Source organism: Protopterus annectens, chromosome 13.part0 (genome assembly GCF_019279795.1).
Source record: "Protopterus annectens isolate FY-2018-M chromosome 13.part0, PAN1.0, whole genome shotgun sequence".
Classification (NCBI taxonomy): Eukaryota; Metazoa; Chordata; order Ceratodontiformes; family Protopteridae; genus Protopterus; species Protopterus annectens.
Window position 1 is genome coordinate 1,202,199,607 of NC_056747.1, and position 72,089 is coordinate 1,202,271,695.

Below are 72,089 nucleotides of genomic sequence, written 5' to 3' on the forward strand. Positions count from 1 at the left end.
GGAAAATGTTATTTGCAAACTAAGGGGACTGCCATGGGGGCCTCTTTTGCCCCCATATACGCTGATTTATTCATGGCGTACTTTGAAGAACAGGTCATTTATGACAATTCTCATAATATCTATATTGAATAAATGGACATCTGGCGCAGGTACTTAGATGATTGCTGGTTGGTATGGAGGGCGGATAGTGAATATCTTTTGGAATTCATTACTTATTTGAATGAAAATAAATGGGGCATTGAATTTTCTGTCAGCTATGATAAAAATAAAATAATATTTTTAGATGTTTTGGTTTGCCATACATCTGATCATACGCTGTCCACAGAAATTCACCACAATTTCCCCGAAAATAATTCACTACTCCATGACTCCAGCTTCCATCCTCCCCATACTTGCAAAAACATTCCTAAATCTCAGTTTATGCATATTAAACGCAATTGTTCCAATCAACACACATACACACAATCTAGGGACGATCTTGTACAGAGATTTCATGACCGGGGTTAACAAATGGGTCATCTGGTACATACCAAACATATTGTCGATAAGATGAAACGTGAAGACCTTCTTCTTTATAAAACCACCAATAAATCCAACTCCGAACCACCCAGACTTGTCACTACTTATGGACGTAACACCAACACACTTATCAATATGGTCCAACACAATTGGAACATACTAACATGTGAACCCAAACTACAAGAAATTCTTGGTAATAGATGTTCTTTTTCTTTTCGAAAAGGCAAACATCTATCTGCTTTTTTTAATCATTACAAACATTCTGCAGTAAAAACCATTAATCCTATTCAGACTACACTGTCAGGTGAACCTTTACTGGGATGCTTTCCTTTCGGACACTGCACATACTGTACCAAGTTACTCAAAACCAAAAGCTTTAGTAGTCAAAATACCCCAGAGGTGTACAATATAAAATTCTTTTCCAGCTGTTCCTCTGATTGGGTAATCTACTTGGCCTAGTGCAATTGTCCTGCATTTTATGTGGGTCAAACGTCGAGACCATTGAAACTTCGAATATCTGAGCATCTTAGTGATATCAGGAATAGGAGAGAAACGAGTGCCCTATATAAACACTCTTTAATTCATTATAATGCATGTTTTAGTTTTGTCATTATAGACAAAATTTTGAGTACAAGAAGTAATAAATCAGGTTGGCATGATTTACTTAACTCCATGGAGAAGAAATGGATTATCAAACTTGGTGGGCTCTTTAAACCAGGGCTCAATGAGCATTTGTAATTAATCACATGATTCATTGAATTATTTATATATAGGTTCTTTTTCTGCATCAAAGTCATACACTGAAGAAGGCTCTGTATATTGTATTTGCCGAAACCGGTTTGTCATTTGAAAGAACCTAATACTTTTATTAAAGTATTATATGTTATCTAAAGGTGCCTGGTTTGCTGGTCCTCACTTTTTGCTCTGATCACTGGGATTGTTACATATATTTACATACTTCTCTACTATAAAATTTAGATACTGTCCTTCATGTACAGTGTGCTACTGTAAGGGATAGTGACATGTTTCACATTATGGGATGCCATAGACTTTCACTGCTGTTACACCAGTGGATTATCAATCAAACCTTCCTGCTTCTTCTTGTTGGGATGACTGCACACTTGAATTCTTTCATACCTGCACTGTGTGCATTGCTAAGCAAACATGCAAGTCATACTTAGGACAGTGCACTGCAGAATGACAGTGATGGGTTATGTGAGAATAAGTTAACTAAACTTGTAAGGCAGTTGCAAGTGTAAACAATGTAGAGTAGACATGCATTCATTGACTGAATTAATTGACTCAATATCGTTCTGAAATCAAGATCACCTGTTGACAAAATTAATACAGGCATAAAAATGAGCAACCTAAAACAGTAATTATGTGATTTTCTTTTTTTCTTTTTTTGTCTGGGGGGACTCTGAGTGCAGTGCTCCCAAGCTGAATTGCACTGCTGATGGCAAATTATTAGTGCTTGTGTGATCATATCTTGAAATGCTGAATTTATAATGGGAATTAGCAGTACACATGTTGCTCTGTGCCGATTTTTGCATAAGGATCAGTACAAGACCGGCTTCACAATAGGGAGTAGGCACATTAATATAGCAGCAGGATAACGATTTGTTAAGGAAAGGTGTAACAATATTTACAACCAAAGCAGTCAGGCAAAATATTCTGAAACGCTTTTCATCCATCTGGATTTGAACCTTCAGAGCACTGCAAGAAAAACCTTTACACCTGAGTATTGTCTAAGCACACCACATAGGAAGTCATGCTTCTAGTAGTTCACATTTGACATCAGATTTCAGCAAACATGAATGTATGCATTCATCTTCATTATCCTATTGCCCGCTGTCATCTATGCATCCACCTGTTCAGCTTGTTGAAAAGTACTTTTAACTGAATATACACCGCTAACACAGCGGCATGAAGTGCACCAGCGTAATGTGGTTGAAGCAATGCGATCACATGATATTGGCATAAGCTGCGTACCAGTATTTACTCTTATTTGCATTTGCTGTCTGGCACCAGACATTGTGCAAATGCCGAGGTGGAAGAATGATACAGAGTGAGACAGAGGAAGGGACAAAGTAACTGAAGACAGAAAACGATGAATCATAACAATATTTAGCCAACAGGTAGACATCAAATAGTGTACAAAAAACAGTTAGAAACGCTTGGATAATGGCCGGATTACAGCCCTTGAAAATAGCCATAAATAAATCTATCTATACATGTGAGCATTATACCATCACACCACAAAGGGATTATTACTGCACAATATTTAAATAACACAACTGAAACACAGGGACAACCTAATGAAGCAGAAGGGGTGAAGAGAGTGAGATATGGAGACAAATGCTGAGGAAAGTAACAATATGTTTTGTGGGGCATGTTGGAACATCTGTATGGTTTGTCACTGTTGCAAAATCATCATTGATCTGTCATGCTCTGTATAATAAAGTGCTTGCTATAGGGAGAAATAAGGGTTAGGAGAGTGCTACAAACATAACATCATAAGCAAAATAAGGTTGGCTTACTAACTTTCCCTATCGTTGCTACAATGTTTTGACAAAAGAGGTCTTGCTGCACTCTTCAGATGGCATGTTAATGAAATGTTGTATGTGGAGAGAAATATAGACATTTGCAGTTAATATATATAAAGGCAGTATGAAATGACAAGAATTAATACATTGACATGCAGTTGTAATCAAACCCATGATGCTATTCAAAAACATCAGTCTACAAACAGGGCACTTATCTCAGTAAGTCACATAGGAACTCCTCTGCCATTACATCCAGCAGCCTATGAACGCCTGCATTAGCTGGTTCACAGTATTGACTTCACCCTGCCTTTACTTACTTAGTATGTTCACAGTGCAGAGAAATTAATCTCACTGCTATGATGTAACTAAGAGCAACATTTATTTCCCTGTGATGGACAGGGAATATACATTGAAATGTAATAATTGTAATTACCGCAATGTATCATATTGTCCCTGACATATTTATTGCTGTCAATATTTTATAAATTCTTATCCAGTAAGAAAAAGTAATTGCTGCTTCTGGGTACTGAACCCACACACAGTAAAGCTGCTTTTCTCACTGTCTAATGTAAGCAGCAACAGTTGTTGGGGAAGAAATAATGCTTGAGATGAAGGTTGAGGTATGTCTGATCAAGATGCTAGTGAATGAGGGAATGAAAAGAAATTTCTAGTTTGAATTTGTACCCGAGTCATGCTTACCCTGTGCCTCTCTGAGGCAAGTTAATCATACCTGGTGCACCTTATGGTTTGCTACTATCGCCTCTGCTCCTGTACACTGCAAAAAGAAACATGTATAAAAGCATAATGAGTACCTGAGTTGGCTGTGTACATCATTAATGCCATATCATAGGCAGGCTCTAGGTCAGTATACTTACACCACTGAGGGGTGTTCATACTCCTAAAATGCAGCCTCCCATTGGCTTAGGAGGTCCTGCTTGCTCATCTTAAGGTCACTCTAGTGGTGGCAACATTGTTTCCCAGTGCGTGGAATGCTTTTCCAAGCCTCAGCCTTATGCTGAAACCAGTATAATCCCCTTGCAGAAGCCTACAGTTGTAGCACTTCTTAAGGAGTGCCACAAATATCCTGAACTCTTTAACACACCACCTTTGTGCTTAAATTTTAACATCTTTTTCTCCCTCTCCATCCATGTCTGAAAAAGTCACACTAAACATGTGTTTAAACTGGTGCCCAGTTCGGATCTTGTGTGTAACTGGTTGTGCACAAAGGCACACAGCCTTGCCACCTGCATTTGTACAATTGAAAGCAGTTGGACTCATTGGTAGACACATTGGCACTACTTATATCACATAGCAGTAAAGGTGAGAAACATGGCAGTGAGCTTTGCCATCTGTGATGCTCATTGTTTTGACATGTTTTCCTGTGCTCAACAATGGAATGCTTAATGGCATGGCTTTTAATCCTTGCTGTTTGTAATGAGAAATAGGATGAATTGTGACATACTGGGATGTTGGGACTTATGCAATGTGAAAATATTATTGTACCATCTGGAAACTGAACTCATGGGATAAAGCATGTAAACATTGAAACTTAGCTTAATAGTTCAATTGCCACAGGAGAACTACTTTCAAGCATGGAAATGAATCATACACTAATTTCAGAATGAATGGAGTTATACTTCAGAGAGGCCTGTATGTGTGCAATTTTAGTTCTGGGAATGTATTTATTTCTATGTAAAAGTCAGTATTTCTGTTTGTAGATATATTTCAGATGGATACAGTTGAATGAGCCAAGTAATACAGACTGGGGTATGTTACATACATACTTCACAAGACATAACTGTCTCAAACATCTAGTTGGGATATGAGATGAGCCATGATGACTATAATAAATGTATTGTGCCCACCATAATATGCAAGTGAATTTTAAATTAAAAATCATCATTGCCATGTATAGGAAATGGGACACATATTATCTTGAGGTCATATGCAAAACATTAATGATGTATGATAAATGGAAATGTTTACTTATAAAAGCATTACTGATAAATTACTTGAAAGAAATATGTATAACATTATAATTTTTCTTTAGTGTTACTGTCCTAATCAAAGTGTTGTAAGAAATGAGATTCTTACACCCTTTGTTAAAGTATCTGCAGCTGGATTCAGACCCTTAATCAGGTGTGCTCTTTATCTAAACTGACTGTGCCACAGAGATAGGCATGCAACAGCTGGAATTTCTGCCATCTGTACTGTCCAGAGTGCTCAGGAATGTGCACTGTTGCCAGGCATGTTTGCACTACATAAGGCATTCTAAACTAAATTATTCACTTTCTTCCTTAGGTAAAAACCTATGTTTGCTGTGAAGTAGAGAGCAAATGCATAGTAAAATAAAAAAAAAATACATATTGTGAATAATTGCAATGTGATGTCTAAACATGATGTGAACAATGAATCATATCTCTTATTCTCGAAACTGACTTCAGTTACACCTTGTATCACAGAGAAGGTTGCATGAAAGGTGTACTTTCTTTACTGACTGCTGTCCAGAGTTCTGTCACCCAAGAAATGCTGCCAGGCATGTTTAAGCTACCCAAAGCATACTAAACTAAATGTTTTATTATTTTCATTAGTTAATGAACCATGTTTGTGTGTTGCCAAGAACAGAGCACATACAGATTAAAAATAATTAAAAAAATGTATGAAATACACAGAGAATAAGTGCAATGTGATCTTGGCACAGGACAGGATTCAAACAATGCCTTCTGTGACTTACCCACTGACACAGAACTGGACATCTGTCAGATGCATTAGTATATACTTTCCATGTTGTGGAGGGCTGCACACCAACACCAGGCATATTTGCTCTACATAAGACAGCCTAAACAAACTGTTTCATTTTTTTACTTAGGCAGTGAACCATTTTTGCCCACTGCTGAGTGGACAGCAAATGGAAAAGGCAATAGAAAAAAAATATGATTCAGAAAAAAGCTGACAGTAATTGAAATGCCGGGTATATTTAGCAATGACCAGAGCAAGAAGTGCATTCAACCAACACATTCATCCTTCTTATGTCTCATTGCAACATCAGAAATGTACTTTGTGGAACACATTATCAGACTTGTAGTTACAACAAATAATGTGAAAGTGGGCACACAACAGCTCACATGTTGTTAGCAATACTGACAATATTTAATTTTTAAACACAATGGTATCACAAAATGTGATTAAATATATATTCAGACCATCCTCTGTAAAATTATCATTTAAGTGGATTTGTACCATGCATCAGCTGTCCTTTTTCTCCAAGCTCACTGCACTTACACCGTTACCTGACAGGTGTATTTTCTTCACTGAGTACTATCCAGAGTGCTGATGGCCATGCTGGTTTGTGCTATATAAGGCAGTCTAAATTACATTTTCACTTTTTCTTAAGCCATGAAGGTTCATTTTGCACTGACAAGCAGTGTACAAATAAATGCAGAAGGCAATATTTATCAGAAGCATTCACACAACTCTTTTGGAATAACAACTTGAAGAAACACAAATTGAATTACACTGTATCTCTAGCAATGAGCAGAGGTACTATTTCATTGCACTGATACATTCAGCTTTCTCACATTTCCTTGCCACATCAGCTCTATTATGTATGTTTTATAATATCAGGAATTTAGCTAATGCCATGGGAATGGAGAAGGGCACAGGGAAAAAAGAAATGCTTTCATTGTTCACGCAGCATACACAATTAATATTGTCATAATTTTGAATTACTGATCTTATCTGTCTATCACTTTTAATCAATATTGACCTTACCTCAGTTTTCCAGATCAACACATTCATACACCAAATTAAGCATCAGGATTTAGTATAATCTCCCTAAAGTAAAGCCATCTGTGAATAGGTTTCAAACCCTGCACCACCTGTACTGTTTCACTATACATTTACACATTGTGCCACAGAGACTGGAGTGTGACAACCTGAACTTCTTCACTCATTACTGTCCATACTGCTGGGAAAAGTGAACTATTGTCAGTTTTCATTGACTGTTGATGGTAGTACAAACACAATTTGATTTGTCAGTTTTGACCTTGGGCAGTGAAATGTCATTCACTGCTACTAACCACTGCTAGTCAATGGAGCACAGTGCAAACAGTGAGAAAACAATAAAAAAAAGAAAGAGAAAGAGAAAAAGTTGTGAATCAAATACTTTAATTGTACATTGCAAATGTTCAATCAATCTTTTTATCTTGAAACAAGATCCTTAAGTATCTGAACCCTAAAACAAGAGCAGTTACAACTGTGGTGATGTAAGATATTACCAACTATGGCAGGAGAAGTAGGGCAGTGAATGTGTAACATATGCCAGCACAGCTAGCTGAAATTTTGTAAAGAATTATATGTCATTTGTAGATAAAATTGATTTGTACAGATGCTTGTATTGAAAAATGTATTTGTAAAGTTGCTTGTATTAAAATGTACCAAGAATGTACCCTGCTGGACAGAAAAAGAAATGTGCATGTATTATTATAACTGTTTAAATATATATGTTTTAACAGAGGATATGGGAAGAGAAGAGGTTAATCTCAATCCACCTAACTTTGAAAATAGCTTGAAATTAAATTACCTGGCTTAGGCCATGAAGATTGTTTATTACATTTCCTCAATGCAGCCAGAGACAAAAAGTCAGTACTAGGAAGCTTTCTGCATTGTCTTTAGGGTGAACTAATTTCTACTCTGGAAGGTGGAGGTTTAAAATTGTTTTATGACTTCCAGGAGCTACAGCAGATTTTAGCAAGGCTCCATGTGTGTGTGTGTGTATTATTGACACATATGGGCTAAATCCTTACAGCTTCTAGCCAAGGGGGTAGCATGGGAACCAGACGTCAGGTGACAAGATGTATGTGATGTCATTTTGTAATCCATCACCAAAAATGATATTTTAATATTTTAATATTATGTGAGACTGAAGTCTCAGGGCACTCTGTTTTTGGAACTTGACTAAAGAAGGCCCCCTTACCTACTTCATCTTGCCTTGCTCTAGTAAGTGACCAGGGAATAGTAATTCTTTAGATCAGTCAGGAAAATATAGTGAGATTAGTTAAGTACTGTTTTTCTTTATCTGTGTGAATCTGTCTGTGTTATTTTAATATTTCATGGGGTTGAAACTCTGGTGTTTACTGTAAATAGATATTTTAGCATTTTCATGTTCTTTTATTATTTATTATTAAATATATTTAAGCTTTTCATTGTGGATTGTCCTTTAGAGAATATGTTAATCTTTGAGAGTACTTATATCTATTGGTGACACTGTGGCCACTCCTGAAAGCCTGGCTGTTTGGTTAACATTACCATTTATATTAATATTAATTTCACTCAATATAATTGGTTATCCTTGTAAGAGCATTAGAGTAGCTGGCTTTGGAGTGTCTGGTGGCAGTAACTACCTTATAGTCTGGGCAGAAGGGGTATAGCTAGTAAATACAGTAGGTGTCAGCCTTTTGTGTGTGTGTGTGTGTGTGTGTGTGTGTGTGTGTGTGTGTGTGTGTGTGTGTGTCTGTGTGAAAACTAAATCTCAAGGAGTGTGTGTGTCAGGTGCTTGGAGCAGGGACATGAAGCACTAGTTTCACAGAGAGAATAGTGGAGGGCTTGTCTTGGACACTTGACTGAGGACTCAACTCTATAGCTATGCCAGTAGAGAGTTTTACTGGGGACGTGGAGGGAGACAGAGAGAGAGAGAGAAACCCAGGCCCTGGACTGAGTGTGTTCCTTGTGTGCTCTTAAAAGAAATTGTGCTTGATGCAGAGAGCTGCATCAGGAAATACTGGGTGTATCAATTTTTGTTCCAAGTAAACGTCCCTCTCCAGTGTCAGTGGTGAGGACTCAAGCTCCTTGATTACTGGTCTGGAGTGGGGATGTCACAATAACAATCACTGAAGAGTATTTCCCATATTTGTCACAGACAAAGTCATATATTTGCAATGAAAACAATTGTTTTGATGTACTGAAAATGTGACATTGTATCATGTCACATTGAAATTACAACAGAAACAAGTTATAAAAGTTCTCATTTGACAATAAATGTCTGGATGATTGTGATATTGCCAGCAATTAGGATCCCCATAAAGTCATACATTATTAAACAAAGACTACAAACACTGCAGGTATATTCCTCTCTTTCTTTGTGGTGCCTAATTCCCTTATTTATGCTTTCTTCATAACAATTCTAGCTTTGAGTTATTGCATATGTTATCTGTATCAATGCTTAGAGTATTCCATTGAATATAAACAACATTTCTTACTAAGGGGCAGTAACAGTGGTCATAAAAGCTAGCATCTGAATGTTAGGAATGTTGCTCTTCTAAAATAGTCAATGTACTTTCAGACTTTTTTGTAAGTCTCTTTTCCCAGACACACCCTCGGTAGGTGTAAATCCAAGAGGGGTGACTGTGAAACCCTGATTGTTCCGGCTGTGAGAATAAATCATAGACACCTGCAAGCCATAAGCAGGTAACACTTCTCAAGGCTCATCCTTGCAGTTCTAGGACATGTGCATGTAATTGTTTAGCTCCTTATACCATGCTTACTTCCCCTACACTTAGTGCAGATTGTGGTAGTGATAAATGCTAATGATTTAACACCTCATTTACATACTCACAGAGCTCAAAGGGCTAACTGTGCACTATATACAGGTAACGGTGTAGCTAAGGACCTTGTATCATAATGGGTAGACTATACTGCTAAATATACACAATGTTTGGAGAATTATCTACTTTCTACACTGCTGTATTGTCAAAGTATGCTGGTATTAATTACATAATGCTTTTAGTTACATTAAAAGCTGAATTACACTGGCTGCTCAAAAGCATTTTTTGATCCCTTCCTCTTGCCATAGCTATGTCTGCATTACAAAAAGTATGCTACAGAATGTTACATGATCTATATTTTTAGTTTATATTCAATTATTTGCACAATTATTGCAGGTGACTGTATTATAACTTTGTTGGAAGGTCTGGCATTTTTACCTGTGTTAGCAGAAAAAAAATCTGTTATTTTTGTGAATTTCTACCTGACTGCCCTCCACAGAAGTAGAGATAGCACTAATGATAGTTGGCTGATATTTCTAATGCTACATTTTGAATTTTTATTGTTAATGCATATATAATAGTTAAAGTATATTGTTCAACTACTCACATGCTTTTATAACATACAATGCTCATATCTGTACCTACAAATTCTACTTGATTCTGATGTATATTTCATTATTTTATCTGCTTAATTGTATCTTCTGTTATTTAAATTGTTGTTGATTTTGATATAAATCATTATTGCTTTAATTGTACTATTGTGGAGCTTTTCTCCCTGGGTCTCCGCTGAAAACAGGCCCCTGACCCAGTCGGACACTACCCGGTTAACAAATGTAATAAATAAATAAAAAATGTGTAATGTTCACCGGGTCACCAACACTGACAAATAACCAAAATGAAACAAAATGATGACCTAGAAGGTGAAACAATAAAGCACAGACCGGTGCTGCCACAACAAGCCAAAGTTTAATCCACCAAGGACAAAACAAATCACATTAACGTCTCACAATACACAGTACATTTTCGTTTATCCTACTTCATCAGCTGATAATACCATACATGTACAATACATGTACACTGCATCAGTAGTCAGACAGTCAACAAACTATGTCACTCCCATGATAGTGAAACTTAGAAATGAGCTCTAACATGAGTTTTGCAGTGGGCAATAAGTCCAGATTTTTACTTATGTAGGGGAATAGGTAGTTTGATTTTAACACTTCAGCATTTTAAGATATCTGCATTGTACAGTAAGTGTTATGGCTTTCAGTAAGTTGGCATGGGCCCATACAGATAGATAGGTAGATCAGATACACACACACAAACAAACCAATATAGTGGAATTTCATGGGTCTATATCATTTCATTGAAAACTCATTTCATTAAAGCTTAATTCATTGACACATATTCACCAGGGTGGCTCGTGCTATAGGACTGCAGGACTGCAGCCCTCCCACCTAGAAACAAAAGAAAATAAAACGTGAAACATAAAATTAAAAAAACAAAAAATTTATTTTTTATGAGTCCCGGAACTTCCACGTATGCGTGGACACACTCAGACTGCCCTGCAGATGCCCAGGAATCTGTGAGAACTCTGACTGCCTGAGTCAGCAGTCCAGATACAGGGAAGGCATTTTCTGCCCCGCAGATGCCCAGGAATCTGTGCGGTAGACGACCGCACAGAACAGAGTAGCTCCAGACTACTTCATCCGCAGACAGGACCAATCAGGAGAGAGGTGAGGTTAAGCTCTTGCAGGGATTCGAGCACAGGACCAATCAGGAGAGAGGTAAGTTGAGTTTAAGCTCTCACAGGGAAGTGTTGGATTCGAGCACGGGTTTGGAGTTTAAGTATTGTGGATTCTGGGTCCAGGCATTTACAGGTAGTGTGTGTGTTGTGTGTGTGTGTGTGTGTGTGTGTGTGTGTGTGTGTGTGTGTGTGTGTGTGTGTGTGTGTAATGCCCCAGTTAACACATAGTGGTGGGTAGAGATACTCAGGCTTGAACCCTGTACCTTGGATGCAGGTGGCAAGGACCTGAATTCCCTACCCCACCACTCTTTGTAAAAGATTGCAGATTTTTGCCTCATATTTGTTCTGTTCCTCTTAACATCTGTGGTTTCTGTATCTTCATTTTTCCTTGCAAAGGTCTGTAGTGCAGTGGTGCACTGGTAGCATTGTTGCCTGACAGCTACAGGTTCTCTGGTTTGATTCATGGCTGGGGTGCCTTCTGTGTGGAGTCTGCATGTCCTCTCATCTCTTACAAAGATGTGTTTCTCCCTGCTCTGCTGAAAATTGGCTTTGGTTTGTTCCAAGTCAGACTAGTTTCCTGGTTAAATGTTTACAAATAACAGGCATTTGAATTTCAGACTTCATATTCTTCAGAAAGTACATGGTAACACAAAACCTTTTATTCTAGCAATTGTCTAAGTTTATAACATGGATATTTGAAATTTTCCCATATTTTTGGGACTGTATTCCCCCATTATTGGCCTCGTCCAGGTATTTTGTGCTAAGGTTGAGAGCTATGGTGAGAACTGAATTCACTGAATGTTTGGGGGCTGTAGTCCCCCCATTACTGGCTTTGTCCACATGTTTTTTGCTAAGAGGTTGAGAACTATGGTGAAAACTGAATTCACTGAATATGTTTGGCAGCTGTATTCCCACATTATTGGCTTTTTTCAGGTGTTTTTTACTAAGAGGTTGACAGCTATGGTGAGAACTGAATTCACTAAATGGTAGCCATTTAAGTTTGTCTTCCTCTGTTTCACAAAACAGCTGATTTGGCATAGTGGTATGTGTCTCTGACTGTTTTGCACAGGGTCCCCTGGGTTCAAGACGTGGCAGTGAAATGTATGGTGGTAACACAGCATTTTATTCTAGCAACTCTCCAACATTATACAAGCAATGTTTAAAATGTGTCCCTGTTTTTTGGGCTTTTGTCCCCCCCCCCAATAAATTTTGTTTTTTTCCAGATTTCTTGTGCTGCAAAGTTCAGAGATACAGCTGAGTGTCGAGTAGATTTTACAAGGAGCTGAGAGCTGCAGGGGAACAAAAGTTTAGTGCTGCTTATGCTAAGTCTGCTTGCATTGTTAATAGCACAACAGGTAATGTACTTGCTTTTGATGCAAAAGGCTGTGGGTTCTACTCCCACAGTAGGTAGTTGCATTGCTGATACTGTACTGTGTTGTAAAGGGGGTGGATGCTGCAGTCCTTTTTGGCAAAGATGCCTAGTAACTATGAACCTGTTATCAGTTTGCCATCCATTCCCTATTGCGGTATTACTAGCTTATCATTTTTTTAATGCATGCAACATAAGCAATTTATTCTTCAAGGGCAACAGGCATTTATTTGTAGATGAAACAATGACATATAAAGTTGTTTGCTAGCAGCAACCTCTTTATTAGTTACAGATTTCTTTAATGTGGATTTTACTACTTCAGAGATTGTGCATATTTACTGATACTGGTGGACTGTAGAAGGTTGAGTAGACTTTTTATGATGGAAATGTTCTGAATTGGGCAGTTTTGTCATTTGTGCATGCATTTTGTTTCATTGTTTACTGGAAAAATGTTCAAAACAATAAATTTAAAATGCCCTCTAACAACTGTACTGCATTGTACAAGGAATATAATGTAATACAATCAGGAAGGTGTATCAAAGAGTTTGTGTATGTTTCATGTTCAAGGGGCCTATGATTTTGAAAACAGCCCAAATGTAATCTTTATCTGCCACTGGCAAAATGTATTTTCTTTGAATGTGGGTTTCAATGCTGTTTCAATGCATGTGAGTTTCAAGGGCAGAGAAGTTTTAATGCTAAGTCTATTTTCATTGTGAGACTGCATTGCTTTATTTAACAGATATCTATTAGGATCTGTGCTGTAAAATGCAAAATAAAACTTTCAAATGAAATCTAAATCATCGCAGAAATAAAGCAGTATGCACATTACAGTGTTTATGGTAAATGGGGCAAAATAACCAAGGAATGGGACATTGGAATGGCTGCAGGGGGCAGGCTCCATTCGACCATGATTTTGTGAGGGGGGGGGGGGTAGCAAACTCATACAGCGCCGGTTGAACTATACCTCTCAGTTGTCCATATTTTTGCAGAATAAATAGATATTTGCTTCTTATTTTTGGTTTGTTCCTCATAAAATTTGTGGTTTTCTAGCAAATAATTTAGGAATGAAGTCACTAAATGACAGACATTGAGTTTCAGATGTCATAACCTTCAGAAAAATGCATGCTAAAGCAAGACCTGTTATTCTATCAACCGTCTTAAGTTTATACAAGAGCAATTTTTAGTAGTGTTTGTATGTTCCCCCAATATATTTGGCCTTGTCCAGATTTCCTGCATTAAGAGGTTGAGAGTTACGTGCAAATCACTTTGTAGAATTAGGAATATCCAAACCTCTCAATTGTCCCCAATTTTGGCTCAAAATGTTGCTCCCCCCTAATAATCCCTCCTCAAAATAGCAATTTTGGAAGAAAACGTGGAGGGTTTACAATTATATATAACTGTAATGATCAGAGTTATAGATTACTTTTATTTCAGAAATGCATGTAGATGCTCTTATTTTGTTAGCTGCTCAAGTTAACAGTGTTAATATTAAAAAGGTGTCCCTTCTTTGACAGGTTCCCAGCTGTGTTATGTGGCAACTTTATATTTTTGCATCACATTTTTGGTCTGTTTTTCATAAAATTGTGGTTTTCTGGCAAGTTCGTGGCAAGTCATTAAAGACTGAAGTTAGAAAATAATGGCAGACATTTGAGTTTCAGATTTCATACCCCTCAGAAAATTTGTACTAATGCATGACCTACTACTCTTCTGTCATCTAAGTTTATAAGAGCAATATTTAAAAATTGTCCTTATTTCTGGGCCTGTGTCCCACTTCTAGTTCTATGTATGGCTTTGTCCAGATTTCTTGCTCTGAAGTTGAGAGGTATGAGTGTCAGAGTCATCACAGTCAGCCAGAGACATTTCAAATTGTGACATACTTGTTGCACCCTACTCCCCATTGTAGTGGCTCTGGATGTGTCCAAGGAAGGCAAGGAGCAGTTATGCAGTGTAAGTGTGCAGAGTATTCCCCCATCCAAGGTAGACCACAAGTATGACCGTGGCTTTTCATCTGTCCTTGATTTTGCAGAATGTTCTGGTTTTCTGTCATAGTTTTATACTGATTTATGCTTCTTATTATTCAGGAAATGCATGCTGTCACAGTGCCCTGTTGCTCTGTTTAAGTAGCAATGATTTAATGACCATCAGGCAAGCTTGTCGGAGATTGTAAGATGCAAGTAAGCTTTAATAAGCATACTGTTAAAGAATTACTTGCATTGAAAGCCTTTTCGTTGTTGCCATGCAGAGAATATTTACATAACTAGATAATGTATAAGCCTTGGGTATTGAAATGCATATGACAGTATTTGTAATAAAGGACAGGATTACATTATTTTAAAAAGCTCATTACATTTGTTGGAGACTTGCAGTCATCTTTGCAGGCTTTACCCGTAAACTAAACAGAATGCCAATCTATCATGTGTGGTCCATAACTTGTGCAGGAATCCTTTAAGCAATTTATCTTTAGCTTGTTTCTTGTTTGCTGTTCATTTTTTACTTTGATCATGTCTTCCCCATAAAACAAGTAGATAGTTGTGTCAGGCAGCAGGTCTTTTTTGGATAAGAAACATTTTTACAAGTGGGGGTATCATAGAGATTGTTACTTTCAGCATGTTACTTGATAATTTTATAAAGCTGAATATAAATTATAATTAGAACTGCAGTGCAAGGAGTAGTGGTTTGAGTTGAGTGCTGCTTGTTTTTTTAGACTTGATTTTGACTGGCATTCCAGTAATGTATTTAAAAAGTTATTTATTTTTTCATGCCTCACAACCTGTTTCCATCTGGATATTAGGTAAGTTGTCAAGTAGCCAATGCATTGAAATATTGTTTTCTTCTACACTTCATTTTGTCTTGACTGGACTCTCGTAATGACTGTTTGGCACCCAGGGCATCGTATTTAATTAAAGTTTCAGTTGTTGTGGTTTTGAGCATAGCCCCACCCCTTCCTAGCTGGCCACACCCCTTCCCATTGGCCCCACCCATTCAGCTGTCTACTGCAGCCCTCCTTTAATTTGAAGTCACCAGCCGCCACTGATATTCACTGAAAGCTCACTTCACTGAAAACCCAATTCACCAAAAGCTCACTTCACTGAAAAACCATTTCACTGAAACTCATTTCGTTGAAGGGTATATATGGCCTTTTTCCCACTGTTGTGCGATCCTGGAGTTAGTATATAAAGTAAGGGGGGTACAGCCCCCCACATTGGGGGTTGTGGGGGTGTAGCCCCCCACATATTGTAAATATTTTAAAGCATATAGATGGATACTTACAAGTGTAATGAAAAAATTCTTCCAGAAGACAACATATAACCAATTTATATTGCCCCCCACACACCCCCTTACTTTATATACTAACTCCAGGATCGCACAACAGTGGTGAATAGGCCATATATACCTTCAACGAAATAAGTTTCAGTGATATGGGTTTTCAGTGAAGTGAGCTTTCAGTGAATTGGTTTTTCAGTGACCTGAGCTTTCAGTGAATATGTGTCAATGAATTAAGCTTCAATGACATGAGTTTTCAATGAAATGATATAGACCCGAATTTTACTAAAAGTACACACAGTATGGCAGCTGGTAAAGTATGATAAGGCTCTGAGCTGTAGATCCTGTGTTACAGAGTTTTATTCCCTCCATCTTCATTTCACTACTGTGTGACCTTGAGCAAGTCCCTTGTAGGTGGTTACTAGGATATCAGCCCAAAATCCATTTTAAGCCTAACCAAGCTTACTCCAGATTAACCAAAATATTGCTGACATGTCAATATCCCAAGGAATGTTACTGTTATGATGTAGTCTAGCAAACATCAATCATTCACAGGCTGCTACTGTCCATTAGAGGCACAGATGCCAAACCAGGGGTACATTTGCAATTTCCCATCTACTGGTTCAAGTTACATTTGAATAGGGTTAGAGAAAGGCTTTGCTTCACATGGATGGGAAGTTTGTTCCAGAGAACAGGTGATCTTTGAGATATATGCCTGTCCTGTTTATATTGCAGACAAGGTTTATGTCCTTAGCTTGGGTATTTCTGATGCTCTTTGTGTGGGATCAGAGGATGCCTTGTAGACTAGGCATATATCACAGTGCAGCAGTCTGTAAGAGACCGAGTACGGAGATGTAATTTGCTACATTTACTTCATGTATTTATTTTTCCTTTTTGTAAGGAATTTCTGTAGTCTCAATCTCTTGCAAGTGCCTGCTCAGCTACATGTCAATGGGTGCGCTGTACTCAGTGACTGGTCTGATGAGAGCTATGTATGGCAGAACAATGACCTCCTTGGACCTGGGTGCCATGTCCTTACTTATAAGTTGCTCAATGTAGAATAAATTTCTCACCACAGTAGACACATGAGTGTCAAAGATTAGGTTACTGTCAAGATGCAATCCCAGATCCATAACCATTTAAACAGACATTGCTTCCTGGTTGCCTCTGAAAAGGAACTGTGTCCAGTGGGCCTCCCTAGTTAAGAAATTAGTGTTATTATTATGGTACAGGAGCATTCTATGGTCTTTTTTAATGGAGTTTCTAGTTTGATCTATGACTATATAGGCTGCACAGAATGTCGTAATGTAGCAGGCTAACAAGCCAGTGGAATAAACTTTACTTCATATCAGTTTGTACAAAGCTGACTACAACAACTGTATTTAGTTTTGATTGCTACTTGAGGCCATGTAGTTCATAGACATAATAAAAGTAATTGACTCCTCATTACACTTCATATCCATGTCGTGGGAACACATTTCTGGATAGTTCCACGAAAACTGGACTAACCATATAAATAGGCTGGCACAGAACATCTTTCTGCACAATCTAAACAAATCTTTGGAATGGACTTGTGCTGCAGTTAATCATGAACACGGTGCTGCAACATACCATTTGTCTGCTGTCTTGTTAGCTTACTTTTTAAAAGATGCTAGTTAACATACCTCTTAACTGTCCAGAATTTCACAGAATGTCCTCATATTTATCTCATATTTTGCTCTGCTCCTCAGAAAATGTGTGGTTAAAATGATTGAGGATTGAAGTCACTAAATAATGGCAGACATCTGAGTTTCAGACTTCACATCTTTCATAAAATGCATGCTGATGCAAAACCTTTTGAAGTTTATAAGAGCAATATTTAAAATCTGTCCCTGTTTTTGGGTCTATGTGGAGTGGTACAGTTGTGCTACACAAAGAGCTGTCACCTCACTTCAAAGGTTCCTTGGTTTCATTTTCAGATAGAGTGCATTCTTTGTGGAGTCCATATGTCCTCCTTGTATCTGTGTGGGTTTTTTATGGATGCTTTGGTTTCTTCCCACATTACAAAGACATGCAGTAGGTGGTATGGTCAGTCTAAATTGGGCATAGGTGTATATGCGTGAGAAAAACTGCAGCAGATCTAGCTACCCAGCAGTGTAAGCATTAGCTCTAGTTGATGTGACACTCCGACTATGTGTACAGAATAATGGGAAAAGAGGGATGGTGAATGACTGGATTGGGCCTTTGTCCATCTATTATTTTTGACTTTGTGTTGAGAAATATAGTGGTCAGTTGTTTAATTTCATATGCATAGTGCAGCAACATGTTCAGACGACTCATTCATGAACTGAACTGAGCATATGTATAAGCTGGCATTGAATATTTTTCCATACCATGTAAACAGAATGCCGAATGGATTTTTTCCTGCAGATTGTCTTGCCAGAGTGATGTGTATGCACCATCTGTACTCACATTTGCTTTCTTCAGGGAATATGTATATATAATAGTGATACATGGTTGTTTAACTTCATAGGTGTAGTGATGGAACATTTTCAGGCCATTCCTGCATGAGTTATGCTAGGTTTATGAATAGGCTAACACAGAACTTGTTTCACACTGTGTAAACAGGCAACTGAAATGGACTTTAGCCACAGGTGTCCTTGTTCTGGTGCTATGTACAGCATTTTTAAAGGGTATTCTGTTTTTTTCTTAGGAGAGCTTGTACTTATGATAATGGTACTAGTCTGTTTGATTTCATATGCATAGTTCAGCAACACATTTAAACCATTCCTAAATGATTTGTGCTTAGTGCTCCCATATTTGAGAGTGCAAGTTCCAGTACGTTGGAACCTCCAATGGCATATGCACAACTGGTCAAGGGTGTTTGTATTCACAATTTACGTGAATCTTTGTGCCTGAAGATTTGAGGCTGTGTAGGATTCCCATTCTATAGAGGGGTAATTAAAGTCCCCCATCAGTAAGGTGTTAGGTTGCATGGTGAGCATCTTCAGTAGGTCTAAGTATGTGCTATAAGTTTCATGGGACATAGAGTGTTATCTATAGCTCCCTAGGATATGGTACAGGATTTTATCTGTGCTGACTTACATGTGGAGAAATTCCGTTTGTCATCCTGTTTAAGCAACCATGATGTACACTTGTTATAGATGTATATCAAGACACCTTTTACCTTTAGTCCCTGTCAGTGCAGTTACTGGTCTAAAAGTGTAGGAGACACTGAAACCTTGCACCCGCCAGGGTACTTTTTGTGACTTTAAACCATGTCTGAGTAACTGCACACATCTATATTCCCCAGGGTGAGTATGGCTTGGAAGGAATGTAGTTTTTTGTTTAGGCTTCTGGCGTTAAGCAGTAACACCATGAGATTCAGTTGATTTGATTTTGATATGTTGTTAGGTTTGTCAATTTGACATTGTCTAAAAAGACTCAAAGGGGGAGGATACATTTTTAGCCAGAATTCAAAAGCCTACAGGGGACACGTGCTGACCACCCTTTGCAAAGAAACACGGTCTATTAACCAGGTCTTCCATGTTGGAAAATACTGGATCCCCTTAGAATGACACCAGAAACTCAGCCTGTTGTGAAAATCAATCATCTTTTCTTCATATTGTGGCAACATCCTTGGTGAAGGTAATATGCTGCTCAACACTAGGCTCATACCAGCCTAAGATACATAGTCAGAGAGATCTATAATGTCTCTTCATATAGTCTAGGGAGGTACGGCTCAGGTCATTCACACCTACATGGACTATGATGGAACCATACCTCATAACAGCCTGAGATACATATGTCTCATCATATAGTCTAGGGAGGTACGGCTTAGGTCATTCACACCTACATGGACTATGATGGAATCATACCTCATACCAGCCTGAGATACATATGTCTCATCATATAGTCTAGGGAGGTGCGGCTCAGGTCATTCACACCTACATTGACTATGATGGAATCATACCTCATACCAGCCTGAGATACATATGTCTCATCATATAGTCTAGGGAGGTACGGCTCAGGTCATTCACACCTACATGGACTATGATGGAATCATACCTCATACCAGCCTGAGATACATATGTCTCATCATATAGTCTAGGGAGGTGCGGCTCAGGTCATTCACACCTACATTGACTATGATGGAATCATACCTCATACCAGCCTGAGATACATATGTCTCATCATGTAGTCTAGGGAGGTACAGCTCAGGTCATTCACACCTACATGGACTATGATGGAATCATACCTCATACCAGCCTGAGATACATATGTCTCATCATATAGTCTAAGGAGGTACGGCTCAGGTCATTCACACCTACATGGACTATGATGGAACCATACCTCATAACAGCCTGAGATACATATGTCTCATCATATAGTCTAGGGAGGTACGGCTTAGGTCATTCACACCTACATGGACTATGATGGAATCATACCTCATACCAGCCTGAGATACATATGTCTCACCATATAGTCTAGGGAGGTACGGCTCAGGTCATTCACACCTACATGGACTATGATGGAATCATACCTCATACCAGCCTGAGATACATATGTCTCATCATATAGTCTAGGGAGGTACGGCTCAGGTCATTCACACCTACATGGACTATGATGGAATCATACTGGTAACTGTGGTGCAGTGTGTGTGTGTAATTTTGCAGATCCTGGCTCCAGATAAACAACCATTATCTTCTTCTTGTTCAGCCTGGTTAGAGAGTAGCAGAATGCCTTACAATGGAGTCACCTACAACTAGAGTCCTGGGAAGTATGTTTGCTTGCCTTATGGGCTTTGTATTTGGGGCTCCATTGAGTGTGGCTGTATGTGTGGTGGTAGGTGTTACTTTTATGAAGTGCTTTTGAGTTTTCTGAGGATAATCTTTGGTGATAAGTGCCCTAGAAAGTCTTTGTTGTTTGCCTCAGCAAATGTTGGTCTATGTGTGTGGTGAATGCCATTTATGGTGGGTGTTGTATGTGTGGTTTTGACAACTTGATGTGTGCTTGTATGCGAGAATGTAACCTCTAGTGATAATGTATATTTACACCGCTCGCACACTGTACCTGCTACTTTAAGGATTAAGTGGTTGTAAGCAAACATGAGGAACAGCTACATTATCTGAAGGTATCCATATCCAACAAGCTGGCTGCAGAGAATTAGAAAATTGCCTGTTGATGTTGTCTGGTGACTGTTTTTCTAATTAGTGAGCTTCAATGATGTGGCATACATGGGTTAACAGAAAGCTATTAAGGGTGCTTTTGGGGGAATTAGACACGGACTAGACTATAAAATACTGAAGTCTGATAAATTTAATGGTATTGCTACACAATGAACAAACTAGCTACTCCAAGCTTGTCGGTGCACAAGGTATTTCCTCTGCATTTACTGCTTTACAAGGTATTGCTTTATGGACAGTTCTGTAAAGAAAATGCGCTTCCAGTTGTTTGTGTCCTTACAGAACAGTGTCATTGGGAGGAGCTCAGCACAAACACGTCAAATTTATACCAGCACTGAAAATACAGAAACCTGACTACTGAGCCCTATGACCAATAAAACAACTACATTTAGAGCTCTTTTGTGTGCTTGTCAACTCAGGTAGACCAGGCAAACACCTACTGCCATGATAATTCCAGTCCACCTAATGCAGAGCACAGTAAAAGAGTGTCCCAAGTGTATGTCGTCTTCTTCTGGTGGCGCATACATTATTTATACTGGATTTTTAATTAATTTATGTATTTATTTGTTGTTGTTGCTGTTGTATGTTTGTTTTCTTGTTAGGGAAACTTGTGCATAAAATAGTTGTAGTAGCTGTTTGCTTAATTGTCATATGCATATTGTGGTAGGGAACACATTCAAGACACTCCTATATGAGTTGCACTGGGCATATGCTTAGGTTGGCCTGGAATGCTTTTCACATCATACATACAGACTGCTGGACTAGACATTATTATCAGTTATTTTGTTCATAGCAGCATGTACAGTAACTGTATTTGCTTAGCAGTAGCATAGCTAGAGCAGTGCAAGAGGGGCAACTGCCACAAGCACAAAGTGTTAGGAGCCACGGGCAACCAATCCTGACCTCTCTTTAATGCAATACCAGCTTTTAAAAGCTGATATTGCATTTGTGTTCAAACCTAAGCACTGCAGATCTCTCTCTGTGTGGTCTAAACAATAGCAACTGCTTGATACATTGTAGTAAGCAGTTTGCTACAGTTTAAAAGTAAAAAAAATCTCTTTTTTAACTAAAACTTGAGCACTGTAGCACGTCATACAGGCAGGGTATAAACTGTACAAAAATTTGTTACATTTGTTGGAAGCAGTTTGCTACACTTTAAAAGAAGAATTTTTTTAAACTAAAACATGGGCACCATAGTGATCCATGCAGGCAGGGTGTAAACTATAGCAACTATTTTCTACACTTGTAGCAAACAGTTTACTACAGTTTGAAAGAAGAAGAAATTAGGAGGGTTGGAGACATAGCACAGAAATGAGAAGAGATGAGGGGTGGGCTGGTGGCTCATTGTACTGGCACAGGGTACTGCTCTTCTTCTGGATGCTTGTACATACTGTCATGGTACACAAGCACTTATAAAACTTATTCTGCAGGCCTTGTGGTTATGTGAGGCCTTAGAAAGGTCTTCTAGAATCATATTCACCTTTTTGTAACCTTGTATGAAAATGCATAAAAACATGCATAAAAACATTTAATTTTGCAGGGCTTCCAAGAATACATTTACTTCCATGAATAATGCATGCACTAAAAATAACATTCTTTTTCTTTTGGCAGTAACTTTTTTTAAAACAGAGACACTTAATCATCTTCATCTGTCAGACTGGTCTTTCTTGACTGTTTTTCATTTTTATAAAACGCATGCAGTCCATATGTTCAGAATGTTAAGCATTTGGTAGGACCTGTGTAAAATGGCAGACTGTCCTAAAGATTTACTTTTTAAGATATACCACATTTTATTATCTGACTGCCATGCAGATGTTAGTGCGTTTGCATTTAATCAGGCTTCTAGTTTGGTAGGTAAGATCATAAATGCTGGAATGGCATTCCATCTAAAATGAATGCATTAACTCTTATTTTCACTGCAAAAACGTTTTACATCTGTACATCAGGAATTATACTGTAGCATAGTGATGAGATGTGGTGGATATCTGAGAGTAAACTTAAAAGTCTTATTTAAAATTTGTACAGAAGTTAAAATATGTCAAAACATGTTTGTAGTTTTCAGTTCTCTGTTTCTACATGAGTATAGAACCCACAGGACCCTTGAAATACACTAAAATGTATAAAATCTTAAAAGTCAGAATGGTAAGCATTTGTCATGGCTTGTGCAATGCCAAAATGCCCAGCAAACTTGATTTTTAAGATACAACACACTTTATAATCTGACTGTAGTGCAGATATTTGCATGTTTGCATTTAACAAAGCTTCTAGTTTGGTAGGTCAGGGCACACGCCGTAGTGGCATTTCATGTAACATTACATTAACTATTTTCATTGAATCTGAGTTTGAAGTCACCTTAAATGGGTACAGAAATGTAGACTTGCCAGAACATATTGCAGTTTATAGCTCAGTTCCTGCACACAATGCACACCCCCCAGGAACCTTGAGACACGTCAAAATGCTCAGTTCGTTTTTCTTGTGGTCTTGTTAACTTGTCCCCAATTCAAATTTTGATTAATTTGTCTTCACTCCAGTTGGGATCAGCATGTCCATTCTACCTCCAAAATACCCATGTACTTTCTGTAAGTAAGCCAAAGCTAGTCATATGTCCAGTAATATCTGTGTCATTCATTGGCAGTGTATTTGTTTATCCAATCTGTATGAAGATGAAGGTAAAATAAACTGTTAGTTTGCTACCAGATGGTGGAATATATGAGAAAGCATACTACTGTTGTTCACTGAAAGTCAAGAAAGCATTTGGAGCAAAAACAAAAGCAAGATAAAAGACCACAAGAAGTATTGGAACCATTCATTTTAACCTTGTAGTTCTGTATTGGCTTAATGTGTATGCTAGGCTATTAGCTGATCTTGTTCTAGTATAACTTTTCTCTTCTGATAACAGGCACAGTAAGAGTAACTGTTTTCAAATGTAACTGCATTATCACAATAAAAGAAGGAATTCAGAATGGATTTTCTTCACGTGCTGACTTGGGTAGATATCTCTTTGAAGAATACTTCAGTTTTTAAGGATTTTTTCTGTAACGACACCAAGCATGTACAGCTCAGAGCCACATACTTGCAAGAACTGCATCTTCAGCATGAAGCCTTCCTAAAATTGATATTTAAAGGTAAATGTCTTTATTTTCCTGTATAAAACCACAGATTCCTGTACATACAGTGAGCTGGCCATTTTGGCATAGCCAGTAAAAAGAGCTTACAAACAACCACTTTTAATTGACAAACTGAATTTCTGCACATCTATATTACCCGATCGAATGTTTAGGTTAGCGAATACTTAAACGTCGAACTGGTAATATCGAAAAATTAAAACAGCGAATGGCCTTTTTAATGTAGGGAATCAATTCCTTGGCCGCAAGAAAAAAAAAATTAAACCAAAATGAAGTGGGGGGCTGTGCCCCCCACACATGCCCTAACTAAATATACCAACTCCGAGATCATTATACAGTGGGGAAAGAGGCAAAATCCGCATAACAGCTAAAGGAATTCTTTCCTTGCGTTAAATCGTCCGTTCGTCATTTTTTGCTTTCGCTATTACCAGATCTTTTATGTATTCACTAACCTAAACATTCGATCAGGTAATAAGAACCCATTTCTGCAGTATGTCAACAGCATTACAATGTACAGGCCTGGCTCAAAATACTGCACAGCAATTGTGTACACTTAGGAAAAGCTGCGTCATTTGTAAGTGAAAGTGTGAGCTACATATTCAAGGCCTTCAACACAATCTTGCTATACCATCTTTGGCAAACTACACACCATGCATGTATTCTTTGATTACTGTGTTACAGTTATGGCTAGAGAGAAAGAAAAAAAAAAGAATACAGGCAACAGACCGTTTAAGCATATTCTGCCTGTTCAAAAGCAGCTAACTTATGCCAATCTGTTACAGGACGTTATGATACATAAAGGTGCCAAACTAAAAAGCATACTTTAACAACATCCTTCACTGCCTACTTGATTCAAGGCAGTGAATATTTTGTACCCACGTGGGCTACCACTTCTTTCTTCTAAACCACCTTTATATATGAGGCATTTAAAAGGCCTGTCAGGTTGGTCTGGCTTTGAGCAGCATAGTTACAAAGTTGCAGCACAGTCTGTTCCAAAGGCTATCAACATAGCTGAGTGGTGGAGAGCTCAGTATAATGCATTACAAGGTCTTGCAGCTGAAGGAATACAGTACTTCCAGTTCACGGTTTCAATAGCAGATATCGGGTATTCATTTCCTATGCATAATGGCCTTTTAAAAGTTAACAGATAAAGTATGTTGGAAGATAATGAACTTATTGCTCAAGCCAAAATGTTATGACAATTTCCAAACTTCGATGTCCGGAAGTTAGTGTTTTGTATTTTGTCACTTCTGTTAGAAAATATTGTTAGTGTTTAAAATGTTCTTCCTTGAGAATAGCATTTTCATTGCTGCTATAGGTGGTGAAAATTCTGAATTAACTGGGACCATACAAGTTTTTGCTATTATTTTAGGAAATGAAGTATCAGATATACCCGTGTCACATGACAATATTTAAGATGCACTGTTTTATGTATATATATATTTATATATATATATATTTGCAAATAAATAACACAATGAACAGATCATTTCAGTATCGGTGTTATTATTGGAATTCAGTGCTGTAACACAAAATGTTAATTAAATTGAATTTTAACCACCTTTGCTAAATTTAATTTAATTTTATTTTTTGTTTGTTAACCAGGGTAGTACAAACAATCAACTGAAAATATCCCCAGCCAGGTAACCAAAGGGAGGAAGAACAGTAAAGTCCTCTGCATTCCTGGTTTGACAATTACAATGACCTCTTATGAATATTTTCTTTCCATTTAGTTTAAAAATATCACTTGTAATAAATATATGGGATCACTGGGAACACATCCCACATTTAAAGTTCCCAGCCTTTCCAACTGCACTACAGTTACTTAACCTGCTCCCTTGTTCCAACATTAACTTGAAACATCTGTCTCTCTTGAAAACAAACTTTGTTTTTTGTATAAAATATTTTGACATATTTTGGTCCACTGACAATAATTCCCAGTTTTTTTCTGTTAGTTGACATACCCTGTGGGCATCCTTATTATAGGTAGTAATAAAACTCAAATGTGCATACAGATTATTCTCTGTATCAGACTTTCTTTTACTTCTACCATAGCTGTTGTATCTAAGAAATTTAATACAGGTAAACAGAAACCATTTTTCCATTTATTAATAACCTCTTCCCTCATAGCAGTTAATATTTCCGTTGGATAATTTATTTTCTTAAGCATACCTAATATGAAATTCACCTCTTCCATAAATTCATTATACAGGGAAGTCATTTTTGCAACATGGACTAACTGCCCTTTTACTAAAAATTAATTTTGAAAATCAGGGTGCCAACTATTTTTTGTTCTTCTTTCGGCTTTTCCCAGTTAGGGGTCGCCACAGTGAAATGCTGGTCCGCTAATGATTGGCAGTAGATTTTTATGGTGCTGAGGTGCCAGCTCGATGCCCATCCTTCAACGAAGGCATGCCCTTTCACACATGTCTTTTGAATGCCACTCGACTGCAGGGAGGACATGCAGACTCCAACTAGAAGGCACTCCAGCCGAGAATCAAACCCAACTATTAAACTCCAAATATGAATTTGAAAAAGTGGGTTTTCTGTATATTCTTGAAACTAAAGTTTTTTTCTCTTTGTTTATTTTTAATTCCACATCCAAATACATTATTTGTGTTTGATTATATTCATGGGTGAATTTAAAACAACTCAAAGTGTGATTGATGTAATCCAAAAATTGCAATAGAGAGCCTCTTGTCCCAATCTAAATCAAAAACATATCATCCAAAAATCTAGTGTAATTTTTGATGTAACTCATTTACCCAGATTTAAAAATAAAATGGTCCTCCCAGTATAACATAACATAATTTGCAAATATGGGGGCACAAGCTGCCCCCATAGCCACACCGGTGCTCTGACAAAAATACTGTCCCTCAAACCTGATGAAATTGTGTTTCAATACCATCTCCATTAGGGTCACAAATACATTAATTTCATCTTGATCATATGTGTCTGTTATTTGTAATTGGGTTTATAACCATGCTAAGCCGTCTTAATGTGGTATTACCGAGAATAGGTTGCAAACATCTGTGGTCACCAAGAACATATTTTCCATATATTGAAATTTATTTAAATTCACCAGGAACTGCCAAGAATCTTTGCATGTGTGTTTAAAGTGTTGCAAACCTCTCTTTAAGTGAAAATCTAAAATTGTACCTATATAACAAATGTTGCTTCTTTTTACATCTACAGTACTTCTAAACTTTAGATTTTCTAACCCTTTATGAATTTTTGACAAGCCAAAGATGTTTGCTACCACTGGATGTTCATTTCTCATAAAACTTAACCATCTAAATCTATTTGTCCTTGTAATAACATGTCTTCTAATGACAGATCCAACTTTTTATACAAAATATTATTCTCATTCAAAGATATTTCATGGTAGGTGTCATCCATCAAAAGGGCTGACATACAATTTAAATAATCACTTTTGTCCATCACCACCACGCCACTGCCTTTATCTGGCTTCATTATATATATTTTTCTATCTATCGAAATGTCAAACAATAACATTTTTTCATTTTCTGTTAAATTATCACCTTAAATTTCACAAGGCCATTTATAAACTTCCCTTATGTCCAATTTGCACACTTTTTTTTAGATTTTTGGATATGTTTTTGATTTGGATTGGGAAAAGAGACTCTCTAATGCAGTTTTTGGATTACATTAATGACACTTTGAGTTGTTTTAAATTCACCCATGAATATAATCAAACACAAATAATGTATTTGGATGTGGAATTAAAAATAAACAAAGAGAAAAAACTTTGATTTCAAGAATATACAGAAAACCCACTTTTTCAAATTCATATTTGGAGTTTAATAGTTGGCACCTTGATTTTCAAAAGAAATCTATAGTAAAAGGGCAGTTAGTCTATGCTGCAAAAATAACCTCCCTGGATAATGAATTTATGGAAGAGGTGAATTTCATATTAGATATGTTTAAGAAAAGAAATTATCCAACGGAAATGTTAATTGCTATGAGGGAAGAGGTTATTAATAAACAGAAAAATGTATTTTATTTACCTATATTAAATTTCTTAGATATAACAGCTATGGTAGAAGTAAAAAAGTCTGATACAGAGAATAATGTGTATGCACATTCAAGTTTTATTACTACCTATAATAAGGATGCCCACAGGGTATCTCAACTAATAGAAAAAATTGGGAATTATTGTCAGTGGAGAAAAATATGTCAAAATATTTTATACAAAAATCAAAGTTTTGTTTTCAAGAGAGACAGATGTTTCGAGGACATTTTGGAACAGGGGAGCAGGTTAAGTGACTGGGGTGTGGTTGGAAAGGCTGGGAACTTTAAATGTGGGATGTGTTCCTAGTGATCCCATATATTTATTACAAGTGATATTTTTAAACAAATGGTAAGAAAATATTCATAAGAGGTCATTGTAATTGTCAAACAAAGAATGTGGTTTATATTGCAAAATGTTCCCTGTGTCCAGCATTCTACATAGGAAAAACTTGTAGACAGTTTAGGAACAGCATTTATGAGCATCTATTAGACATAAGGCATGGTAAGAATACAAATGCTTTGAGTAGGCATCTTATGGAAATTGTAGGCCATTCATTTAAGTTTTTAATAATACAACAAATTAAAGTGGGGGGACACCGAATTAGTTTTTAGATGTTTGTAAATTAAAATGGCAACTGACTCTCGATCCCACTAGGTTTCCAGGTATAAATGAAATGGTGAATTTGAATTGTTTTTTAAAAATGAATCACATTTTGAGTTAAAACAACAACATTATTGTATAATATATATATATATATATATATATATATATATATATATATATATATATATATGTATATAGTATGAATACAAGGATATGTTTATTTTAATTAACAATGAAAATTTTAAATAATGCAATTAGCAGGTATTAATTGGTTTATTGTTAGATGTATATGAATGCTGGGAAATCTTGATAATATTGTTCTGAAGAAGTCCCTATGAGAGGGATGAAAGTGCTTAACTACTGTGGTTTTATTTAATAAAGGAGTGTTTTCTACAGAGGACTTTGCTGTTCTTCCTCCTTTTGGTTACCTAACCATGGTAGTACACTACTGATCAAAACTGGCCTTTGCTTCAAAAAAGAAAATATAATAATATAATATAAATGCAGATATTAATGTACATATCATAGTAATTAATGTCATTGATAAAATGTACAAATCTTTAAAAAAGAAGAATGCAATGGTACAATAAAAAAAAGATTAATATACAAATCAAAGCTTTTTACATTGTTGATGAAATGTACAAATCTCTGCTGAGATGAAAGAGAATAAACAACTCCATGGTTGCACAACATGAAGAAGGGGGACATTTCCCCCAAAAGGCCATCTCTATGGGCATAACTATGGAGGAATTATGTTCTTCAACAGGTTGAACCTTGGGCAACTGAAGCTCTATAGTTCAGCCTTCATCCACAAGCAGAGTAATGATTTTAATTTCGGTTCCATTTGGTTTAGATTTCCATTTCCATTTTTTTTTTTGCAGCCAATAACGTTAAATTTATTAAAGCTTTACTATGACTACCAATTCAGATCTTATATCCCAGCTCAAAAGAATCATTCCCATAGTTACAACCATTTGCTCCCCAATTTTTGACAAAGTACTGTGCAGTGAATTTTTAAAACCTGCCAAATTATTTGTTTCTCCATCAAAGTGATGGTCTCCAGCACTTGAAATGTCATTAAAGGAACAAAAAAGAAAGGCATTACCAGGAGCTGTGACTTGGCACTCACAGAATTATTGTGCAGCTATTCTATTATCTGTTAACCATACAATACAACACAGCATTGACTACAGTTGATAACTGAATATCCAGATTTGTTATCCAAAACATTTTACTAAAAAATATCAAACTGATTAAGAAATAGAACTCTGTATTAATAAGCTTTACCAATAGGCCTATATGAGCATTAGAAAGCACTCAGCTGTCAAGTTGCATTATATGCAGTTTTTTATTAGATGTGAGTATATAATATCTGCTCAGGGTAGCAGAATGCAATGCATGCCCAGAATATAGCTTCATTGTATTGGCAATACATCAAAAGTAAAAAATCATGTATATTTCACCAGACAAGGATCATTTTTTTGGCTATGGCATATAATGTAGATCTTAAACTTCAAACAAGTGTTAATCAAAACAATGAGCTGTCAAAGAAGTTAAGACTGAGTTGTAGCAAAATCTTTGAAAGTAGAATGGCAACTTTGTTTAGTACCTAAGTATATCATTATAATCCCTTAACAACTTTACTAAGAAAGGTCATAGGCAGATGACAAACGGCATTATATACCAGCACTAAATGTAGCATTTCAGATAAGTCTGTGGTATCATAGCCTAGTGTTAGACCCAGTTTCATTTGTGGGGGGGGTTACGTGACCAATGCTAAAAAGGCAGTGGGAAACTAAGATAAAAAATGAATGTATTAAGCTGTGATTATACCAAAAGTAAAAAAAAAAAACAAAAATGGCAAAAATTGCACCATTTAAGGTAGCATTTCTGTTACTGCATGTAAAGTAAGACCCTGTATATAAAGTAAGGGATAAACTACAATTAATTACAATGATAATGTGTAGCCATGTAAATCAAGGTTCAGATACAGTAAAATCCTGATAGGTAAAATGACATCCTATTGTGTGTTTTGTACCTGAGTATTATAATTCCCTAATTCCTTTGTTATACATAGTCAAATTCTAATGCCTTGTTTTTATTGCCTGAAGGTTTTCTAATTAAGGAGGGAATGGGATATAACATGTTATACATAAGTACCTAATGCGGAGGGTCATATGACTTCTATATCCACATTTATCTGTGTTTGTCAAAAATACCATTACCTCTTGTCAAATTATCCATGACCCTAACTTGGAGCTCCTGGAAATCCAAATCACCATTTAACAATTCCAACGATCAGTGTTAGCTATAGATCCACATCAATGCCCCCAAAGATCATAGGAATTACCTTAATACTATTGCATGTTTAAATATCAAACTGAATACTTTGTTGCTAGAGGATTTCATTTATCCAAACATTTATTGGCACACTTGCAGTGCTAAAAGTGGATATGCTTAGCAGTTCTTGGACTGCATTAATGCCAATGCACTTGAGAAAATTGTAAAACTACCCACTATCCTTGGCCATCCCGACCTAGCCCCTGTCTGTACTCTACCCCACATCTCCTTTCCTAGTTAACCCTTACCACAAGTCAACCACCTTCTCTGTTAGGCCTAGTGGTACAATGCCATCACTAAATGTGGTACAATCCCATCACTAAATGAGATGTCTTTATGTACTTCAATAGGGCAAACCTACCCCAGTTTACAGAAGACCTATGCAAAATTCCCAACAATCCCCTGCAAATTGGACCAAATGAGATGGCTAACACATTCACTTCTGACTTTTACCAACAACTAAACAGCTCCTTAGAAAAATTTGTACCCGTATCCCCTAAATATAAAGGTAAATTCAGGCGTAACCCTGTCTGGTGGAACTCCCACCTTAACAAACTATATAACAACAGACAGAAAATGATGAAAAGTTGCAAGAAGTCACAATTCCCTTATATCACAACCGCAGTGAAATATGCCATCAAGGAACTTAAGAATATATTAGAAAGTAAGGAAGTATGAGCTTAATGTCGCTACACGTACTAAAGAAAACTACAAATCCTTCTTCACTTATGTCAGGGAGTAAATGAATAATGTCCAACGGTACACTGAGCTCATCTAGAATGATTATCAGATATCCCAGTCATAACGATAAAGCCAATATATTAGCTACCAAATTTAGTGTTAACTTTATACCCAGCTACCCACATTGTTGCCCTCAGTATCCCTTCAAAATGACTTTCCTCTGTATAACTTCTAATAGATTATCATTGCTGTGTATTATTAGCAATAAATACAATGTTCTTACTGTGTTACAGTGTTATTTATATACACGTTGAAAAGAAAAGCACATAGAGATGAGTACTGTGGCACTTTAGGGATAGCCACTATTTTGTCAGAGGAGACTGCAGTTTCTTGTTACTTGTAGTTCCTGTTTTCTAGCCAGTGTGTTTCCCATGAATGAAATACTGGCTGGACTAGATGACCCAGAAAATAACTCTCAAGATAAAAAGTAGGAGCTGCAAAGCATTACAGCAAAGTAATGGAAGATAATTAGATTACGCTTCCAGAGCAAAAGGGGAGATCAAAAATAAGTGAGGGAATTCAAGATTGCATAGGGCATGCATAAAGGAATATTGGTTAAGTAAGATCTACAACTGATCACTAACAAGTAATAAATAGTCTAAGTAGGCAAGTAGCTCCTATCTGACCTCAAAGTCTGAATTTTAACTCTGTCCTTAGTTTGTTAATTATTGTTCCAGTGCACACGTGGACTCAACTTCTTGTTAAACCAGTTTAAAATTGCAGCCTACAGACTATCAACTTATATTTACCCCAATCACAATAAAATATGTGAAACAAATGCTATTCATCTACTTTAAACATCAAATCAGCTGTCATGATAATGTAACTATGTATGAGTACAATTAACAAGGAATAAAATAAAACTGTAATTTTAAAAAATACAATCCATAATTTTCCAAATACAAACCAGAACCTTAAGAGCTGTTTCCATGGTTTTAGACTGCAAGTAAAAACAAAGGCAAAAATTCTGAGTATCATAAAAATGTGCACATACTACTAGCAAATTGTCATAAACCTCTGCAGCAGGCAGCTACTATGCATACCTGTGCCATTATGACATATTACCCAATTATGCTGTAATGTATTGGGTGTTGTGTTAACTTTGGTTATGAGCCTTCAGAATGAATAGCCATTAAATTGGTGGACTTTCACGGAATTTTGCAAGGAGTGCATGCCTAATAACCTACTTCAATTGGCTCACTGATTCATTAGATTATTAGGTGTACCCTTCTTATTATCCTCTGAAAAAACCCTTCCTTTTTAATTTACCCTTGGTTGGGGGGGACCTTGGTGTTAGTGTACATAAGTAAGGGGGTACAGGGGTATTGCCTTCTGTCAAAACACTTTCTGTCACTTATGTCATTACTGAGGCTTCATCCAGTTTCTTGTGGGTTTGTCCTACATGTTGTTTGTAGAGTGACCCCTGGTTGGAGAAATATAAGCAGCAACATCAGTAGAGTTGAAGTGGACCATGCTGTAGTGTGTTAAGAGATGGCATAGCAAGACAAATGAGTGGCAGAAATGAAAAATAATTGCATCTGCCATCCCAAGTCCAAATCATTTGCTGATATCACAGTCATCCACATGAAAGTAGGAGCAATAACATATCAAGACACTCCATCTGAATGCCCATGTCCATTGGACACAAGTAGGTGAGAAGTGAGACACTGATCAATGACTTTGATTTGTGGTCACTTCAGACTTTCTTAACAGCTCTCCTTCTCTTATCTCATTCAAGCTTTTGGCATATTTCTGTATAAATCCAGTTCATACCCATAGCTCCTTATGTTGTGCAGGCATTTTTTGGGTCTGGCTTCTTCATCTAAGTGACTTACCAGCTAATAATAAGCATTTTAGAAAAGTTAAGGAGTTATAAAAATATAACATGAACTAGTAATCTAGGATGTCCTGCAGTAGAGAAATTAATCACTGTTCACACTTATTATTCATATTTTCATATTTTCAAAAGAGAGAGATATACATGTATGGTGTGAAATGCCATAGTGAGAGACAAGAAAATTCACTGTTAATGCCCATTTTGCCCATTTATACATGAGATATTGCTAGTTGTTTCAAAGATGATGAACTTGATTTAGCAAATTGTGTTAAATGCTTATGTTAATCCAGGACTTAGTCGAAGGTTAAATTATGTAAACATTTTATAGAGAAATAGAAACAAGAAAAAATGTAAGTAATGTAGTCACATGACAGCATCATGTGATTATGGTGAAGTGTTTGAAACATTTGTGTTCAATTGACTCATTCTGATGAAAGCCTATTGAAGGTTGAAAGCGCTAAATTCTTGTAAAGAGAGGTTTTAATAAATTTTGATTCTGGTTATTTCTGTAACTCTAATTGCACTGGATGTTGTTTTATGCTTTGTCAAAGAAAACTTTCATTGATACTTGGTCTGTAAGTTAAACATTTTGAGAAATATTCAGTGTTGTTTACATTGATAATTATATAATTTAACATATGTTTTAATGTTTTGAAAATATCTCAATAAACATGCACTCAGATCAAAATTTTTTGCAGTCATGTGAGAGTGTATGTCTGGTAAACAAAAGTATTCTAATAATATATGTCTAGATTGTAGAGTTTCCAGGCTATGACAATTTGTTTGTGAACGTTTAACAAAAATATAATTATGAGATTATGTGCATTATAACATATTAAAGTATTTATGGAAAGAACTTCTTAGCGATATTATTGCTATTTGTATAGTTTTAATAGTTTTTTTTTTCACAAAATATTTACATTTACTTATCTTTTGCTTTTTAAATTGCTTTTTCAGAAACTGCTCAGGAATGCAAGTATATGTGTAGAATTCCAGAGGTGAGACATAGGTGTTAGTGAGTTATGTTACATGTAGTCCTTTTTTTTTTTTTGGACATCAGTAAAAATGCCATAGTGATCTTTAGTCTTGAAGTAGCAGCAATGTCTGCTCAACAGAGGTACAGGGATTGCAACGTCAGTTTCAGCAGAATAAGTGGCTGAATGGCTCACTTGCCTACTGAATGTATGTAGAAATTAATTTTATTTATTTATTTAACATCTGTTGACTGGGAAAGTCCAACTAGGATAAAGCCTATTTTCAGAGGAGGCCCAGGGAGGAATGTTCCAAACACGTCTTTGGAAAAGTTAGGGAAAGTATTCAATTAACCCATGTGAATGAGCTGATGCCCTGGTCCAGACAGGTCTGCCATGGTCTCCTAGCATCAGTTACAGAGACTGGTGGCTGCTGAGGTACAGTAGCAAATTTTGAAGAATGAAACCTAATACCTGTATACTGTGGTAAAACTGGTAACAAGGGAATTAATTACACGAAAGAGTGAACTGAAGGAAATGGGGTTAGATATATACTGCTGAAGGTATGTAATACCTTGGGGGATGCCCCAAGTGATGCATGGAACCATTTGGTGTAAATCACAGCAGTAGCCTTTTAATAAAATGTGACTCTTGAAATGGAGTTGAAGTGGCGTATTTGTAAAGATTTATGAATGTTTGCACTAAACTCTCATTTTACCTGCTTTTAGGACATCTTACATTTTGTATAAGTGTTCTGCATCTACCTCACAAGCTAGGCTATCCAACATACATCACTACTTTTATATTTTAGATCCAAAACGATGGAAATCAATATTTCAGCCCAAAAGTCTTTAGCCTTGTGCAATACTTTCTGGCCGAGATGTAAAAGACACCCTCATAAAGTTTTCCAGTGCAAATATTTCACTACAGGAAACATTTCATAACAAACCTAATTGCTTTTGACTCCTATTCACATCTTATTTAATACTCGAGTTCTCTTGCACATGACTGGTGCCTTCTTTGTTTATATATATTTTCACTATTGTCTTTGTGACATTGTAAAAAATATAAAACTTTAATGGAACCTTCTATGTTTATCTCTATATCATATTTTCATTTTTAATCATTGTCATATTTTACATTTATTGGAAAAGTTCTGCAACTTCAGCATAACTTTCTCACATCCACAGTTGTCTCCATAACAGAATTTATGCAGATATGTTACAATTATATGGCTGCACTTTTGTCTTGTTTTAATATTTCTTGTATATAATTTAATTTACATTCTTTGTGGAATAAAACTATGTAAGATTTTCAGTTTTATTGTTGTAAAATCCCAAACTGAGAATGAAATGAGTCCATTGAAAGCAGCTCTCCACCTTGATACACATATAAAAATAGATAATGCAAACTAAATTATTTAGTCAGCTACAAAATCAAGTTGGTTATAGTGAGAGACAAAGGCTAACAGATATATCTCTTTCAGCAGTATAATACAATACCTTTTCCTGTTGAAAATAATCAAATTCACAGGCATATGGGAGGACAATTCCAGTCTTAAAAATTAAACACATTTTCATACTTTGCAATTAAGAAAGAATGGAAAGTGCTAGTAGAAAACCATGAAGGTGACATCCAAGAACAGATAGTGTAACAAAAACTGTCATCACAGAAGCCATATAGGGGTCTTCTTACGAGTGTTTGCATGCTTGTAGCTCATGATACACTTGCTTGTTGCCACTAGCTCTAAATGACAAGTGCCCTAACTCCCACTAGCTTGATCCAACTTGAGTACCTTCCCCACAGACCTACCATAGCCCTAACTCTAAAATCTCTACCCAGTCTCTAACACTAATCATAGCACTCTCCTCCTGCTTCCTAAACCTAAAGTCCTTGCTCCCTAAACCTAAAGTCCTCAATTACTCCTTAAACCTAAAGTCCCCAATCTCTCTCTCCTTAAATCTAAAACTTACTTCCCACTTCCAGATCCTAAACTTCCCTCCTGTTCCCTAAATGCCCCTTTTACTCCCTAACCCTAAAACCTCCCCCTCTATAAACCTAAATCCCCCTTCAGATCGCTGCCTGAAACCCTAACCTACACTCCCAATCCCCTCTTACTCCCCCTGTGAACTCGATGCACAGCTACCACTTCTTGCCCGAATATGTAGTTCAGTTCGAGCATGAGTGGCAGCCTGAACGAGTCCCTGGGTTTGAGACAGTGGTCTTTGAGTCACTGGGATTCAAAGCAGTTTTAGTAAACCTATTAGACAGTCTTTGTGTGAAACTAATCTACAGACCAAAAACAGAGAAGAAAACAATGTTGTTTCACAAAGAGATTATGCTGAAGGTTAAGGAAAGTGTATTTAGGAACCACAAGAAAGTACAAGCAGAAAGACAAAAAAACTAAACAAAACTACACTTTAAGGTAAAAAGAACATCCAGAAAAGCAAGGGAACAAACTGAAGAAAAGATAGACTAGCTACTTATTCTACTGTATTACTGCCTCTTAAATCATTTTTCAGTTGTGCACTTGCCTTGCTGCATTTAAAAAGTTTTAAATTGCTAATTTTGTAAAGTTTTAATTGCATTTACTGTTTAGGGCTACACCCTCAAGTGCGTTAGCCTTTTCTGTGTTTATTTACTTCATTATTGCATTGTTTAGCCTGTTTTAACCAAAAAAAAATACTATCTTGTTTGCTTGGTTCCCACCTTTCCTAGCTAGTATAGTCCAGATCCCAGGCTTTGCTGGTTTCAGGACTTTATTTTCTGTGTTCAGAGCTATCCAGACCTTGTTGTGATAGAGGGAAGTCCTACTGCTTACCAGTGGGAGTGGTGAGCATTCTACTGCCAATTTAACACCAGAGGAGTGGTTTCCAGCTCTGAAATTGTAATATTATTAGCCATTTTGGGCTGATTTCTATCCCTTTCAGTTTTCTGGCTTAAAAACGTGTATGTTTGCTCATTATTTGCATCGTGCAGCACTGCAGGGTTACAATTACACTATTCCAGGTGCCAGAAAGTCTGTTCTTCAAATTTTCCCTTAGAACTAGCTGGTTTCTCAGTAGTAGCACTAAAATCTGAACCCCTGTGACTAGCACTTGCTCAAGAACCTGCTGGAAAGCATTAGAAAGCCTTAAACTGATACAAGCACTCAACTCTCCTTGTTAATAAGGATAAATTAATCATTGGCACTAAACAGCCTATAATTGCAAAGTACCTTGCAAAGGTAAGGGAAAACAGCTCCTGTACTTTACAAAAAAAGCACCTAAACAGGCTTGTCCAGGGGTCAGCTTCTGGTGATTTCTCCTATCCACCTGGTGAATTTGGGCATACTGGGGCAATGCAGCAACTGCCTCATGTACACAGACAACCCTCTCCTCTAACCACCCAACACTACAACCTGCGAGAGATGCACTTACATAGCCAAACTAGAAGCAAAGCTCTCTCCAGCCAAGATTGTGCTAAACAGTCAAGAGGAGAAGGTTAACACCTGCACTACACCTCAAGCAACATATAGCCCTTCAGACCCCACACCATCAACCCACACATAGCAACACTAAACCCACATATGCAGAGGCCCTTCACATTAACCTGCCCAAGCAACAAGGACCTCTGAAGCTGAAAAGCAAACAAACACCAATCACAACCAAAGTGACACATAGCTCACACCAGTGTGCCACCCAACAGCCCCTAAGGCAAGACAACGTACCCAACACTTTAGTCATAGGTGACTCTATAGTCAGGCACACTGATTCACCAGGCTGAGCAAGGAGAAATTTACAGTCAGCTGCCTGTCGGGTGCCAGGATCCACCACATAATGCATGCACTCAAATCACTCCACAACAAGTACAAATACAACTCTGTCATTGTCCATGTTGGAGTGAATGACTTGAGACCTACCTCCCTGGACTACATGAAGAGAGACATTTAAGAGCTCTCGGATCATGTGGCCCAGGCAGGTATGACCCTAGCCCTGAGTAGCATCCTGCCTTTTCCCAAAATGATACCACAGTATAAGGACAGAATCACTGACTTCAACAATTGGCTAAGCTTCTGGTGTCATTCAAAAGGGATCCAGTATCTGTCTGCCTGGGACGACATGATTGATAAACCACAATGCTTTGCCAGAGATGGTCTGCACCTGTCTCCCTCAGGATGCCCTTTATAGTGCCTTTTTTAGGCAAGGTTCAAAGGACAAAACCACCACCGTAACAGATACAAGCATGCAAAATCTGAAGGTAATGCTGCTCAATGCTAGAAGTCTAAACCTCAAAATGTACTATCTCGAGGCACTTCTAAAAATGGAGAACATCGATATCTGTGCAGTAACTGAGACCTGGTTCAAGGCTCCAAAGAGCACCCCTGCAGTACCAGCCTACAACCTTTACCACACTTTTCGGCCACCAAACCAAGACCGAAACACTAAAGGTGGAGAAGTGTCCACATTCACCAAGGATATTCACACCTCCAGGCTAGTTTCCCAACACAATGCACCTGAAATTATCCAGGTGCAACTAACACTAGGTAAGACTGCAATCCAAATTGTAGCTTGCTACATATCCCCCACCATGCCCCAAGATTCTCACTACACCTTTCTAAACATACTGGAAAATATTAAGATACAACCAAACACTCTAATACTACGTGATTTCAACTACCCTGCCATTAACTGGGAAAACTACTCAGGTACCAACATCTTTTCCCAACAGTTCTTGAAATTCATAAATTCCAATGCCCTGGATCAACTAATCTATAGTCCCAACAGGGGCTCCAATATCCTAGACCTGGTCATTACCAACATGGGAGATAGATGCTCCATACCAGTGGTCACCCCCCTCATTGGTCAGGTCTGACCATAAGCAAATCACCCTTGAAATCCACATCCCACCCCCACCCCCCAGTAAGGAAACCTCCATATAAAACTTCACCAAAGACAACTTCATGCTACTGAAATCAGAAGTGACAAACTTCATAACACCCATACAGATGGGAGCTGAAAGTACAACTGCTGAACCATACACTAAGGCACTGTACGAGCACATCCACTCATGCATGAATCGTGCCATCCCAAATAGAACCAAGATGCTCTCCTCCAAAAAAAGGAAGCCAATCTGGTAGTCCCCTGTCATAAACAAGCTATACAACAGAAGGAAGAAACTGTTGCGGAAAAGAGGAAAATCCCAAGATGCAAAAATCTCCCTTACCAGCCTCAGTAAGAAGCTGAGATCCTTCATAAAATCCGCCAAAGCAAGTTACGAAAATAAAATTGCCAAAGATTGCAAAGAGAACCACAAAGCATTCTATAGTTATGTCAAAAATCTAAATGGCAATGCTCAGATGTGCTCTGAGCTACAACAGAATGGCATTAAATAAACTGATCCCAAGAATATTGCCAATATCCTAGCAGATCGATTCAGTGCCAACTTCACCCCCCTCTCACCTCCTAAAGGGCCCATCTCAATACCAAAAGATTGCCAAATTCCAGTAATCACGACCACACAGGTAGAAACCGCGCTCTCCAAAGTTAAGAATACAGCATCCATGGGACCAGATGACACCCCAGGCTGTGTACTACATGAACTACCAAATGAACTGGCACCTTACCTAAGTGTCATGTTTAATCATAGCCTCACCTCAGGCTTTGTGCCCACTGAGTGGCGCACAGCTACAGGTATCCCACTCCACAATGGGGGATCCACCTTGGATCCCGGGAACTACCGTCCCATCAGTCTGACAAGCCTGATCTTCAAGACCATGGAACGCATTACCATGGAACTTATAAACAAAGACATTGGCAACCTTCAAACACTGGACCCCACCCCATTTGGATTTGTGAAGAGCTGATCTTGTCTCCTGAACCTGAGTGACTTCTTTGAATCAGTATCCAGAGCTGTGGACGAGGGTAAGGTGGTCCACACAGCCTATCTGGACCTCTACAAGGCTTTTGACATTGTCCCCCACTCTGGAAACATAGATAAACTTACTAAGCTGGGCATAAATCCCTACATCACTCGATGGGTTGCCAACTGGCTTACTGACAGAACCCACACTGTAAAAGTAGCTGACTCCAAATCCAGCTCCAGACAAGTGACAAGTGGATTACCTCAGGGTTCAGTCCTGGGACCGCTCTTGTTTGGCATCTACTTCTCTGAAGTACAGGCCAACACTAAGGGACTCTGGCTAACAAAGTTCGCAGATGACTGCAAACTGGGAGCCATTATTGAATCCCCAAATGATGTGGATATTCTACAAAAGGGCCTTACAGAAACAGATGCTTGATGCCAGAGCCATAGGCTCAAGCTTAATGCCAAGAAATGTATAGTTATTCCCTTTGGGAAAAAAAAAGTACCCATGAATTACCACATAGGTGGCAGTACACTAAACACCGAAAGTGTGATGAGAGACTTAGGGACACAGGTGGACAGTGGTCTCACCTTTGATAACCACATCGCCACAACAGTCAAGAAATCCTTCTATGTGGCACACCTCATCACTAAGGGCTTTTCATCCATAAAAAAGGAGGTCATTGTCCCTCTGTACTCATCCCTCATTAGACCCATTATAGAGTACAATGCCCCGTTTGGTATGTACCTCACAAGACATCTTCAACAGCTGGAAAGGCCGGAGAAATACCTCACTAAAAGAATCACAGGCCTAAAGCAGCTGCCCTATGCTGACCATCTAAAAAAAACTCTAGTTATACTCTGTGGCATATCATCTACTCAGAGGTAATCTCTGTTTAACATACAAGGCCATGTCAAACCCTGAGTTGTTAGACATGCTCCACTTAAATAAATCCCTCAGAGCCACATGCTCCAGGGATCTAAACCTTGTCATCACAATAAACAAAACATGCTGAAGGGATAGGTTCCTAACCCAGAGATTCTCCATACTCTGGAATAGACTGCCCATACATGTCAAGCAGAGCACCTCCTTGGCCCTCTTCAAAAGGAACCTTGAGGATTGGATGGGAAATTCACCCCGGGGATCACATCAGTCGCCCTGCTAGACAGGGGTCCAGGGAAGTAAATATTGTGGGAAGAAATATCCAGGGAATTGTTATAGCTAGGCTTGTACAGGCCCTAGGGCCAATAGCCTAGTACCAACCTATGAACTTATGAACCTATGAACCTAATACAGTCAGGAAAAGGAAAAATAACTTGTTTTAAGTGCAGCCTGGATTAAAAGAAGATAAAAGAAGGGAGAATGAAAGTGAATAAAATGGACAGAAAGGATGTTAAAAAACAGACTTTTAAAGGAAGACTTCTACTCTACATACATAAGAAAAGGAAGATTATCATATCCATTTAGTAGAACTTTAGGGGGTAATGCAATTGATCCCAGCCTTGTCACAGAAGAAATGGTTAAGAATAAATTCCAAAATGTAAATATGTCCAAGGCCATGGGACCAGGCAGAATTATGCTTGATTTACTGGAGAACAGAACTTGTATTACCACTAACTGGCATTAATTGAAAACTTTGGCCCTCCTAGGGTTTATTTATACTTGTCAAAAGTATACTGCAATCTAATTTGACAGATGCCATGTCATTTTGTCTGGTAGCAGTATTTGTTGGAGCAGTTACCAAGCAACACTAAACAAAATACAATCTATTTTGTGGTTGTAATTTGTCTACATATTTTTTGTTAATTCCATTTGTAAGGGGCGTTGGCACCCCCTTTACTCCCACACTCTCCATCTATAAATAAAAATATAGGTATAGGGTGATTGTGGTTAAGGAGGCAGCATCCCCCTTAAAAGTGAGAAATATCTATCGATCTACACTACACCACAAAGGAAAAAAAGGGTTGCTATTGAACAGCAGTAAACTCTGTCAGCTTACATTAACTAAAATGAATTAAAATGGGGAGGAAATGCAGCAGTCACTAGCACTTACACTTGATCCAGTATTCCCTATAGTCCCCTCCAACTTACCTTCTAACAAATAATGGGAGGAGGGTAAGGCTCCTAAATACTAGAAATGGGCAGACATGATTCCCCTTCATAAGAGCAACAGAGGGGAAAGAGCAAAACGTATCAGTCTGTCAACAGTTTGACTTACCTGTAGTGAAACAATGGAATTCCTTCTGACAAAAAATAACAATGGAATTCCTACTGACAAAAAATAACAATGGAATTCCTACTGACAAAAAATAACAATGGAATTCCTTCTGACAAAAAATAACAATGGAATTCCTACTGACAAAAAATAACAATGGAATTCCTTCTGACAAAAAATAACAATGGAATTCCTTCTGACAAAAAAATGGAATATTTGAAAATCTGTGCAGCACAGGAAGAAGTCAGTGTGGATTCATAGAAGGAAGGAAGGTCAAGCCAGAAATATTTTAAAAGAGCTTTTGCACCATTCATAGCCAGTTATTTACAAAAGTTGGTTTATTCATCAAAGATAAAATAATGTTGTATTGCCTTGAGCTCTTGCCTTTTAGGAGATTAGACTTTGCTGTACAAAGTAACAGCTCAACTAATGCATTAATTTACATTGCACCTCCATCTTCAGTTTAAAGCAACCTGCTTTATTCTTTAATCCTTTACTTCAGATTGTATAATCACATGCAGATACAGAAATGCACATAAAATATAAATATAAAAATACATATAATAAATTCTGTTGAGCAATGAACTAAATGTAGTTCATTCTCACAGAAAAATAGTTCAATTTATGTTTTTTTTTTAGCTAAGCTCTAAGGATGATAACTTCCAACCCGAGTTGCTGCTGTTAACTCAAAGCAAAGGGTGACATTAAAGGAAGCAATTGAATAGATGAAACAAACTGATTAGACGGGTCTATAATAAAGCAGGTCAATAACCATTTGCCTGTGATCAAACAATAGCTGAGGAAAGTCACTTCCATCCATAAAGTGTGTCAGCACCTGCTCATCCTGACTATACATACCTCATATATAGAACTGTGATCAACAGGGCCAACCTTAAGTGAAATGGAGCCCTAAACAAAGGACTCGATGATGCTTTCCCTGTTTTACACTGGTTTCCCAGACCCCTCTGTGCCACCTATCCCTTCATTTTTGTCCCACACTATCCAGACAGATTATACAGTCCTGTTTTTTCAGACTTTGTCCTACTTTTCAGCATTTTTCCTCATCCATTCCACACACCCTAACTGGACAAGATTACACTCTAACAGCTGTGGAGAAGGTGAGTGAATTAAGCCAGGTGTATTGGGGCTAGTATCCCCCAGAATTATGTGGGTTCTAGATACTCTGATGTGTATTTTAAGACCTTTTCTAACCTCATGATCCAATGAGGGCCTGAACAAAAATGAAAAGTAAGAAAAGAAAAGGAAGAAGTGAGTTGTATCCAAAGCTAAATGTTCAAAGCTAACAAGATATCCATTCCTAATAAACTGAGAAGACAAATGTTTGCAATGATATATAAACTATATATGTGAATATCACCTCCTTCACTTCCCCCACAAAAAGATAGTCACCTTCTGGTGTTTTAGATAGAGCTAAAAGTGAAAGTACAAATGGCCATAGCCATATATTTAAGTTGTTGCTGTTGTACATATATGCCACGTCTCCTCACCCCTACCTCCAAAAATAGCCACCTTTTCTATACCTTTCTCATGTCAGACTAGGACAAAAGTGAAAGAGAAAATGGCCACAATACTTTATTTCAACTTGTTACTGTCAACCTCTACACACAACATGCCTCCTTACCTCTACCCACAAGATATTCACCTGCATATACATCTGATGTTTGATTATGAGAAAAGCAAACAATAATCACAGTAATCTATTTCAATATGTTGCTCCTAGACAGTACACTGCCCCTAGAGCTTAGACATAGATAATGCTTTGATGTACAAAGTAACAAGTCATCTAATGCATTAATTTACATTTCACCAATAGCTTCAGTTTAAAGTAACCTGGTTTATCTTTTAATCTCTAGTGACCTCATTGTGTGCATACCACTAAAGTTTAATTGTGAGCAAAGCTGAAGAAATATTGACCAAACACATCTCCAGCCCCCTTCCTGCACACAGACTATAGTGACCATGAGTGCAGGCCCTGTTTTAAATTAGATGGCACCAAGAGGAGAAACTGAGGATGGGCTTCCTACTAAGGCTATGTCAGAATCCCCTTATACAGCCAATGATCTTTTATAGAAAAAGAAGGGCATTGGGATAAAAATCACACAGAGACAGGGACTACATACAGACTCCAGACAGAAAGAATCTAAGTCAAGAACTCAACCAGCAAGCCAAATACTGTGACATTGAAATGCTACTCAATGTTCACTGTGCCAGTAGTCTGCTGCTATCATACACATCCTACCCAAGCTACCAGAGGTAGCCACTTATTGCATATAATACTGATGTTTGACTATGATGGTAAGTGAAAGACATTATGGCAAACTTGTTACTTCTAGATGCACTGACACATCCTTCTCCACACAGTTATTTTCATTGAAGTATAGTTCCTGTTCCCAGCAACTGCAGCAACAATCGCCACTTTATTAAATATTCAGCCTGGTTTTGCACAAATGCACACTAATCCTGCAAAGCCAGAATAATGGCTATTTAACTTGAGCAAATGATAACAGGGTCAATAACTTTCATCCACAGAGAGCCTCCATACCTAGCAATTGTAGCTAGTTTGTTAACTGTGCATACCTCAGATGCCTGAGTGTGATAAAAATGGCCATTGTAATATATTTCACCTTTGTTTTACATAAATAAATAATATCCAAAGTAAAGCATTCCCACTTGCCTCTCTCAAATACACATTAATCGTGGAAATCCAAAATGATGACCACTTAACAAGTCAATGAAGACAAAGTAAATCATTTTCATTCACAGAGAGCCCCTACACCCAGCAATTATAGCCAGTTTGTTGACTGTGTATACTTCAGATGTCTGATTCTGATAAAAATATTGGTCACGGCAATACAATTCACAGTGGTCTTACACCAAAAATAGCCACACCAAAGTATTCCAACTTTCTTCATACAAATGAATGTCATAGGTTCTTAAGTAAGTAGTAGGCTAGCTGGCTTTGTGGGCCATTTAAGCCTAGCCAATAACTTACCCCATTTGGTTATAGATTGGCCTAACCCATCCCATGGTCGATAATAAATGTTACCCCTAATAAGAATAACTGGGACCATACCATAGATAATTTGAAGGGACCTATGCATGGGATAAAGCATTTAGGATATACCGCTGTCCATTAGTAGTACAGGAAGCATTACTGGGATAATGTTTCCATTTCTGTTTCCAATCCATAGATCTAAGTTGCACTTGAAATTGGACAGGAATGAACTTTGTTGAAAAGGATCAAAAGGATGTCAGTCCTACAAAGTCAAAAGAATGACTGCTCAACTTGATCAAAGGACAGCAGAGTCAGTCAGGCTCATTTTTATCCTGAAACAACCTCTTTGCTGAGCAATTACATTCAGTTTGTTGGCTGAGTCCACCTCAAATATCAGATTGTAATAAAACAATAATTGGCCACATTTCATTTATTTCAACCCCCTACACACACACACACACACACACACACACACACACACACACACACACACACACACACACACACACACAGGCACAATTAGAAAGCAATTCATATTCATAGGTTCATAGGTTCATAGGTTCATACTAGGCTATCTGCCCTAGGGCATTTATAAGCCTAGCCAGAATGTGTTTGGCTTTCGCCACCCATTTTAAATTTATTTTGCTATGCCCTTTTTCGAGGTTAGTATACTGTGCCTCTGTCTAACAGTGACACAGAAGTGATACCCGGGGTAAACCTACGATCTCCCATCCACTCATCAAGATTCTTCTTGAAGAGAGTCAATGAGGGACTCTGCCTAACCTGGACTGGGATTTTATTCCAGAGTGAAGGGATCCTCTGTTATTATGTTATATTAAGTAAAATGCACAAAATTCTGAGTCTTTAAAACAGAAAAGTTTACTTTTTTTAACAAAAGTATGAGTTTCTTTTCAAGTGGGAGACTGCAGCCCAATAGTCAGTACCACAAACTGCCCAGTTGAAAGCCCGTGATATTTATGTACTTATTTATAGCATTTTTTTGGGTTAACTTCCTTGTAATGTTAATCTGCTTTAATAGTGGCAGATCTCATAATCCCCATTCATGTTCTGAATGTCTGAATGTAAAGAGCTAGTTTTTTTCTCATTATGACATGCAAATCTTAAATAATTCATAATCTTACTTGCCTTTTAGAGCATCCTGTGCAGTTTCTTTCATGGGCTATGAGTGCCATATAGGCTTCTGATTCATTGCAGATACACATTCACACCACTGTCTGCATGTCATCCACATGTGTAAGTGATGACTGGTTTGTCCTCTTTCAACACAGGCTGAATGCAAGAAGAATGTAAGTGGCTCTGCAGGAGACAATAAAGACGTTTAGAGCAGTGAAATGCAAGGGATTCTTACCTCCTCAGCTGTACAGTGTGTATAATATCCTTAGTAATGGCACCCTTCCTTTAATATCTCCTTCTGCGGGTCATGATATTGCCCATGAGCCACAGGCTCATCAGCTATCAGCTCAGGCTGCCCCCTCTAAGGCTGCAGCCAAAGTGGGAGACTAGGGACTTTACCAGTGGGTTCAGCTCATCACAAGCAGGTAGTCCACCCTAATCTCATGCTGTAGCTCAGCTGGAAGTGGAGTTGCTTATGGAGACATCAGCTGATCAGGCATTAACATGCTGGGTACCTCATGGCAGCCCATCCTGCACAGACTCACTAGACCAACTGGTCCATGTCATTAGGATGCTTGAGAGTAATGTGGCCTCTATCACCAAACATCTAGGCCCAGGACCTCCTTCTCCCTGGCCCCAATAAAATCTCTTTGTGCCACTCAACTGCTGAAATGCTACATATACCTCTCCCTTTCCAAAGCCACCAGTCATTCATATATTTGTCTGTTTTTTTTGTTTGTGTGTATCCCATGTGTCTCCCTCCTAATGCATAGCAGTTCACCCCATTTATCTGTAGTACTTCATGTACATTTATCTACCCTCTGCTGTTTACCTTCCTCCAAAATTCCTACACATACTTCCTTTTAATCTTTCTCATCATCCTGTACCCCCACCCCCCAAAAATTCACTTCCCTTTAAGTTTTACTTTCGTATGTACCTCTACTTGTTATGTACTCTTGTTTCCCACAGTCCTATACTTCCTTTCACCTCTTTTCTAGAACAGATAAGGAGTCCATCTGGCTGGACACTGATCAACGTGTCTTATTCGTGTACACAGTGGTGTATTCTTGCTGTGCAGTGCCCTGCAACACATTTCTATGAATTCCAGCCCAACAGTCAACCTAATAATACTGATGCACAAATGAAAAAGACAGCGCAGTATACAGGAATGTGCATTCCCAGCACAGCAACATTTTTTGTGCACAAGGAACTATAAAGTAAATGGATTTCTGTGATGCATGGGGTGCCCAATGCAGCACTGCAAGTGTACAGGAGGGGATCTCATGCCCCAAAAGTTCTGAAGGGCAGTGGGAACAACAGGTTGCTCTTGTGAGTGGAGCAGTATACAGCATATGTAGCCAAGCCAAGAACCATCTGCACAGCTTGTTGTCACTACCATAATCACAGAGATTGAGATATGCCTCAGTAGAAAGACAGCATGTGTCATGCCACCTTAACAGTAAATGAACTATAAAAATGAACATGATGATGAACCAGTCCAGTTATAATACACAAGGGCAGGGCAAAAGTAAACTTCCTGCTCAGCAAAATGAGATGCAGAGCAGTAACCTGTGTAATATGCAAAAGTCAGGACTACACACAAGGGAACACAGTACTATCACCATACATATGTGATAGCAAAGGCCATCTACAAAGTACAGCACCACATAAAAAGGGCATACAGAATGTGAATGGCCTAGCAGGGCATACAGATGTACAAGCAGTATTGCAACAACCATAAATTATATCTGCCATGTGTGTAAGAATAACAGCAAAAAAAAAATGAATGTTCAAAGACGTTTATAATATCAAACAAATCTGAAATACAACATATACATTTATAAAACAGTTCCTCATACCTACAAATCCTAGAGTCAATCTCACTTCCATCTCAAGTGTCAGAGGCGAAGCAGGAAATGCTATTAAAACCTTTGAGGACAGATAGATGGTTGGCGGGCTGGTATATATCCAGATCTTGGAGTTACATCTAACAGTAGCTTGAAGAAAGCAAACACATCTACAGAAATGGCTGCGTGAGCTGTGTAGTAAGGTCTGTAAACAAGAAATAGGTGAGTGTCAGCCTGAAATAAGATGACATTGTAACCTAAGGCAGGAAGCATAGATGCATCCTGACCCATCTGGTTACACAGTTCCTACAGGTACAAGAATGAAAAGGATACTGTATAGCTAAGGACTGCACTGATATGTCCAGAGTACTGTGGACCATGGCCTAATGGTCAAGGGAAGAGGTGAAATAGTCACCTATTATGGCTTGTTCCAAGATACTTAATGGACCACTGAAAGTCATATAAATTACACACAGTCTGTCAGATGTCCCCGACACACAGACACACATGCACACACACACACACACACACACACACACACGCACACACACACATATTACTGAGTAGTTATTCTATCCATTCAGTGCTCTTCTCAGCGTTTTGTGTTTGACACTACAGCTCATCAACTTCCCCCCTTGAAGGGACCAGATGGTCTATTTAACAGGTACACCGACCTCCAACCACAAGACCCCCCTCCCCATAATCTTCTGCTGCATCTCCACTTATCATGACCATCCTTTTGGTGAGTTGAAATATATCATAAATAAGGCATGCAACAACATCAGGATATACAATAAATAAGGCATGCAACAACATCAGGGCATACCATAAATAAGGCATGCAACAACATCAGGATATGCCATAAATAAGGCATGCAACAACATCAGGATACATTATAAATAAGGCATGCAACAACATAAAGATACACCATAAATAAGGCATGCAACAACATCAGGACATACCATAAATAAAACATGCAACAACATCAGGACATACAATAAATAAGGCATGCAACAACATCAGGACATACCATAAATAAGGCATGCAACAACATCAGGACATACCATAAATAAGGCATGCAACAACATCAGGATACACCATAAATAAGACATGCAACAACATCAGGACATACCATAAATAAGGCATGCAACAACATCAGGATACACCATAAATAAGGCATGCAACAATATCAGGATACACCATAAATAAGGCATGCAACAACATCAGGATATGCCATAAATAAGGCATGCAACAACATCAGGATACATTATAAATAAGGCATGCAACAACATAAAGATACACCATAAATAAGGCATGCAACAACATCAGGACATACCATAAATAAAGCATGCAACAACATCAGGACATACAATAAATAAGGCATGCAACAACATCAGGACATACCATAAATAAAGCATGCAACAACATCAGGACATACCATAAATAAGGTATGCAACAACATCAGGGCATACAATAAATATGGCATGCAACAACATCAGGATACATTATAAATAAGGCATGCGACAACATTAGGACATACCATAAATAAGGTATGCAACAACATCAGGATGCTCACAGGTTGTACACAGATACTTTATCAACAGGCAGGATAAATAAGTGGAGTGACACCAGTGGGGTACAATTAAATATGTACATTTGGGGGGTGCAGCCTTCATTGGAGGGGGTACAAGAAAACTATTTCAGTGGAAGAAAGTGATGTTCATCTGTCACTGTTCTCCTCTATTTTTGCTTTTTTTTTCTATTTGTTGGTGTAGATTCAGTTCCTTAGTGTGGGCGTTTGTACAGCCTCTGATTTTGTGAAGAAAGACAACATCAAATACAAACTGGGTCTTTTGTGGCTTGAAAAGCAAGACACTGCTCACCTGTCAGAAAACTATAGGCTACTGTGTAGAAAGAGGGTCATGCTAATCTTTCAGGGAAGCTGAACTATTTAAGAACTTTAATTTTCTTGGTTAGAAATTTCTAGGACCTTTCCAGTTAAGCATTATGCCTGGATGTGTGCATACCAGTGGGGGCAATGGCTCAGAAAATGGTGCACTGTCCAAACATGTTTTACAGGAGGGTAGTTTATATATATTTAAATTTTTAGTTATTGAAGTGGTTTTACCTACCAAACTTGGTGGCGATATTAGGAATAATACACAAAGCAGAGAAGTTAAATGGATAATTAGACTAAGGGCAGACTGTGGACTAGGTCTTAATGACAAAATTCCACTGAAACCCATATTGAAATCAAGAGCCCTGCAAGTTACATAATTTCTTCTGCAATATATTAAGCATTCCTTTTATTTACTATTATGAATAAAAGAAATAAAATAGAAACTGATTAAACGCTCAATAATAGCACAATGCTCCTCAGAATGACTACTCTGGCAATCCGTTAATTAAGTTTTAAAAACACTTTAATAAAACAACATAACCGGTACAGATTACTTCATCAGAATACATTAAGCTCTTTACAATACATTTAAATACACACAAAACAATTAGTAGAGTGGCGATGGGCGCTGCTTGCACCCCTTTTTTCACCAATCTAGTATTATTAGACTGGGAAGAACAATATGTGTTTAATAGTAAGTTTAACAAAAATATTATATGTAATAGCAGATTTCTGGATGACATATTTATTTTATGGGTGAGCACCTCAGATAAAATAAGTCATTTTGTGGATTATTTGAATAGCACAAGTACATACTTAAAATTTACACACAATAGTGATGGACAGGGTCTAGCATATTTAGACATTCATTTCACATACATCTACAGGATTTAAGTCTCGAATCCATAGGAATTCGTACTTGGAATTTTTGAGCAGTCATTCTAGAAGTCAAATGAGAATCATTTTAAAAGGGCAGTGTATCAGTTCTGCAAGAATGACTTCTAGTTATGAGGAAATGACACAGGGATTGGATTATATAGGATCCTTATTTAGAGAAAGGGGTTACCCCATAGGTATGATTAAGGATAGCACTAGGTTTGTGAAAAAGGAATGGAGTAATAAATATAAGCCAATTTTAGGTTCAGGATTAGTACAGACAAACCCTACCATTAAAGGCACAAAAGAGAAAAATTTTAATCGAGCTTGTATTTTGTAATATAAACCTTATGTACTTGTCTTTCGGCTTTTCCTGGTTAGGGGTCGCCACAGCGGAACGTAGATTTTTACAGTGCCGAGGTGCCAGTCCAATGCCCAACCTTCAAGGAAGGCATACCCATTCACGCACACACCTACCTACATGTCTTTAACGTCACTCGATCGAGGGTACTCCAGACGAGAATCGAACGGGAGAACATCTTGCTGTGAGGTGACAACGCTAACCGCGTACCACCGCGGCCTAATATAAACCTTATGTACATTGAGTCAAAAATATAATTACAAATAATTAATAAAAACAAAATGAAAACTCCAGCAAAATTAGAACTTCCACTGAGTGACCTCCCAAACCTCAGGGCTTTTATACCCAGCTGATGTCCATTATCATTAGGGTCACTGCAAAAATATCCCAAACAAGAAACTAAAACAATAAGTGAGAAGGTCACTGAAAAACCAATCAGTAAAAACAAAATGAAAACTCCAGCAAAGCTAGAACTTCCACTGAGTGACCTCCCAAACCTCTTTTATCAGAAGCATGTGGGATATATGCAAATGATCCTTATGAACATCAGGCGTTTCAGCTAATTGGAAATTCTGAATGCCCGTGACTTGTTTCATCGTTCTAATGGACAATTTCAGGCCAATAAAGCCAAACCCCACTAGCTGTGGATATGCATATTTCGGCCTTGTTATGACCTCATCAGCACAGCACAAGCAGAGTGTTTGACTAAACATTAGAAACACAGGGCTATTTACTATTACAAGACATTACAAATAATAATAATACCCTTATAGAACCCACCACTGTAATAATCTAAAACAACTAGGCTGGCTTGAATATCAACAGCAACTAAAAACCAACCAGCTTACCATAGCCCATCAAATTCTTTATCAACCTGATAAAACCCCTATACTATCAAGCCTGATTCACCCTTACCACAACCTAAAGTCCCTTAGATCTGCACACAAACTTCTTATAGACACGGTCAAATCAAACAACAAGGCTGGAGACTCTCTTTTCTCAAACACTGTTGGCAAACATTGGAACCTGCTTCCGTCTGAACTCTCATCTATTCCTTCTAAATCTCTCTTTAAAAAGAAACTCAAGCTTTACCTCAAAACACAATGGCTGTGCCCCTGTACCAACCCTGACTAACATTATTTTTATGTTCATCTGACCTACTCACCCCAATATTAATTCACTTTCTTTTCAGCTATTTCCATCTCTATGAAATGTTTAAGAGATACTTCCTGCTATCTTGTTCTACTATGTTTTCTTTACTCACTTACTTTTTATACCACTTAATTATTATTATTTTTTATATCAGAATTTAGTTCTTAACAGTTTTTATACTTATCATCAGTAAAGTTTCTAAGTGGAGCTTATCTCCATTACTTCTTTCTTTTTTATACCACTTGTTTATTACTTTTTTATATTAGAATTTATTTCTTAACTGTTTTTTATACTTAGCATCAGTAAAGTTTATAAGTGGAGCTTTTCTCCCCGGGCCTCTACTGAAAATGGACATGTATCCAGCTAGACTAGCCCGGTCAACAAATGTAAAATAAAATAAATAAAAAATAAAAATAATTGGAATATTCTGAAGTCTGATGAGGAAATTATTAAAGTGGGAGAGACCCTAATTTTTGTCTATAAAACAGGACAAAGTATTAAGAAAAAGCTGGAGAATTGTAGTTCTTTTAAAGATCAAGGCAGTAAGGAGGGGCATATAAAAAGTGTGGAAATTGTCGACAGTGTCATGCTTTTTTAGAAGTCGACAGTATTATTTTGGAAGACACTAATAGGACAGAAGTGAAATTTAAGCATGGAAATTGCAAGACTAAACATGTCATTTATCTAGCAAAGTGCACTGAATGTTCTGGATTCTATGTTGGTAAGACCGACAGGTGTCTTAAAAATAGAATCTATGATCATTTATATAATATTAAGAGGAAGGATAAAAACAATGCTTCGTTCAGACATCTGAATAATAGTAGAGGATGTAGCTCATTTAAGTTTGGTATACTTGAACATGTCAGACTTAATCCTAGAGGGGGCAATATAAAGGTTTTATTGGGGGGGGTTAAGTGGTAATTACTTCTTAATGTTACTAACCCCCCTGGTCTGAATGACAACATCCCCATAAAAACCAGTGCTGCAGGCTAGATTATGACATAAGGAAGGGGCTACTACTAAATATTTGTCCTCCAAGTATACAGAGCCTTCCACTAAGTGTGTACCCATTATTATGGGTTTATGCTGCTGATTGCATATTATTTCCCTGATTGTACATGATTTCCATTTTATATTTTTATTCCTTCACTCTAAATGGAATGTGCATTGGATGTGATAGTTAGCACAAGAGTCAACATTTTTTGCTCTTAATGATTTTCACAATGTACCTTATGAGTTAGGTGTCTAATAAGTGTGTTACTTTAAATCCATGAACAATTTTAATTGGTTTTCATGGTCCATTGGCGCCAGTTTTGTGTGTATTTAAATGTATTGTAAAGAGCTTAATGTATTCTGATGAAGTAATCTGTACTGGTTTTGTTGTTTTATTAAAGTGTTTTTAAAACTTAATTAACAGATTGCCAGAGTAGTCGTTCTGAGGAGCATTGTGCTATTATTGAGCGTTTACTCGGTTTCTATTTTCTTTGTTTTACGTTGTTGGAGAAACGCTTGGTTTGGGTTACCGATGTTTACTATTACACTGAAGTTTCCTCAGAGTTGTTTCTCTGATGCTGTATCAGTTTTTGACATGTTTTCAAAGTATATGGTTTTAATGTCTACTGTTTCTTTAATGTGTACTGCCTCAATAGAAGAACTAATTTTATTGTTTAATTGATCTCTTTATGTGATTGGCTTTGTATAATTAAATAAGTGGATGAAGGGGAAGCCTGTATGTTTTTATGATTTGACAAAGCCCTATGATGAAAGCGCTTACTGTTGCTGAAGTACTGAAAGTTTTTTGCTTCAATAAAACAGCTTTATTTTATGCTCCAGTCATTTTTACATGGTCCTGCATCGCCTTGGATTGTTCTGCTGTTATTTTGTTCTACTTTACATAAAAAAAAAAATCATTAAAAATTGACCATTTGGAAAGACTGGCCCCCCTGGAAATGATCACATTGATAATACAGCTCTAAAAGTCAACCCAGTGGTCAGGAATCTGGGAATGCATGTTGACAGCAATCTGACCTTTGACCATGCTGTGTCTACTGTTGTGAGAAAATTATTCTACATTGCACAACTTATAAGTAAAGTAATGGTGAGGGGGTCAAAGGACAACATTGTTCCTCTGTACTTGGCTCTCATCAGACCAGTCATTGGCTACAATCCACCCTTTAGCATGTACCAGACCAGGCACTTGAAACAGCTTAAGAGACCACGGAGGTTCCTCATAAATACAGTAAGTAAACAACAAGTCTTCTATGGACTATCTCAAAACCCTATCCCTGTACTAAGTTTCCTACAGACTGAAGGATGGCAGTCTATTCTATCCAACAAGTCATCACCTGATCACACACTGATGGATTTGCTGTCCATCCACAAAACAAATAGCATTAGCGTCAGAAATACTCATTCTAAGGACCTAAATCTCCTCTTTGACATAAACAGCACATGTTGAATAGGTATGTGTCTCATAAATTACACCTTCTCTGGGACAGCCTCATCATCCATGTTAAGTAAAGCTCATCTCTAACCATATTCAAATGTAAGTTGGACCGATGGATGCAACATTTATTCCTGGTTTGTCACCTATGTCCCTAACAGACTGAAGGGTTGTAATCCACTAAGTTCACCAAGAGCTCCAACTTCATTGCAATGTATTTCTTTAGGGGAGGTTACTATTTAGCTTGTGAACACTTGATGGGTAGAAGACTATATCATGACTGTAAAATTTCTTGGGGTATTGGTAAGTCAGAAATATTTTGGTAAATTTGCTAAGCTTCACTAGGCTTAAAATGGCTCTTGGGCCAATAGCCTTGCAATCACCTATGAACCTACCAGAGGATAAGTGGATGCTCTGTATGCTCAGGGACAAGTAAGAGGTATGTCAGTGTGCTTGTGTGTGTATATATGTGTGTGTTTAAATGTGTGCTTGTGTGTGTGAGAATGCATGAGGAGGTGCCTGTGCCAATGAGGTGCACAGACTTCTAGATGTTACTCCCGCAGAAACTGCTAACTAGTATTAGCAGTAACACAATGCAATTCAGACATATGCAGTTTAACAGCTAATGAAGTCTTTCCTCATTGCCACTAATGTGTCCCTGAATCACATCTTATACAACTGCAGAAACATACCCTACTGGCCACAGGTCTTACAATCCACAGTGGGATTCTTTATGAATCCCAGGGTTGTGTTTATATATGTTGTTTTTGAAAGTATTTTGTAGATATTTAGAGTCATATTGGTTATATTATATTAGATGTAATTTGATGTTAATAACCAAATACTTGTTGAACATCTCTTCTAACTATCTAACTTGCTTATTCTGGGTTTATTAAAATTACTTAGCTGCATATGTAGTTTTTTTTTCATTTAGCCTCATATTCACTGTTCAGTCACCACTGTATAGTAGTTCTGAAACTAGAATCTATAACATAGCTTTCTATATCTGGACAGCCTACCAACAACTATTGAAAATTGTAGAAGTAAACAAAGTAATACAGGCGCTAAATCAAACTACAGACAGATGGAAATGTTTTTTTTATATATTTGAAGATAAGATTGTTACTGATTTAAGATAATATTATTAACAAAACATCATTACCATTTCAAGATTTTGAATGCATCTGTACTGCTGAGCTTCTCCTGCTTGCTTAACCCTGTTTACTATGGCCTTGGTCTTAGGGATATTTGCAGCACTACCAGTGCCCATTCACAGCTACTGAGATTAGCATATCCATGAGGACTGAAGGGTTGTAATCCACTGAGTTCACCAATAACTCCAACTTCATTGCAATGTATTTCTTTAGGGGAGGTTACTATTTATCTTGGTACACTGTCACCTCTGAACTGCATTCCAATAGCTGTACATGCACCTGCAACATGAAAACTGAGCTGTGCACATCATCCACGCAAAGTTCCATGCTCATGTCTCATCCCATCCGCCATCCGCAGTACCTGTCCTTGAAATTCATTTTTCTTTTTGGTCTGATGCTTGTGAGGCAAATTTATTTTCTGAACCTCACTGTGCAGGGTTTTAAGGAGTGTTACCATGTACATTACAAATGGTACACCTGCATATACCATCTGTTTACTTAGGCCCATTTTCTACTTGTCTACTAAAGAAGCTGTTTATTAAAAAATCATCTAAATATATATTATGGCTGGTGTTCATACTGAAGGGCTGTGCACCAGAGCAAGGCTGCTCTGCATAGTGGCAATAATGCAGTGTAAAGTATATATGAAGTGTAAAACAAGGGAGTTGCCATGCACCAGTTAGAGTGAACCTCATGAAAGTGGATGACAACAGGCAGCATGAGTTGGTTCATGCTACAGCCATTTTGTCAGCTAGTGCTACATGATGATAACAGAGCACATTGTAAACACCTGCTGCCTGGTGTTCAGTCACCTGGGCACTTATTGCTTTAATGGAAGGGGAGAAAAAGGGAGCTCTCATATAAGGCATTAGGACCTGCAGAACATTGTGGGTACACACAAAAGGGAAATGTGAAGGAAAACCAGGGGAGGCGGAAAGTAGAGTACAATGTTTTATAGGGCTAGATACCCTATGATCTTCATACTAGTGTACTTAGACATATTATATGGATAACGAAAGGATGATGAGAAGGGTGATAGGAAAGCAAAAGAAGGAACTGTGAGTCTGGGTACTTAGTGCTGGAAGACAAATACCATGCATAGAGACATGCAGGTGGATTGTGCACACATAGCAAGCATATGGGCTGGCCAAAGATAAACATGGGGTGGACAAATGCTGATGGGGAAGAATAAATTCACAAGGGTCAGGCTGTCATGTAATGGGATGGTGACACCTGGCTTAAACACTTTTGGGTATGGGCAGCATGCTGGCTGCCAATGGGTCCAAAGGGATGTCATTGGGACTCATTAGATTGCTAAGATGGGTCACTGTAGCCACTGAAAGGGGTCAAGTCCTCCCCTGGGTGCCAAATGGCAGAGGCCGGCCAAGTGACTGCATCTTTAATGCCCTTCAGGATGGCATGGTAGTGGCTACCCAGTGGGTACTGCAGTGACAGTTTTCTGTCTGGGCTGCAGTGGATGGCTGAGTCTTGCTACTTGCCTGGGAGAGGGGTTGTAACCCCCTCACCCCCCCACACACACACACACATAGTGAGGCACTCCCAGTCTTCTCACCTTCTGCAGCTGCAACCACAGATCTGGCATCATTGTCATCATTATGACCAGCAGAAAGTAAACAAGATGGGAAGGGTGACATAAGGAAAGGTGTCCTACAAATGGTACTGTTAGTATAGTACAAGATAATCTGTAATATGTAAACTAACCTTGCTGTAATAAAAGTCTCAGCTGCCTCATGTGGCAACCAATATAACTGGCTTTTTGGTTTGCCCATTCTGAAAGGCAAAAGGTACAAAACAGCTTTCATACCCAGGTGTATGTTACATACAGAGATCAGTGTAAAGCTCCATTCTCACATGTAAGTGCATGACATCAAAAGCCTGGAAATGTATGTACAGCTTCACTGCTAAGCTACAGCCCACATGTATGTGCTGGATTCCTCATGATTGAACATGCATCACCCCTTCAGTATACAGCAGTGCACACACTGATATGATCCCCCATTGCATACCACTTGGTATGACCTGGTATCTGTCAGAGAAAACAGCTTTTATTGGGAATACTGATTTGAATGAAATAACAAAAACAGTTTAAAATTGCACTATATAAAAACAGTAGCAATGCCAATTACTTTATTTGGGACATTACTGCTTAACCTCTTCTTCCTACTTCTGGAGATTTTCAGGATTGCAGCACTGAAAGTCATTCTAATTGTGTCTGCTTTCCTTATTTGTCCAGATGATGCCACTAGCCTCTGCCAAAAGCTCAGCAGGTCAAGCCTGGCATGTCTCCTTAAATGGACTCACACAGGTCCCCAACAGCTGGCTACATAAAAGAAAGAACATGATTTTGCTCTCCTTAGCCCACCAAGCATGTGCTCTCAGTGGGCTACTTGCATTTGCAACCATCACCACAAGTATTATGTATAGTAAAATGATAACCTGTGATTTGTACTAGAAACATGATTTTTCATACTCATGAACAGTACAGCCAAGTTCTGACTTGAAGTGTTCCACACTTGCACATGCAAGCAGCATGCACTATCCCTCTGACAAAGCACACCCATGATGTATGGTGAATCCTAACTATGCATCATGCTACCTGTCCATGTCACTGAAATATAGCAATTTATAGACATACACGGAATCTATCCTCATTTGAATACAAGCCACACAAGAACTACTGTAAATACTTACAGCTTAAGTGGATGTGACACAATTTTAAATACCAAACCATGCACTTAGCAACAACAACAGCAGCACCAATACAACAGATTGAAGCAAGTTCCTGGCAGCAGTGAACATAGCTTTAAGAAGAGACAGCCTTACAGCAGTACACTGTATTGTGCAGTACTGTGGTAAGAGTTTTTTTTCTCATTTGTGTTGTACATGTGAGCCTTTCAGTTGGAAAAAAATAGGTACATTGAGCAATCTGCATTATGGTTACCAGCATTGTGTATACACATATAGCCATACATAATATATTTGTCTGTACATCTAATGTGTAGCTGTGGAAAGGCAATCTACTTCCCTGGGCTCCCTACACCACTTTGTATATCATCTATGCACTCTCTCTCTCTCTCTCTCTATATATATATATATATATATATATATATGCTAAGTAAGCATTATGATGTTTCTTGTTTGCACGTGGATGCTGTTGTACAACAATTTAGCAGCATGTGTGGACTCCATACAGGTTTCATGAACCAGGGTTCAAGGGTGTATCCTGTATCACCTGAAACACAGTGGGAACATATGAATGGTGAGACATGTATTTAGCTCTGTATACCTATGATTACACCACAGTGCCTGCACATACCAACTAGATTTCCTTGAGGAATTTCACTACATAGGATGTGGAAACATGGATGCCGTATATGCCGGATGGGCACTGCCAAGGAGTTCTGCAGACATACCGGTTATCAGTCCTTCTGTATTGCACCATTCCTCACATTTGATAGAATAGTAACCCTTCCTGTTGACATACAATAAGCAAGAGGTACCAGATGGGTCTTTAATACCACAAGTGTGCATTCTATAGCACCCAGTACTTTGGGGGGGTGGGCAATGTCAAAACATCCACAAAAGGTGGTGGCTGTCTCCTATGGTGTAATGTTTTCAGAAATGTACTGAATATTCTGTAGATCTGTGATAAGCACAATTTGTCCACAATTGTAGGAAGTTCACACATTCCTACCAATCATGATGATGGCCAACACATGTCAACCAATGGCTATATAATATCTCTGTCCACTTCAAAATGGTCTGTCAGCTGCTGGTCAATTAGCTGTTGGTAGATGATATGCTGCCAGTACTGTATTCATTCATGCCACCTACTGCTGCATCATTTTACAAGTGGAGAGGAGAGGTAATAAGTGCTGCTGCTGTCACCCTTTGCATATTTGCTCATTGTAACTCCTCAGATTTCCATGTGCTATCTGCTCGGAGTGACATACCACTTCTTGCATGCCCTACTGCATCCTCTGTCTATGAATCGTGACCTGCTTTCAGAGGCACACAAGTACATTTTATTCTGCACCCATTGGACTCCACAGTTTCAGTTACGGCTATTTACATATTCCTATTCCCATAACAGTTATACCTCTTAACCTCTTAGTGCAAAAATCTGGACAAAGCCTGACGTAATGGAAGGACAAAGGTCCGAAAATAGGGACACATTTTAAATATCACTCTTATAAACTTAGAAAGTCGCTGGAATAACAGGATTTGTGTTAGCATAAATTTTCTGAAGGATATGAAGTCTGAAACTCAAATGCATATCATTATCCTTGGATCTTCCCAGTGATTTGTCAAAAAACACAATTTTATGAGGAAAAGACCAAACATATGGCACAAAAATCTGGACATTCTGTGAAAATCTGTACAGCTGAGAGGTATGATAACAGTGCTAGATGGTATTATGTCTCACAATGTACTAGAGAGTGGCCACTTCCAGTATAATGTTATACTGCACTCTGAATGTTAACTAGGAATACCTGCCTATCTATATAACAAGTGTGGGGAAACTGTTGCAATTTTTGTTTTAAAACTTCATTTTTTTAGATATATTTGTTGTTTCTTTTCACAATGTGTTATCAAATAATTTCTACTGACCAAGAAAACTCCTCACGCTGTAGCTCTGAACAAGAGCATTCATTTGTGTCATTTTTATGACATTTAGTACATGTTGAAATCTTCCTGTACAAACGCCTTTTTATTTCTTTACTGAAACATCTTTACTTAAGTACAGTTATTATATCCAGACTTCCTGTCATAACATGTTTTTCATTGTATCGGTTCTTCTCACACATAAAAAATTCCCCCTGAGGAAGTTATTTTAACAAGCATCTTCTGGAAATAAAACAAAATTATTCACAAATGTCTCCATTCTGTTGAATTTAACCACAACTCCTGTCCATTAAACCATCCAATTTTACTTCAAGGCAATTGCTTGCAACTCAAAATGCAGCAATTCTGAAAGTGAGTTACTGCACAAGACTGTGAGCTGTTCACACCAAAAATCAGATCTATCAGTGTACCCTTATTTAACATCAAAAGATCATCAGAGAAATTAAAATGTCTCACAATATTTTCCTCATAGAAATCTGGCCATAAACATACTCTAGTGCCTACAGCATAATGATTTCACACCAAATTTGGGAAAAGATAACTTTGCCTCTTTGCAAACCAAATGTACATATGTAAATAATTTTGATTGCAATTGTCTACTGTTTTAATCTCTTTTTGACTCCTTTCTAAAAATTTCTAGTTTAATAGAAACTAGTTCCTACCCATTGTATTATATTTTTATTTCTGTAATGTCTTGTTCTAATGTAACTGGAGCTTTTCTCCCCGGGCCTCCGCTGTAAACGGAACTCGTCCAGTCGGACCTTCCCGGTAAACAAAATTAAAATAAATAAAATAAATAAATTGTCAAACACCTTTCTAACAAAGTGCTGTTACACACTATTCTTCTTCTACAACATAACATCTACCACCAAAGAATAATGTCTAAAGCATTTTCATAGATTAAAAATCTGTAATACTCTTCACTGTCACCCAAGAAACAAGAATGGCAAAGTGTCTAACAAAGTTTAACTCACATCAAATGGGTACTTCTACTCTCCCCGCTGCCTGAGTGGCTAACTTAATTATTTTATAGTTTTAAAAGCTGTAAAACACTGCATGCTCCTTCATATTTTTTTGTTTTTCGTGTAACTAGTAACACATGGAGTAGTTAAAGCTCTATAGACTAATTATCATATTAGGAGCTCTCATTGCTATACTGAATTGCAATAAAAAAAAAAAACTAAGCAAACGTTAACTCATTTAAATATCCTCTTTGTAATTGTGAAGGCACACACTTTTTAATTTCTTTTATTTCTTGCTTATACTTGGTAGAGTTTATAAACTGACATCAGTGAGTCTTCTTCTTTCAGCTTTTCCTGGTTAGGGGTCGCCACAGCGGATCACCTGTCCGCTCATGATTGGCAGTGGAGTTTTATGGTGTCGAGTTGCCAGCCCAGTGCCCAACCTTCCACAGAAGGCACATGCATGCAATTATGCCTAGAGCCAATTTAGAGTGTCCAATCTAAATGCAACATGTCTTTGGGATGTGGGAGGAAACTGGAGCACCTGGAGGAAACCCAAGCGACCATAGCAAGGACATGCAGACTCTGCATAGAAGGCACCCCAGCCGAGGATCGAACCGGAAAACCTCTTGCTGTGAGGTGGCAATGCTAACCGCTGCACCACCGCAGCTGCCCTTATATATCAGTGAGTGCCTAGTAATAATCTGGTTACTGTCAAATTTGTAGCATCGAAAAAAAGGTTTGTCCTTTAGTGCTATATACTATTTTGTCTACTATATAGGTACAATTGGTAGATTAAGACGGTGAAAGTCAGGGCTGTTAGATAAGTGTAAGGGTATGAAAGGAGGTGCAGTTAGGAGTAAAGAAGTTTAGAGATCAAGGGAGAGAAGAGCTGAGGGATGAAGGCAAGAGGATGTTAGGAGTGGAGAGGTTGAGAAAAAAAGAAAAAGCAGGTATTAGTGAGGTAAGCAGGAAGGAGAAACAAGGGAAGTTATTGTTAAGAAGATCAGGTTGGTGTTTACAGTAGCAGGTCCAAGTGTTTATTAGGAAGTCTTTGAGGGCATGCTTGAATTGTCCAGGGTGGGTTATTTTCCTAATAGTCAGGGGAAGCTTGTTCCAAGATAGGGAAGGAGAGTAACTATAGAGATTTTGACCAATTGATCTATTTGGCTTATACATTTCTAAAAGGTTTTGACCTGAGGATTTGAGTGTTCTAGTAGGAGCAGAGAGAGAAACAAGAGAGATGTCTGAGCAGAAAGCAGGCTTGTAGAGGATGGAGTGGATAAGAAGTAGTTGAGAGAGCAGGAGCTGGTGTGGGAATTCGAACCAGTTTAAAGTTGTAAGAGATAGCCAGCGGTGAGATTTAGAGGTTTGATTGGTGGCAAATATGGCAACTTTGTTGGAAGTGGTTTCAAACTTGTTTAAAAGAGAGGACTGCACGTTAGTTAGGATTTGTGAGTTGTATAGGAGGCTTGGAGACATTTGTTTTGAGGTGCTATTGTAAGTGGTATGTAGTAATGTTATCTGTATATCCTATTTTCTAGTGTTTCCATGCTTTTTTTACATCTTCTGAGCTGTTTTTATAAGTGAAAATAGCCAGGGTTCTTGTTAGTTTTAAGCTTTCTAAGTCAAAGAATGAGTATGGTATTTGCATATACTGTATGTGTTGCTGTTTGTATATAACACATTTTGCTTTTTCCTTTGTATTTATATTCTTTTTCTTGTAAGATTTATAATCATTAGATAGATTTGTAATGACTGTTATAAAGGTTTGAAATGCAAATAAAGATATTTGAAAAAAAAAAAAAAAAGCCTATCCGGAATTGTTGCTTAAATGTTATAGAAACAATATATGGCTCAGACTGGACTTTGCTCAGTATAAACAGTACTATAGCTAGGGGTTGATAGTTCACCAGGATGTTTAATTCCATTGGTTCAGGAATGTATCTCATTGGTGCTAATACATGGGGGGGGGTAACAGTTTTGAACAGGCAATTAGCAAACAGTAGAGAGTGGTAGCAAGTGCATCAGGTAAACATTTAAGAGAGAACCACTTATTTGATATATTAGTGATGAGTATACTCAAGACTGAGGTTGTGGAAAGACAATTATATTCAGTTTGCTTTATGACGAATTTGCAATCAATGCTGAGGTCTCATAGGACAATTTCTTGCTTTCACAATTTGTTAAGATTTGGTTAATGGTTTTCTGAATTAGAGGAACTGAAGGATGGGGAGATATAGGTATTACTGGCACAAAAAGTTTTTTGTTCTTACCAATTAATAATCAAAGTTGTGACCAGATAGGAGCTGATTACAGATGACTGCATCAGTTTGAGCTGTCAGCTGGTGTTTCCAAGTTTATAATAATACTCCTACATCTTGATGAATGCCTTTCCTGCTGTCATAGGAGTCATTGTCACTCAAAATGAGGATGTCAAAGCTAGAATCAGAGGGGCCACAGCCAATTGGTACAGAGTGCTAGGGGTAGTATGTAACAGAAAACCAGGGCAGTGAAGGCAGAGCAGATGAGGAAGCTAAAAGTTATGGAGATGAAAGTGCCTCGGATCGGTGATAGAATGCACACTGTGGGACAGACAAAGAAATAATGGCATCAGACCAGAACGCGAAAGCAACTCCAATTGCAGAGAAGGTAAAAGAGAACAGATTATGGTGGTTCAGGTATGTCTGCAAAAAACAATCTGATGAAGAAGTCCTGTGACAGACAAGAAGAAGGCAAGAGGAAATGAGGGCATCCAGAAAAGAGGAGGATGGATTGTACAACAGATGTCAAGCATGACTGTCAAAGAAAGGAGGAGAGTGGCAATGAATCAAGAGAGATGGCAACAGTTAACATGAGATCCCAACCCCATATAGGAGAAATGTGTCAAAGAGGTTGAGGATGATGATGATGATGATAATGTCTGTTCTTTTACACTTACTTAGGCTTTTTGCACTGAAATATTTGCAAGTAAAATGTATTAAATTAAATGTATTGAATGAAACAAAATAGTATTAGATAATTTCAGGTGTGCCTTTTAACTCATTTCAAATGTTTTATTATGCTTTTTTTTATGTACCAAAATTAACCTTCCAACTCATAGATAGTATTCTTATTCTAGGATTAAATTCTTACTTAATTCGTTTAATTTTATTAGACTGTTCTACATGCTTGTACACTTAGAGGTCATGTTGTAAGGCAAAGGAAGATACAAATGTGGTAAAACAATAGGCATTAATGTTTCAATTATTCTCTACTTTAATATGATTGGACAGTTATGTGGTATTAAGTCATATAATATATACTATTCACAGACTGCATCTTTAGATGGTACACAATCCTCTACTATAAATACAGGCAGCACCGTTTAGGACTGGATCCCTTACAGGAACTGCCTCCAGAAAGGTATCTACATGCCTGAGTGATTCAAGAAATCACTTGGCCACATCAATCAGCATGGCCATGGTCAACTACCTGCCACAACCATGGTGTGGGTATCGGGGTAGGGGGTATCACTAGACAGCATGGATAATCAATGATTAAAGTGCCTTAATGGCATTGACAGCACAGTGGGGATAATGAGGACATCAAGAACTTCTCTTAAAATGGCACCAAGAGCAGTATGGGCATCAGGGGTGGTGGGATTCCCTAGATACCAGGCATTACTGAGGTGGGGGATGGGGGACACACTAGCCAGTAGGGTATAACAGATATGTATATCAGCACTTCAGCTATTATAGGGATGGGGAGAAACCATGAGGAGAGTCTGGTTAATCACATGTATGGATACTGTGGTGTGTATGTGAGTGAGTGTTTGTGTGTTCATGCTGAGTGTACTTGTGGGAGAGTGAGTGAAGAATGCCAATGCCTACACAAGCAACCATTTACTACCATGATGTAAAGATCAGCAATGATTAACATGTCATGGTAGTAAATGCAGTTCAGAGACATGTAAATTAGTCATTAATAAGGTCTTACCTCATTGTGACTGTGACATCCCTCCACTGGGCCAGATATCAAGGAGCATCAATCCTCACAATGGACACCAGTGAGGGATGTTTACTTGGAACAAAACTAGATACACACAGTATTTACAGATGCAGCTCTCTGCACCAAGTACAATTTCCCTTAAGACCACACAGGTAACCCATTCCCATCCTGGGGTTGGGTGAGTTCCGACTCTTTCACCAGGCCCCAAATAAGACTCCACACTGACCAGAGCTGTAGAGTTGAGCCCTCAGCCAAGTGTTCCAACCTAAGTCCTCTACCTCCCTCTCTGTTTTTAACCAGTGCTCTGGGTCTCTGCTCCAAGTAGCTGACACACACTCTTTAAGATTTGATTTACACACACACACACACACACACACACACACACACCTGGGAAAGGCTGACACAGATCTATCAGCTATACACCCCCCTCTGCCCAGACTATAAGGTAGACTCAGTGCCACCATCCAGCTACTCTAAGGCTCTTACAAAGGTACCCAATTATACTGAGTAAAATTAATACTAATACACAAGGTAGTATTTTGAACAAATGCAAGGTTTTCAGGCATGGCCACAGTGTCACCAAATAAATATAAGCACTCTCAAAGGTTAAAATATTCCCTAAAAGACCAGCCACAATCTTCTTCTTCTTCTTTTGTCTTTTCCCGATTAGGGGTCACCACAGTGGATCATCTGTCTGCTCATGATTGGCAGTGTAGTTTTACGGTGTTGAGTTGCCAGCCTGGCGCCCAACCTTCCACAGAAGGCACACACACACACACTCACACCTAGGGCCAATTTAGAGTATCCAATCCACCTGCTGCATGTCTTTGGGATGTGGGAGGAAACTGGAGCACCCGGAGGAAACCCACGCGACCACAGGGAGGACATATAGACTCCGCACAGAAGGCACCCCAGCCAAGAACTGAACCGGAGAACATCTTGCTGTGAGGCGGCAACACTAACTGCTGCACCACCATGGCCGCCCAAAAGACCAGCCACAATGAAAAGTTTAAATATAATTAATAATAAATAATAAAAAACTCAAAAATACTGAATATCTATTCACAATAAACACCAGACTTTCAATCACTGGAAATATTAAAAATAACACAGATTAATAGATTCACACAGATACAGAAAAACAGGGGTCTACTTAGGACCTCGAAAGTTTAATAGCTCGAATGCATATGGATCAAACCATATGCATCGAACTATTAAACAATCGAAGTCCAAAAAAAATACACAAAAAATAATTTAAACTAGTGTAGGCAGGGGGGCAAGCCCCCCTGCACCCCCCACACCCCTGCTACTTAAATATACCAACTCTGAGATCACATTACATTGAAGTAAACAGAAATCTCCACCTATGGAGATTTCTGTTTACATTTTCAATGTTTTGCGCTTTTGGTGTACTCGTGTCGAGAATATCGTATTTGATATTCTCGGACTTCGAGCACATAAAGTAGACCCGAAAAACAGTACTTATCTAATCTAACTATATTTTTCTGACTGATGTAAAGAATAAGTATTCCCTGGTTACTTACTAAAGCAAGGAAAGATGAAGTGGGTGAGTGATCCTTCTTTGTCAGGTTTCAAAAACAGACTGCCCTGAGACCTCTGTCTCATCTAGTATTAAAACATCATGTCAGTGCTGGATTACAGAATGACATTACATGCATCTGGTCATCTGACTGGTTCCCACATTACCCCTTTTAGTAGAAACTAAACCAGAATCTAGCATATACGTCCCATAATTAACAGACATAGAGATTTGTTAAGATGTGTTATTCCAACTGGAAGCTATAAAACCATTTCAAAAACTTCTACCCTTCCAGTGTAGCAATTAGTTCTCCCCTAAGGACAATAGAGTAGGATTCCTACTCTTGGTTTTCACAGACATTTTGTCTCTGGCTGTAATCATAACTGTACGATACAATCTTCAAGGCCTGAATCAGTTAATTTAATTTCAGACTATTTTTCAAAGTTAGCTGGACTGAGATCAACCTCTTCTCTTTTAGATTATTCTGTTACCAATATATTAATTTCAACAGTTACAATACAGTCTGACATACAGATGTATTTCTTTTCTGTCCAGCAAGACCCACTGTTGGTACATTTTTTACACAAGCAACTTTACAAATATATTTTCAACACAAGCACCTGTACAAATAAGTTTGATATACAAATGACATATAATTCTTTAAAAAACTCCAACTAGCTATGCTGGCATACATTACATATTCACTGCCCGACTTCTCTTGGCATAGCTGGCAATACCTCATATTATCACAGTGACTAATATTTCTCTGACTTGCAACCTGGGATATTGTCAGAGCAGGACCTTTTAACACAAGCCGTGTGACTCATGTTAGGCCCCCTTAATGAATCTCCCGCAATATTTATTAGCTACCAATTATTGGGAACATAGCATATTTTGGTATCAAAATAGACTTGAGGTACTTTGTGAGGCATTTTTCTATTTAAAATTTTGATTTTAAGGTCTTTGCATAGTTTGTATTCTGCTGCTGAATTTTAAACTATGGAAAGACATTTTGATGTATTCTTTGACCCTATGAGCTGATTTCCAATGTTAAACTTATTCCATTTAACTAGCAAATTTATATTTAGTGATAAATACTCTACATGACACATATTTAGTACTAGTAATATATTTTAGATGGTTACAACCTCAATATCGCAGAAACTTATTGATAAACTTGTAACATAAGGAAGTTATTTCTTTCCTTTTTATAAAAATCCAACTTTTTTTTTTGTTAGCTGAGAAAACCTGTACTCTAGAGCAATAGCAGAAAGATATGAAGAAAATGTGATAGAAATGGAGTTGCTTCAGATAATTGTAAATCAATGTTGAGGTGACTATTTTGATAATGGACTTATACCTACAAGGTGATTTTGTTATTCTGTTCTTCCAGTTCAAGAACTATCATCTCCAGTACTCTTAAGGAATATATGTGTCATTTGTACACAACACTTTGAGCCTGTACCTAAAATAACTCATATAATTCAGAAATTCCCAAAACATTGTTTTACAATTGGTAGAGATTGGAGCACACTTCAGGATGTGGGTTTAGATAGCAGAATAACATCAACACTTTCTTATACAACATTACAGACCAACTTTGAATTTCATAAATAATTAGGCAAAGAAAGGAATCAAACTAAATATAAGGTGGACAGGATTAAAAGCTACAACATGAGGTTACCTAAAAATGAAGCATTTTACAAAAAATGTGTAAAATTAAGTAGGGAAAATGTAGAATATCGTATTTACAAAAAAATAAAACTAAAACATTACCAAATACAGACAGAAATAAATCCAAAAGTGACAAAAAGAACTCATCCTAGGAGTAAATAAGAGAAAAATGAAGCTCAGACATAAACCATCCTGTCTAGATCTTGCCAATTTAAAACTGTGAGGAAATAAATGAAACACTCAAGAGGATGGACTTAGACACTATTAAATTAAGTCTGCTCAGGTACTATAATTAGGTCTGTGATATTAACTCCTGCATTTATGAACCCAAACTGGTAAGATATAAACATATAAAGTCAGCAAAACCCCTTAACATTTATGAATCTGAATAAAATATGCATATTTTATTTATTTATTAATTTAATTTATTTATCTATAAAAATTACATTTTCCTACTTTACCTACTTATAGCAATTACATCCTTGTATTCTAACAACTCAGTTAATGGCTCAAATTCTACTCCAGATTTCAATAAAATGGGAATATGGCAAGGGTACCTGATTTTTCCTCAGATCTTCATTTTCACTTACATTTGTATAACATAAATGATCTAGCCAGATTTATTTATATAAGGTGCACTGATGTTCCAGCTCCTGAGATGTTAACTGAACCTGGATCATCTCGATCAGAGTTCATAGGTAAGTACTATTCTAGCTGCCCTTGTGGATCATTTTAAGCCTAGCCAATATTCCTTTTGCTAACTGAATTAACCTAACTTGGTATTATCTCTAATGAAAATAGTTCATCAACTAGTTTGTTGACCTTTTCAAAAAACGTCACTACTCTGAGTAAGCAAGACCTGCCCTTGACAAATGCAAATTGAGATGGGTCCAGTATTTAGCGGTTCCCTATATCCTTATTGATTAGTTCCATGATAAGTCCTTCCATGGCTTTGCATATGAGGTTAGTAAAACTTATGGGTCTATAACTACGTGGCTCTGTGGAAGGTCCTCCCTTATGCAACGGAATGACTGTTGCTGTTCTGCATTCACTTGATACAAATCCTCTATGGTGGCTAAAGTTAAGCAGTGTTGTTGGGGACTGTGGCTAAGTCACACTTTATGCAATTTAAGATGTATCCAGGAATACTGCCAGGATTCATAAATGCAATATTTATAGCTTTTGATACAGCTTTCAGGACTTGGTCTTGTCTGATAGTTGGAGGTTGGAATTTATCAGCCAGTAATATTTGCTATATCTTCAGCATCAGTTTAGGTAACATCATTCCCAGTCAGCTCAGTGCATTGCTGCATTGTCAAAGTCAAAGTAAATGTTATGGCCATTTAGGACTACACATGTATAGACCTAAATTAAATTATGAGTATCAGCTCACTATGAGAGTACAGAAGAAGCATAGGATACAACAAATCCAACAATATGACATATCAAGTAAATGAATTAGAGACATATGACTATGCCCCAAAAGCATAAGAAAAAAAGCTTAACTCCCCATGTAGTCATATACATATAAATACTGTACAGTAGCAGCATGACAAGTAAGACTGGTTATTGCACATGAACTAAAATTGTCACTCTATGTATATTACATAAAGTAAGTAACAGGCAATGGCACTTTAGTGAAAAGATATAACTAAGTAAATAAATAACATGCTGCAGTGATGCACATTCCAACAAGACACTGTTATTTAGTCTGTGGTGGAGTCACTTCTAAACTTGTGCTTCTAAGATTACAAACATAACTAAAAAAGTCCTTGTGATTGTCTTGGCTTTGGCTTGGGTGGCTATTTTAGTCTCAAACTTGACTTTGTTGAATTTTGTTAAGCTCTTAAGTTATTTGTCAGAGCTTTATTATTTTTGTACTACAGAATCGTGAGCGGACAGATGATCCACTGTGGCAACCCCTAACCAGGAAAAAAGCCGAAAGAAGAAGAAGTGCCAAAGCCACCATTTTACAATGTGATCCCCAACAGATGCAACGGGGTGAACTGATGTTGTGATGTACAGTGCGCACATCCAGATATCATGTAGTTAGACATTTCTTACAGCTTCCGGCCTTCAAGGTCCATGGTCTCAACCAGAAGTCACCAAAACAAAACAAATAAGACCAACATAGAGGTAAACCACTGGAATATACAACAAATCCAAATAATCAGCCACAGAATTCCAAATAGCGGACACGTTGAGCCAACAAAACACAGGTTTATTTTATATCCACCAGAAGTCACACAGGCAGTAATAGACCCGGCACCCTCCCCTCATTGTACAAGAGAAGGCCAAAGCCATTTTTATCCCCTTCACTTGGTTACTCCTTCCAGTGGCCTGAGTCTGTTCCTGAACCTGGCTCACTGGTACAACAGATGTGTACATTGTCTCTGCACTACTGGGACATTTATTCAAAACATATTGTTTTGTGAAAATTTCCATCAGGCATATTCATTTGTTCCAGGAACAATGGACAAAATGCAGTGTGGTTTTCATGAAGCCACTCAAATAAATAACATTAGACTAAA